This window comes from Neofelis nebulosa, chromosome 5 (assembly GCF_028018385.1).
Source record: "Neofelis nebulosa isolate mNeoNeb1 chromosome 5, mNeoNeb1.pri, whole genome shotgun sequence".
Classification (NCBI taxonomy): Eukaryota; Metazoa; Chordata; class Mammalia; order Carnivora; family Felidae; genus Neofelis; species Neofelis nebulosa.
Window position 1 is genome coordinate 157900406 of NC_080786.1, and position 68137 is coordinate 157968542.

The following is a 68137-nucleotide window of genomic DNA, read 5'->3' on the forward strand; positions in this document are numbered from 1 at the left end:
GGGGAGAGGAGCTGGAGGACCTGGTTGGCGGGGCGGGGCGCTGCCGCCGGGAGGCTGGTGGCCACCCCCGTGACCACCCCAGGAAGGACATCCTGACCCTGGGCACGTGGCGAGGGCAGGGTTAGGAGTCCATGTCCCAGGGCCGTGACTGCGCGCGCCAAGCGGCAAGGGGCCGCTCTCAGCGCAGCTTCCGGGGGTCTGGGAAACCGGCTGCTTCGCCAGGCAGTCCCTCCGCGAGGGCCCGGGGGACACCGAAGAGCGGCGGGGACGCCTGCACCTCCCGAGGGCCCTCCCCCCCCCCCCCCCCCCCCCCCCCCCGGCCCCGGCCCCGGCGCCCCGAGGTCTTGAGGCCGCTGCCCAAGGGCGGGTCCTGGGGAAGCGCGTCCCCGCAGCCCCGCGTCTGCGCCCGGCGGGCAGCCCAGCTCCGCCCAGAAACTCCGACGCCCCGCGAGCGCCCTCAGGCGACGAAAGGACGAGTCGGCGAGAAAGCAGAGACTCCGGGTCCCGCAGGGAGGGGGCGGGCGGAGACGCGGCTGAGGCTGAGCCGTGGGAAGGGCGGAGCGGCGGGGAGGGCGGGCCAGGGTGGCCTTGGAGCGGAGGTCGCGGCCTGGGGGCCCCTCTGGGGAGGTAGGGGTGCTGCAAGCAGAGACGGAGAGCAGGGCTAGAGGCAGGAGCCCCGGGGTGGGGGTGGGGGACTTGGGGTAGAGAGAAGGGGGCTGTTGGGTTGAATGTGGCAGGGAGAGGGGGAGCCAGAGAAGATGACACCTCGCTTTTTGGCTCGGGCAGCTGCGTGGGTAGCGTTCGTTCGTTGGAAGGCAGATATACTGCTGGGGCAGGGACAGATTGGGATCAGAAGCAAGAATCCGGTTTTGAGATTTTCACTACATTTTCAGGTGGAGATGGAGAGATCCAGCTGCAAATGGCAACGTCCGGATAGCAGGATAGGGTGTGCAAAGCACGAATAGGACGAGGGCATCCAGAGGGACCATGGGACAGATGGGGAGAGAAGGGGCCCCAGGACTCTCAAAGACTCCCAACTGATTCATTTTGTTGGACTTTGTTTTCCCTTTATCGAGAAAGCTTGCATTGCACAGAAGAGGCAAAAAGCAAACCCTAAAATTGAAGCTGTCCCTCAGGCCTTGAGCTGGCCGGGTGCTAAGATCACCACTGGGTTAGACAAGGGACTGCGTCCCTGGAGCCGGGAGCCAAACCTTGGCCTCCCTGCCTCCCAATGGCTCAGGAGAGGAGGCGGGTTGGATGTAGAGGATACCAGTGGGTTAGCGATTGGGTCATCAATGCCGGAACCCTTAGAACGGAGCTCCTGCTTGCAACGTTCCCTCCCTCCCTGCACGGACTGCCAAGCGGCACGATCCTCCGGGTGCCCGCTGAGTTTCATCTGTGCCGATGCACTCTTATCAATGAGCTCATCTTTGCATTCGCATGACCTCAGTAATCACCTCTGCATTCTCATATTATATCATGGCACAGCTGTGGACCTGCACTGTGGCACGGCACCAGAGAACAAGGCTTCTCTCGTGACACACCCTCTGAAAGAAGTCGTAGGTGCTGCTGGATGGGTATGGACTGGGTTGTGGGTGCCACCTTCTCCACATTCTAGAAAGCCATCTGCGGGGCTGACTGACACCCACTGCATCCAGAAGTACAACCAGTGCTGTTCACTGCCGGGCAAGAGGTTCTAGCTAAAGGAAGCTGGGTTCTCCTTTAGACCAGCCTGGTCTGGCAGATGCTGGTCAGACATCCACGCTGGCCACCGGGCAGGTAATAGCAGGACGGCTTTTACAGAGTGGGGAATGCCAAGCCTGGGAAGGGCTTCTGGGGTTTCTTCCAGTGACACATTTCTCTGTGGCTTCAGACTGGGTCCGTGCTGTGAAGTCACCCCTGTGTGTTCTGGTCTGATGTCTCTGAGGTGCCTTCTTCATCTACAAATGGCCTCATTCACTGTTGGAAAGTTCTGGAACTGGATAGGTTGGCTCCTGCATGGCGTGGCCAGAGACCACCCTGAACAGGACCTGCTATCAATCCAAGTAGGGCGTGTCCACTTGCCACGGTTTTGCCTTTTCTAGAGCATCATATCCTCAGTAAAGCCTGGAATATATAAGTGGATATGAATTCCGGCTGGTTATGTGGCCTTGAGTAAATCACAGATCCTGTCATCTTGGCCTTAAGCGGCCCATGTGGTCATGCGTCCAACCCTCGCTGGGTGAGTACCTCTGTGTCCTTCCTGAGAAATGGCACCTAGCTTTGCCTACAGCAGAATCCTCTCCGAAATCCATTTCGTGTGGGTGGATTTCCACCGGGCTCCTGGACAGGGTTGAGTGGTGAGTGCGAGCACCCAGGACCTTCTCAGTGTTGGGGGGAAGGAGGGGGGGGAGACAGAGTGTGGCCGCTGCTCTGGCTGAGTCTGGACTCCTGTGTGGCCCCATCCATAGCCTGGTTTGTGCTATACTTTGCTCTAGATTCGTCGGCTTTGTGTCTCCAACAGCACAGTGGGCTCCTTGAGGATGGGCGTCACACCCACCCAGAGGTTGTTTTCCTGAATGCACCATCTGGGTTGGATACGTGGGAGCCCCTGAGCTCAGAAAGCAGAAGGCGCCTGTCAGAAGAGCAGGACTCACTCGGGTCCTGGTCCCGGAGCTTCCCAGCCTGCGATCTGGCATCGCTTTACCATTTAAATGGTCGAGTTACACCAGTCTCAAGGAATCGTTCTGGGGAGTAAATGAAACCATGTAGAAAAAGGTGAACACGAAATAAATGTTCAATTAGAGTTAATTAACTTAATTAAGCTAATCAAAGTTAATTAAGACAAATGGACTAGATCAATCAAGGGTTGTTGGGGTGCCCTTAGATTCAACCATATTCCCTCTCAGTTCCCCCACTTTAGTCCCCCCTCCCTCCCCTCACCCTGTCCTGACTCTCGTTTTGCTCCCACGGTGCTTTTGGAGGGCACAAGGGCTGTGTAGCAAACACACTCATGTATTTTTTTTTAATGTTTATTTACTTATTTTTGAGAGAGAGCGTGGTCAGAGAGAGGGAGAGAGAATCCCAAGCAGCTGTCAGTACAAAGCCTGGGGCTTGATCCCACAAACCGGGAGATCGTGACCTGAGCAGAAAGCAAGAGTCCCACACTGAACGGGCTGAGTCAGGCACCCCAACACACTCGTGTATTTTCAACGTGCTTGGTCCCCGACCCGGCGGTACCCATCATTCTCCCAGGTGCTAGCGAGGCCGCCCGGATTCCCGCGAATGCCCACACCTGCCCCGGGCGCATGCGCGGCGCCGGCGGGGAGAGCGCGGATCCCCGCCTCCCGGCTCCGGTTTCCGCCCGGTCGGGGGCGCGCGGGACCAGCTTCCGGCCGGCGGTGCGGCGCGCGCAGACGGTTTCCGGCCGGCCGGGGGTGTCGCGGGAGCATGGGGAAAGTGAGGGGGCTGCGGGCCCGGGTGCACCAGGCGGCGGTGAGGCCCGCGGGGCCGGCGGCGCCCGGCCCCGCGCCCCCGGCCCGGGAGGCGGCCCCCGCGCAGGCTTCGGCCGGCGGAGTCGGGGCGAAGGTGAGTGGCCTCCGCGGACCCCGGGGCGGTGTGGCTGAGCACCGAGGTCCGAGGGGACCCTGCGGCGGGCACGCCCATCGTACCCGGCCCTGCGCGGCCCCCTCCCTCGCTCAGTGATGTTTTCGGGGTTCGTCCGGGTTCTGGCCGGCTCGCCTCGGCGCTTCCTCCTGCCGGTGGTGGTGGGCCGGCCGACCACGTGTTGTAACGTGGGCGGGCCCGCGGGCGCGTGCACGCGCTTAGCCCGCCGCCTGGAAGTGGGGGGCTGGCGGGGCCCCGGGGAGCGGAGTGCGAGCGCGGACTGCCAGGTTTGCTCTTCCCTACGGCCCTGACCTCCGTTCCGACCGGGGACGCTCAGCTGCTGAGGACGGAGCTGCCGTTTTAACACGGGGTCTGGCCCTTACGAACACCGTGTTGGAATAACACCGTGTCATTCACGTGTCCTAAAACTCGCTCCTGTGAAGTGTCCCGTTCAGTGGGCGTTCTTTAGTGTTAGGTTCACAACGTAGTTCGGTGGTCCCTACACATTTCAGAACATTTTCATCACCCCAAAAAGAAACCCTGTACTTATTTTTTTAATGTTTGTGTATTTATTTTAAGTTTATTTTTGAGAGAGAGAAAAAGCGCAAGTGGGGGAGGGGCAGAGAGAGACTCTCAAGCAGGCTCTGCATTGTCAGCACAGAGCCCCATGCGGGGCTCCAACTGGAACCGTGACCTCGTGACCTGCGCCGAAGTCTCAGGCTGGACCGACGGAGCCCCCCCCCCCGGCGCCCCTAGAAATCCTTACTTACTATCCATCATTCTGGCCACGACGAGTCCACTTCCTGTTTGCCTGCGGCTAGCTGTTTGTGTCCAAAATCCGTTTTGTGTTGCGTGGGTGTCCACGGGGCTCCTGAGCGCGGTTGACACGTGAATGCTGGCTCCCAGGGCCAGTGTCGGGGAGGAGAATGTGGCCGCTGCCCTGGCTGAGTCTGGACTCCTGAGCGGCCGCTGCGGGTGGCATCCGTTGTGTGCAGGTTTGACCGCGCCGACTTTTCGTATATGGTGTAGTACCGGCTGTGGCCTTGTGTGTCTGGCTTCTTTCAGGTAGTTTTTTCTGAGGCTCATCCTTATTTCTAGAGCAGTGTGTTTATGTTTCATTCTTATGGGTGAAAACACTCCATTGTATGGTTGCTACTCCGCCACAGCACGTTATCTTCATCGTTCCCAAGTTGGTGGAAAGGTGGTTTCTAATTTGGGGCCATCGTGGACGATACTGCCGTGGACATTGGGAGCGGAATTGCTGGGTCGTATGGAACTTTGTGTTTAACACAGTGGCTGCCCCGTTTTACATTGTCTTCAGTAACATGAGGGTTTCACTTCCTCTGAATCCTTACCAATACTTGTTATTGGCTATGCTTTTGATGACGGCCATTCTGATGGACGCGAGGTGGTATTTCATGGCTTTGACTTGCATTTCCCTAAGGGCCGATAACGTTGATCATCTTTTCATGAGCTTGTTGTCTATTTGTAGATCTTTTTTTGGAGAAATGTCTGTTCAAGTCCTTTGCCCGTTTTGAAATTGTGTGTTTCGTTGTTGAGTTGCGAGAGTTCTTTCTATATTCTGGATGCTAAACACCTACCAGATGTATGTGCTTTGCATATACTTTTTTTCTAGTTCTGTGAGGTGGTGTCTTTTTTTATTTTCTTTTTTGGTATTATCCTTGGAAGCACAAGTTTTCATTTTTTACAAGGTCCAGCTTCTTTTCTTTTGTTGCTCGTGCTTTTGGTATTGTGAAAAGTCAACTGAGGGGCTCGCGGAGCACCGCAGACAAGACTGCATGGGGACTGGGGGGGGGTTAAGCAGAGTTTGGTCACGAAAAGAACCTTTGCGCTTCATGTCCTTTAGCAATTGATGTGGGGCTTATGTTATGGGTGTTTCTGTTTTCGGTGCAGAGAAAGGTAGGACCTTCATGCTGTGTAACTGCCTCCCTCTCATCCCCTTGCTGTGCTGCTCCTGTTCTGCAGGCTGTGTCTGTGCGTGTTACCACCCGACCTTAGGTTCTTACAGTTATCTTTTGTAATTAGCTATATGTTTACCTTTAACAGGCTTCTTGTTTTGTTTTGGATTGTTGTCTGGTAACATTGCTTTTCAGCCTAAAACACTTCCTTAATGTTTCTCAGAAGGCAGGTCCGCTAGCGACAGATGGTCTCGGCTTCGGTTTATGTGGGATTCTCCTTATTTTACGTTCATTTTTGAAAGATGGTTTTGCTGGATGTAAGATTCTTGGCTGACTTTCGTCTTTCCGCACATTGAAATGTGATCCCACACGTTCTGGTCTCCATTGTGTGTGAGGTCAGCTGTCCGTCGTATTGGGGTTCCCTGTAGGTCGGGGGTGGTTCTCGTTGCCTGTAAACGTGACTCTGACGTGTCTCAGTGTAGTTCTCTTTGTACTTACTCTGTGTGGAGTTTCTTTATCCTACTCGGGGTCTTTGAGCTTCTTGCACGTTTCAGTTAGTGTTTTGCTCAGATTCAGCAAGTTTTCAGCCATTATTTCTTTGGACGTTTTTCTGCCTCTCTGTCTCTCTGGTACTTACCGGGGACACCCGTGGGCATGAGTATGGTGTTCTAAGACCATTCGTTTTCCTGCGAAGCTGTTTCTCTTCATTTTTCTGTAAGGCTGCTTCTTCCGTATTTCCTTTCCTAGGGCTCTGTTCTTTTCCTCTGCTTCCTTCCGCTTGTTGGCTGAGTTGTGGTGGGGGCGGGGTGGGGGTACGGAAATCCTTTCCTCCTCCAGCTGGGATAGGAGAGGCTATCCACCTGCAAGGTCTAAGGTCAAGTCTGTCTCTTCCCATTGGGCCTGCAAGTTGACCTTGAGTAGGGCTGCAGCTCCCCCTGCTGGCCCCCTGACTCCCTTTATTAATCTTCATGGTGGTGGATCGTAGCACTGGGCGGGGATAGGGGGGAGGGGGGTGTTGCCTGGTCGTTTTACTTGTTTATTGGCCTGGCTCTGAACTATGTGAGGTCTGCGTGCAGCCTCTCACTTCCCTGCTTATGCTCTTTTGTTTTTATCTTTTAGCCTGACCAGGTGGGTTTGTCTGAGCCACTTACTGGTCCAAGATTGTGCTTGAGCCCCCGTGTCCCATTAGGTGTTTGCTTCTTACCACTGGTTGTACGTGTGTGGCTCTGGGCTGCGGTCACAGTTGAGGGAGTTTACATTTTTGATCCGCTTCCCAGCAGGGACTAGCAGCTTGGACACTCGCTGTGATACTCCCGGCCCCGCACAGCCTTGAGATTCCTGCAGCCTCCAGCTGCTGCCGCTGGGGGTTGCCCCTGGGCCACAGCGGCTTGTTGCCGAGCCAGTGTCTGCGCGGAGGCCGCGCCTAGGCCCCTGTGCCGGTCGGCCTCTGCCCCGTGTTGTGTTTGGTTTGGGGAACACTTTCTCGTGTGCCCCATACGGTTCTGATTGCCCTTGAGGGGCAGCCCGGGCCCCCAGCGTGGACCGTTGCCCACAGGGCGCTTGCCTCTCTTTCCGATGCGGCCTCTGCTGAACTTCTGCTTGCTCTGCTGTGTACTCGCCTTGTTGCTGCTGGTGTTCTGGAGCTACGGAGCAGCCCCACCGTCTGCCTGGATCGCCAGTGTTTCCAACGACTGCCTAGACTTGTGAGTCCCCACAGTCCATTCCAGATAAAGTCCCGCCTCTGGCAGGACCTCTGTGCCCACACGAGCAGGGGGGCAGGGACAGCCTCGGCTTCTCCCTGTTGACACCCCTCTCTACAAGTGGGCGCCGGGGGGCGGCCCCTCGTCATCTTCTTGGCTTGTTAGTACCTGTGGCCTAGAGAAGCTGGGATGAGGGGTGAGAATTGCTGTTCTCAGCCTTCCCTGCCTCAGGTGGTGCTTCTGTCCAACAGGCGGGGGCGGGGCGGGAGAAGGGATCCCCACCGTCTGGCTCACCTTCTTGGACCAGTGCCTGTGGCACAAGGTGGGGGGATCGTTGGCAGCTGGGAGCCGGGGAGCCAGGAGTAGAGCTCCCAAGGGAGTTTCTGTAAGGTGGGGGTGGATAACAGGGCATAGCTCTTAAGCCATAGATTCTGTTCCTTTTTTTTTTTTTCTTTTATGTTTATTTATTTTGAGAGAGAGCAGGGTGGGGGGTACGGGGGGAGGCGGGGTAGAGAGAGGGAGAGAGAATCACAGGCAGACTCCATGCTCAGCACAGAGCCTGACGTGGGGCTCGATCCCACGATCCTGAGATCATGACCTGAGCCGAAATCAAGAGCTGGATGCCTAAGTCACTGAGCCACCCGGGCACCCCAATAGATTCTTTCTGTTCTTGATGAGATTTTTAGTTTTCTTCAGTTAAATGGTTGTTGGGAGACAGCCTGCCACACCCCTCTCCCTGCCCATCTGGCAGAGGTTCCATATAACCCTGGCTCTTAATCCCTGTGCCGGCCAGGCCGGGTGGGATTCTCACGGTGGGCAAAATCCTCCTGAGCTCAGGACACAGCCAAAGTTCGAGGGAAACAGCCCACCGTGAGTGAGAGTCGGCATCAGAATTAGATGCCGTGAGGGCAGAAAGTGGAATTATCAGATGGAGACTGTGAAATAAGTACGTTCAAAGTGTAGAAGTAAGAGAAGTGAGGAAAGAAAACGTCGAGACTAGGCAGACGAGAAGAGAGAAGCAACTGATGGAACTTGTAGAACGAAGGGGACAGCTGTTGAGCTCCAACACGGAGTAGGTAGACTCCTAGTTCCTAGCCACGTAACGACACTGTGGTCCTCCGAAGACGTTGGAACAACGCAGCATCGACACCTGTCGTGTTGAGTTCTGAAACCTTGAAGCAGTTGGATGTGGAGTACCGCTGTGAACGGGGTCTGAATGGCTGTGCAGAAAGAAGCGGGGATTGGCCGTGTGCACACTAACGTGGGTGGCCCGGCGTGCACCCTGCCCCTGGTCTCCTGTGGCTCCTCCTTGGCGGGAGGACTCTGCCGCGCTGGGCTTCCCTGCTTGGTGCTCCCAGCCGCCCCTAGGCTCCAGCATTGCCCCTGTGAGTTTTCTGTCTCTTATTTACTGACTTTCCCTCCCACCCTGAGAAGTCCCGAGGAGTGAGTCTGGGCTTCTCTCGCAGGTGTTCTGTGCGAGCTCCGGGCTGCAGGCCAAGCCCACACCTTGGGCCAGTTTCTGCCTCACCCCAGTCCTGTCTTGGTCTGTGACTCCCCTGGGGGTCAGTGCTCCAGTCCCTCTGGGGTCCCTGTCCTGGAGCTGGGACCTGAAATGAGTCAGGTGGGCCTGGGAGGTGGGCTCAGCAGAGTATGACTGGTAGTGACTGGGAGGGTTTTGAAGTCTCCGTGTGGGGCTGATCGTGTGTCGGAAGCTGACCTGGGGGGAGACGATTGAGGGGGAGCAGTGGCTGTGAAACAGGGGAGAGTGCTATGGAAGAACGAGGTGGCGCAGGTTCGGAAGGGAACCTGCTTCCTGTCCCAGTGCTTCTGAACATGGAGCTCGTGTTTCTAGTCGCTGCCAGTCCCGAGTCTGGTCTGAGACGGTCTGCACGCCAAGAGCCAAGCCCACTTGGTGGTTTGAGGGGGGCGGGAAGACGTGCTGCCTTAGGGCCCCAGGGTCTGAGCCCCCACTGGCCCCCGGGCTCAGCTTCGGGGGGGGGGGGCAAGGGTTACCTCCCCCAGGCCCTCTGAGCAGGAGCTGGCCCAGCCTTGAGGTCTCCCCCTGCTTTGTGTCCGGCCTTACGTTTGCATTCTGGAGCCACAGGGAAGTCTCACGTCTTCTTTCCTTCTTAGGAATGGGCTTTCATGAACACTGATGTTTTTGCCGGGACCAAGATAGACCCCAGTGCCTTGGTGCAGAAGCTGGACCCAGACACGAGGAGCGTTGCTTCCATCAGGAGAGGTGAGAATGTGCGGCTAAGGTCTGGGTGTTTGTAGCACCGTGCCAGGCTGGGTTTAATGTGCTCACGTGTGGGCTGGGGCAAATTTCAGGTTAACCTATACGTTGCTTGTTTCTTTATTTATGTGTTTATTATTTTTTATTAAAAAATTTTTTTTAATTTTTTTATTTTTAAACTTTTTTTTTTTTAATGTTTATTTATTTTTGAGAGAGACAGAGACAGAATGCGAGTGGGTTGGGACAGAGAGAGAGGGAGACACAGAATCCGAAACAGGCTCCAGGCTCTGAGCTGTCAGCACAGAGCCCGACGTGGGGCTTGAACTCACTAGCTGCGAAATCATGACCCTAGCTGAAGTCGGACGCTCAACCGACTGAGCCACCCAGGCGCCCCTAAAACTTTTTTTTTTAATGTTTGTTTACTTTTGAGAGAGAGAGCGCAAGCAGGGGAGGGGCGGAAAGAGAGGGAGAGAGAGAGGATCCCAAGCAGGCTCCGCACTGTCATCGTGGAGCTCGAACTCCGGAACCGTGAAATCATGATTCGAGCCAAGGTCAGGCGTCGGATGCTTAACTGGCTGAGCCACCCAGGTGCCCCGTCTTCAGGAGTTTTTTTAAATTGAAGTTACTCCTCCAGAGCTGACAGATGTCTTCCCCCGCATGCCACCCTGTGGCCTCTCCTCCACCCTGTCCCACCTCCCCCAGTGGTCGTGAAGCTGTTGGTCTTCTGCCCTGGGATGGGCTCTGCCTGTTTGGTCGTATTGGTCTGGGCCGGCGTGCCGCCTGCCTCTTGGGGCACCGGGTCTCTCCCTGCACCGGCCGAGCGCTCTGCCGAGTGGGCGGGCGGCCAGGCGGGGGACGGGGCTGCTTGGCCCACGCTCTCACCTTCTCGTTTGCTCCACACGGTGGTCCTTGTGAGCGAGTGTCGTGTTTGTGGCTGCATAGCTGTGGCTGTGTGCAGCCCAAGGTAGCAGAGGCTCAGCCTGGAGTGACCGAGCCCGGACAGATCTGTTGTCTGATGAGCGCCAGGCTCTTGCCACTTGCCGTGGCCCTTTGACGTCTCCCTTCCACCCAGAGGTGTGGCGAAAAGTAGCCGTGGAATGTGTGGCTTTTGTTCCTGTGGCAGCTCACCGACATCTCAGTGGGAGCCGTGTCCACTGAAGCGCGGGGCACACAGATTCCTACCTCCCTGAGAGGTGGGCGCTGCAGGGGAGAGGTCAGCCGGGCTGTCTGGGCGCTGGGACCCCGAGTCCTGCGCCTGCTCCCGGCCTGCCTGTAGCGGGGTCTCTGTGAGGGGCCGGCCCCAGGTGGAGACCCAGGGCAGAGAGTGGGAGAAGCTGTCTGTACGCCTGTGCCCTGAAGGTTCAGAGGGAGTAGTGGGGACGGAGCGTTAGTGCAGGTGTAGACCGGCATGGGACCCTGATGATCCGCATCGTTGGCTGCTGGATTTTGGAGCATCTGTTCACTTGGTCTGTCAGGTGAGCGTGGCATTTGCTGGGCAGGTGTGCCCCGCGGCCTGCCTAGGAGTTGCGTGGGGCTCCGTTAGCCGTGCTGGCCAGGCAGCGCTCCCGTGTCTGAGGGGCTGGTGCACCTTGTCCCCTTCACGGATGGTGCAGGGTGGGGGGGTGTGACAGTGTAGGGGCTGGACTGTCCCTTTGCTGAGCTCAGATGATGTGGCCCCACCTGGGAGTGGGGTGACTGCAGGGCCTCCCTCTGGCACTGCTGGCCCGGTTCCCTGCAGGGCACGGTCCGCTCCCCTCTCCCCACTTCTCTCCTCCCTCCCCTCCCCGCCTCTCCTGCACCGGAGACCGGCTGAGGCTGAGTTCCCACCTTAGGGGTGTCCGCAGCCAGCACCAGCGGCCCTGGGACCCCACCCAGCCCTGTTGAACCTGGTTTTCATCACTCTCCAGTGCATACCGGCCAGTAGCCTAGTGGCTCCCGCTTGGCCATTATAGGAGCTCAGAAGCCCCTCCCGTCTTTTCTGGTCTCCTCTTGAAGATCCTGGATCCCAGACTGGTCCTCCCGGTTACTGGCTATGTGTGGCCAAGTCCCTGCCATCTCCTGATTGGGTCCTAGCAGCCACTGCAGTCCTGTGGGGGCCTCCGTGGGAGCCCCTGCCACGGCAGCACCTTGGTGTGTTAGCTGACCTGCCGGCAGATCTGGGACCTTGCACTCACTGAGCAAGTCTTCTGCTCAGCAGACAGAACTCGGTTACCTCTTGCCTTTGCACTGAGTCTGAGGGCTTTTTAGAACATTCCGGACCACCGTAGGTGGCATCAGCTGCTCAGGGAGCACAGCCACCCAGAAAGAGCAAGATGCTACTTTCAGCAGAGGGAACACTAGAAGTCTGGGTGATGGGGACCTGAAAACCATAAGGGAGGTGGCCAGGAGGAGGGGAGGAGAGAAGGAAGGAAAGTACTTTGTTTTCTTTATGAGCTGGGCAGTCAGTTGTGGTCACAAGAAGAGATGAGAGCAGCTCAGGAAAGATTGTGCTGTACTATCAGGTCCTGGAGAGGGGGACACAGCACCCAGGGCCACATGGGTGGACGCACCAGCGTGGTTAGGATTGTGTTATACTCTCAGGTCCTGGAGAGGGGGACACAGCACCCAGGGCCACGTGGGCAGACCGCCAGCGTGGTTAGGAGGCTGAAGATGGGAATTGGCTAGCCCCCAGCCGGAAAGGTGTATTTTTAGGATATCAAAATGTCCTAAAAATATACAGAGAATTAAACATTTACAGCAGGAGAGGACCTGGACTGCGGGTGTGGAGCTCAAAGCATGGGGTGTGTTGGGCAGAGCCGTGAGGGCCTCAGGGGGAGGCAGGGTCCTGGGGACCCTGAGATGGGCAGGTAGCCTGGGGCGGGGCTGCTGAGGGTTCGGAGCGTGGGCTCCGGAGCCTGGAGAGCTGGCAGCTCTCAGCGGGGGCACTGGGTCTGCTCTGGGCCTCGGTTGCTTATCTGCAGACGGGACATGTAGTACTGTTTTTGTCCTGTTTGGCCTGTTTTGGTGAAGGTGGGTTAGCAGGCGGGAGGCGTTTGACACCCCGCTTGGTTTTAGTCCGTGCCCGGCTCAACGCTGCAGAAGGCACAGCTCCTCCCTGCTGGCCCGCGGTGTCCGGCCGCCTCTGGTGACAGGTGGCAGTGTTCCAGCCTCTCCCCGCCGCGCCTCCCTCTTTGCCAGCGGCTCTTCCACCTTGGCCTGGGTCACCTCGCCTCCCCTCCGGCCGGTGCCCTGGGTCCCACAGGGAGACGATGGGCCGCGTGGCTCCCCGGGTGTGAGCTGGGGCTGCTGGCCCGGGGCAGGTGCGGGCCCTGTGGAAGGTGGCATCTGAGGACTCAGCTGCGGCTCAGTCACCTGCTGGGTCGTGAGGCCGAGGGTGTCTGTCGGCCTGGATTAGCGCAGACGCGTCTCTCCCACGAGTCCTCACCCTGAGCTGAGTCACAAATAGAACTGCTGTCTGCCTCTGGCCATGAGGCCACCCCGTGCAGGGGTGTGTGGTCCGGAGGTGGCCGAGCCTGCTCGGGGAGGAGCCCTGGCCTGCCTGTAGGTCCGTCCCCTGGCGCGGACAGATGCCTGTTGTACGTCCCCACCACGTGCACGCCTGTGGCCCCCCTTGCCCCACGTGCACACCCGTGCTCCTCCTCCCCTTGCTGGTGGCGTCTTTCCTGTTTGTACGTAGAGCTTTTGGGAGCCTTGCTGGCCGGGGAGCCGAGTCTGTCCCTCCTTGGGCCCACCTTCCATTCCAGGCAGGGGTGCTGAGCTCCCTGTGGGGGACCCCCTGGACTCTGTGTGGTGGCCTGTGGCCCCTGTGGCGCCCCGTGGGGGCAGGAGGATGTGGTGTAGAGCCAGAGGCCACCCCTAGTTCCTGCTGCAGACGGCCCCCCCCATCCCCCATCCCCCATCCCCCATCCCCCATCCCCGGTGGAACTCGGCTCTGCCCTGGGGGTCGGGGTCTGGGGGCTCGTGGGTCTGGGTGTGAAGTGGCTTCGAAGCTCCGCTGCATCCATCTTGGAGGGCCCAGGGCGGGTCTGGGGTGAGCGTCCAGCTCCCGCGTCCTTCCCTGGCACGGGACACCCTGCGCCCTTCCTGTTTCTAGCTGTGTCGTTCTCTGTGCTGCAGAGTCGCAGGAGACAAGTGCAGTGTGTTCTCACACAAGCACCCAGGGTGTCGGGCCAGTACTCGGTCCGGGGCCTGAGCCGGGCGGTGCCGGCCCCGGGACTCAAGCCCAGCGAGGCAGGCAGGCTGGGGCAGGCCTGGAGGAGGATGGGCCTGGCCAGGGCTGTGGGAGGGGAGAATGTCAGCATCACTGCCGAGCACGGCGGACACGGACACGCTGGGCCGGCGCGCAGGCTGCCAGGAGGCACTCTGGGGGCTGACGAGTCTGTGGCAGGAGAGGGTAGGGAGGTGGCGCCGGGACCAGGCCGGCCCCGGGCTGCGGTGGAGGGACGTTGCTGCGGGGACCCCCGGAGCAGGGGAAGCCCACACGGAGCACGTGTGCCCGTCCGTCCTCTTCGTCTTCTGGCTCCGTGGCTGCAGTGCTGTGACCTTGGCTTTCAGCTGGGAGCAGGTGCAGGCGCGAAGCCTGCTCAGCAGAGGGCAGCAGAGCTGCGTCTCTTTTCCGGCCGAGCCCGAATTCCGGATTCCGAGAGGCCGGTCCTGCCGAGGGGCCAGGAGTGCCCAGCACGGATTCCCAGGGCTTTCCAGGCTCCGTCTTCAGGGAGTTTGTAAAGCTCCCCCTCCGAAGACTTTTCCCTCCTTCTCTAGTGTGAGGGAGGGTGTGACAAAACCCACCCAGAAAGTTTCATGGCTTCTCCCCGCACCACCTCGAATGTGAAACGTGCAAGGAGAGGGGGTTCTTGCTCTCTGGGCCTGGGCCCAGGCCAGGAACGTGGGGGCCTTGCTGGTGGCCGCCTGGGGGCTGCTTTGGCTGAGGGGGTGTCTGGTTCCCTCGTGGCCTTCGTGCCGTCTTGAAGCCCACAGTGGAGGCACCCCGGAGCTCTTCGGTAGGCGGTGCATGCTGTCCGCCCGCTGGCGGTGGCTGCAGGCTGCTGGCTGTGAGCCCCTTTGCTGTCGCCTAGGCATTTCTTTGGTTCCTTGTTGGGGGTGTAGGCCCTGGGCGGGAGCGCCTCCACCCACCCCAGGGAGCGCGCCCACTGCCTTCAGGGGCGTCCTGACCTGCAGGGCCCGAAGGTCTGTGCACGGAGCAGGCGGACGACTGGGAGGCACGGTCTTCTGCTCTGGGCCTGCTGGCTGCTGGAGGGTGGCTAGCCCGCAGTCTCACGTGGTGGGGCAGGAAGGGGCCCCCTGTCGGCTGTTCTCGCCTCCGTCTGCCTCCAGCCTGTTCTTTTTAACAACAGGAAGCAGGGAAGGGCGAGGTCAAGGAGGTGGCCTGGAAGGGCCCTCCCCGGATGGTCTTGAGAGGGCCTGGGTGCGAGGCCTTGGGGCACGGGGCCTGCTTCCTGCTCCCTCTGTCGTCAGGGATTTGGGAGGAGGAGCGTGGGTGTACTTTGTCCTTCCTCCCCACTTTGGGACAAGCCAAAGCCGCTTCATTTCTGGTACCTTCTTCCTGTCTCTGGACGGGCTCTTCGTGGGAGGCCAGCCACGGGAGGACCTGGCCGATGCCCGTGGGGGGCGTGGCCTGGCCGTGCGAGGACTTGTGTGCGCAGTGTGTGCTGAGAGGGATGAGGTGCCGAGGAGTGGGGGGCACAGCAGCACCCCAGAGTGGCCGCAGCTTGTCCTCCGCCCGTCCAGCTCCTGTGCTTGGGGAACGCAGCTGTGTCAGGCCGAGCAGCGAGAGCCTCCGTGCCTGTCCCACCCACCCTGAGCACCATGGGGGCTGAGATCCGTGCAGGTGGGGGGCCTGTTGCTTGGAGGTGTCTCTGCTGGGCCAGAGCAGGGTGAGCGTCTGCTGAACGCCGAAGCCCGCCAGGCACGGGCTCAGTGAGCAGCGGGCAGGCCCCAGCCAGACTCTGGGAGGCTGGAGCGTCCCTCCTGCCAGGGTTCTCCCTGCCCAGCTCCAGGCCTTCTCTTGGGGTCCATCTCTCAGAGCCTCAGCCCAGCCCTTCCTCCCGATGTTGCCCAGCACTGGTGATCCAAATGCCAGCAGGGCTGCCCAGCCCACGTGGGACACCCCCGGCATGCCTGGGCTCCACGGGTCAGCGTGAGCCGCGGCAGGGTATAGGCCCCGCCGGTCACGACTCTCACCGGGTCCAGGGCTCCGAGGATGGTCACAGCCCCTCTGAGCAAGGAGCCCCTCCACCCTCCCGTGAGCGGTCTCTGGCTTGGCTCGGGGTAGACTCAGGTAAGTCAGTGCGCAGCTGTGTCCACCCCCAGCACAACGAAGGGGGACCGTTGCAGTGAACCGGGCAGCCACCCTGCAGGACTGAGGTCCGAGGTCCCGCCTGTCCGTGGGAAAGAGGACCAGGACCGAGGGGCCACACCCCACTCCACAGCCAGGCCACGAGGAGGAGCCACGCTGCAGGGCCTTGGTGTGCCTGCTGGCTGAGGGCCCGGGTCTAGTCTGGGTCAGCTGCAAGCCCCGGGGGCGCTTGCACACGGCACTGGTGAGGGGCGGTGCCTGCACTTGCCTGGGACCCTCGATAGCTCTGTACTCGTCCCACCCTGACTGGCACCGAGCTGCTTCCTGTGGAAGGAGCAGTGCTGGCGCGAGGACCCGCCCGTGTCGGATGCTCTTTGTAGTCCTGGGGGATCGGGGGGCTGAGCTCTTCCACTCGGGGAGCTGTGGATTGCTGTCCTCTTCGCCTGGCGTTCTCGTGGGTGGGCGTGCTGCGGGGTTGGCCTGCTGTGGCCCACGGCCGGCCCTGCCCAGGAGCGTTTCCGCACGGCCTCTGGTCGGTGTTGGCGGTTTTCTTCGTCTAGTGAGCCGTCTGTAGCGCCGGAGTGTTTGTCCCGGGCAGCACGTGCTTCAGAAACTCCCTCTGCTGTCTTGGCAGGTGGTCAGGAGCCAGTCTGCCGGGTCACATCCTGCCTGCCGCTTTCTCGCTGGTGGCCGGAGGCCGTCTGTGACTGGCTCCCTCATCTGCAAGAGGGGCTGCTGGGGGCCCTGTGAGTTCATCCTTGCAGAGCTCTGATTGTAGAGCGTGGCCCCCGCAGGTGACAAGGAGGCTCATGGTGACCCCGCCTCCTCTCTCCTGGAGCCTGTGGTAGTGGCGCCCGTTGGCAGCATGGCGGGCTGAGTGTTCATCAGACCGAAGTAGCCTGTTGGATTGAACCTTCTTAGGACTTCTTAGACATGTGGGCGGGTGGTGGGGTGCAGCCGTTCGGGGGCCAGCGTCTTGCTGCAGTGGACCTCTCCACGCACCGGAGGCGGGGGCAATGAGAGGTGGGGGGAGGAAGCAGATCTGGGCCTGCTCTGGGGTCTGAGGGGAGCCGGAGGGGCCGGGCTGTGGATGGCGCTCCTTCGTCCTGTTCTTTGAGCCGTTGGCTCCACGGAAGCCGGGCCGGCGCGTGAACGGACGCCCCGAGTCCACACCGAGCGTCCGTGCCGAGCCCTGGCCGAGGGTTGGAAGGTAGGGGCTGGCTTCCCCCTGAAACTGCTTTTGTGAAAGGTAGCGCTTCGTGATCGGAAAAGTACCGTGTATTACAGGAAGGACTCAAGTCTGTATCTGCCGCCAGGGACCGCTGTCCCTCTGTCCCCGTGTGGGGTGTTGCATTTGTGACCTCCCTGAGTGACCTCCCCATGCACACAGACTGACTTGGTTAGAGCTGATGTTGCCTGGCCCATGTCAGGAAGGGGCCTGCGGGCCCCTCGGCCGAGGTTGCCTTGCTGCTCTTTGTCCGGACAGGGTCCCCACCTCGCGGGGCAGGCTTCCTGGGGGAATGTCCATCTGGGGACGGTCCTGGGTGCCCCCTGTGAGGTTGGCGGGATGCCTTTGTCCGGTTGTCCGCACACAAGCGGGAGGCCTTCCTGGCCATGCAGAGAGGCGGCCAGCCTGTGTGGAGGGATGGTGCCCCTCAGGGCTGTCTGCCGTGGGCGTGGGGATTTCTGGAATTGTGTCCTGGGGCTCTTCGTCAGCAGAGCTGGGCCCAGTTGCAGGCAGGTCCTTGGGTGCTCCTGAGAGCCTTCGCTCCTCTCCCGCCACTCCAGAACCTTCCTTCCGAGGAGGGCCGCTGTCTTTACAGTGCTGTCCACCAGCGGTGGTCTTTGGACCCGATTGGGCGTGTGGGGTCGTATGGCCGTGTGGGGGTCATTGGGTCACGAAGGGTGCCGCTCCCCCTGGGGTACAGCTAGCTGTGTCAGGGGCTGGAGAGGACGGGTTGGGAGATGCTGCTGAGCACGTGGCTGCTGTTTCTAACCCCGGCCCTCTGGACACGGTGGCAGGGAGCTATTTAAGGTTCTCGGCGCCTTTGTGCTGCACGTGGAGCCCGGCAGCAGCCCCCGCCGTGGCCGTGTGCTGTCACTCGTGTCCTTGGTGGCTGCGAGGAGGCCATTCCTTCACATGGTCCTGCGCTATCGGGGCTCAGTGCCCGCGGGCCCGGCAGCCGCCTCCCTTTGGGCACCTGCACCCTGTCTGCTGTTTTCCATGGCCCACCGCAGGGTGCTCGGCAAAATCTGTGAGGTGGGGCCTCCTGGCCTCTTCCCAGTTGATGGGTCCTCACGTCCCTACCGCTCAGAGGGAGGCCCTGTCACATAAACGTGGGACGGCTGAACCTGAGCGTGGCCTGCGCTTTTCTGTCTGCCCGTGACTTTCCCCCTGTCTGCTGTGCGGGCTCGGTGGTGGCCGCGGTCAGGGAGGGCGCGTGCGGTCTCTGGCGGGGAGCCCCCAGCAGGGCCTGTCCTTGCCCCACTTCAGGATCATGCCGGTGCCTGGTACACCGTGGAGGGGAGGCCAGAGCATGTTGTGTGCACGCTGCTTTGGTGGCCCTCGGGGCAGCTCGCCCGATGTCCCCTTTCTCCAGCCCCTGCCTGAGGGAGACTGACCTCAGCCTGAGCGTCCCAGGGCGGAGGCACCCCCTGGCACAGGTTGGACTGTAGGGGTGCTGTCTGTAGGCCTCCTTCCCTGAGAGAAAGGGGCCCGTGGCTGTGAGCTGTTTGCCTCCATACTTGGAATACAGCCGTCCTGCGCACTGTCCCTCTGGCGCCTTGTTATCTGGAGGGTTTCCCCCACCTGGTTCCTCCTGCCAGTGGCCTGGAGTCGGTGATGGAGATGGGCCAGCTTGGCAGAGGTGAGGGGTTGCGGGAGAGCAGCCAGGAGGTACTCTGGTCACGCCGGGGGTGGGACAGTCTGCCCCGAGGAGAGCACAGCGAGACAGCCCCCAGCCCCTCTGCCCCTGGGTCCTGGTCCCGCCCGGCGGGCTGGCAGGGCCCCCTTTGCGGCTGCAGAACCGAAACCACCGGCTGCCCATCGGTCTTCAGTTCTGAAAGCAGGGACAGCCAGGTTATCCTGCGTCTTTATGTTAGAAGTTGGTCCTAAGGGTGTTGAATCTGCCCTTTTGACGTACACAACGGTTTGTGGCCTCTGGGAGTTCATCACGGGAGAGGTTTTTCATTAACAAAAAGGGTGCTTTAGCAGTAAAACTTGGTGGGTGTGTTTTTGTAAATATGTTGACGCGGCCTCTTTGGTTAATAATCTTGCCACTCTGCTCCCCACACTTTGTCTCTGATTAGAGCAATTTGTCCCCAATTTTTTTCGTATCTTTGCTGTTTTTTTTTTTTTTTTTTAAGTCTGTCTCCTTACGGGGGTGCAGTGTAAGTCATGAAGAAAAGAGAGAAAGGAAGGGAAGGAAATCTCGCTGCACCATCCATAGGTGACCACCTGCCCCAGCCTTGCGTGGTGCGGAGCACGGGCCTTCCCTGCGTGGCTGCATCTCTGGCCGCCTGGTGCTGGGCCAGTCCCCTCCCTCTGGGAGAGCCCACGGCGCTCGCCCGCCAGTGGCTCCCTTCCTAGAGTAGGCGTCACGCCACTGCCCTCCCTAGTGGGTTGGGGGCGTGGCACACGCTAGTGTGGAGACTCAGTGCGGGGACTCCCCGCAGCCGTCCCCACCGCAGGCTTTGTTTCCACCCTGTGTGCACGCATGGCCGGCCCTGGCCCCTCACTTCGCTGAGTGCCGGGCATGGTTGCCCATCAGCACGAGGCGACCTCGTTCTTCTGCAAGGCTGTTGGGGTTGTCATGTGAGGGGATGTCGGGTCCCCCATCTTTGTGGGTGCCGGTGAATATCTTTGTAGACAAAAATGTAGCAGTGGAATTGCTGAGTCAGATGCACAGACATTTAAAAAACCAGTGAACAGTTTTGGGAGCTACGTGGCCCCTTTGCTCCCGGGTCTGCATCCCAAGGCCCTGCGTGTGGCCCCAGGTGTTGGTGCTGCCTCTGACTGGGGTGACTGGGGTTCGGACACAAGGAGCCTATAAGACAATGAACGTCAGTAGACGTCGCCTCATGGTTTTCTCAAGACGCCGCCCCGTGGGAGCTCCTGCTTGGCACCTGAGTGGGCCTCTGCCTCCGGTTGGAGCCGGCTGGTGCTGACCTAAGTCTCTGCTCACGTGAAGGGGGAGCAGTGGGGGCAGGTTTGTAAACCGTGCGCTTCCTTAGAAGTTCCATTAGCCATGTTTCCGTATAAGCAGCCTCTTCCTGCACCTTATTCTTCAGGCTGTTTGTCTTTTTTATTGATTCAGGAGAGCTATTTACATAGGAGGGAAGAGGCCTGTTTTGTTACGTATAGGTGTCACCTGTCAGTCATGCCTTTTGAGTTTGTTCACATAACTTGTTGCAGAAGTTTTTAATTCGTATGTAGTCAAATCGGTGTTTTCTTTGTGTTTTGTAGTCGTTTGTGTCTTTTGCAGTACTTTATTTGTATATTTAATCACTTGGGACCTTATTTTGATGTACAGAGGGACGGGACCGATTCCCACTTTATTTCCCCCAAATCTGTGTCTTAGGTGTGGTGGGAGTGTCAGTGTCCCGAGATGGCCTTGTCCACGGGGTTAGTCTCACCGACCTGCCTCGGAAGCGGTTGTGACACCTGCAGCTGCCTGTGCCCGAGCGTTTGTGCACGTTCATTGGTGCCGTGAGAATAGCTTCTTGATGTCATTTACAGGAAAACTAATTATGTATTGACTCTCCTCCCAATTCCATGAGAGCAGAAGCCCTGTGATAACGCATCAACCGTGTCCTCCCCGGACTCAGCACCAGGAGCCCAGGGCCCGTCTTCCGCACGTCCCGCACGGGCAGCAGGCTGTGTCGGAGGCGGGCCACTGGGGTGCAGGCGTGTGGGTGTGGCTGGGCCGGCCACACCGGTTCCTCGCTGAGCTCTGTTGACTTTGTACTTGGCCCCCACGAGGCCGGTGTGCCGCAGAGGTGGTTCCCCTCTTACAGACGAGGAGACTGCTGTGTCGCTCCCCCAAAGAGCCGTGTCTTGCCAGAGGAGGGTGCGTCTTACCATCAGCCTTTCCCGTCAGAGCAGCCTGTCCCTGTGTTTGTGCCCGTGCTTTCTCTCCGGGACGCCCGCAGTCATGGTGTCTGTACCTGAGGTTGCTGCCTTGAGGCTGGGGAGGCGACCCGCCCGGCCAGGAGGCCTCCTGTGCTCAGCATGGTCGGTGGGTTGGTTGTTGTCAGTATTGTTTTTAGGTTCCGGAGAATTGCTCTGAGCCTTGGGATGGGTGTGAACTGCTCACTGGGTCCCGGGGACACCCTGGGCCAGCCAGGCCTCCCAAGCCTTGGTGTTCTTGGCACCTGCCAGAGTGAACTCGGGTGGGCACTCAGGCTGGGGCGACACGCCCCAGAGTGTGCAGTTGCTGTCCCTTTGTCACGCGTCAGAAATGCTGCTGGACACCTCTCCCCCTCGGAGAGGCAGCTGTAGCATTGACTCTGGCGGGGGTGGTTCTGGAGGTCAGGGCACACCCAGGATCGTGGCTCTGGAAGGGACTGGGGCCCAGGTTTGCATGCAGTACTTTTAACCCCCCTACTGGACACCAGAGAGGCTGGCGTGATCGCACCCAGCCCCATTTTCCTGAGGCTGGTGTTTCTGCCGTCGTGGGTCACAGAGAGCTTCTGCACGGAGAAGGCGACTGGAGGTTTGGTCTGCTTACTCCGTCCTGAGGATCAGAACCGGGGCCACCCACGCCCACGCCGCACTCGGGCCTGTTGGCCTTGGTACGGCATGTGCTCGTCGGGCTCTCTTCGCGTGGTTCAGGGCAGGCCCTGCCCCTGGGCTTCAGCGTCTCCCTCAGTGAAACAGCACAGCCGTAGGGCCTCACCCTCTAACCTCCGCCGGCACAGGAGTGAGGCTGACAGAGGTGAGGTGGGGGTAACCGTGAGCCAGAGCAGAGCAGACCCCGGGGGGCTCTCTGGGGCTCTATCTGGAGCAGGAGTTCCTAGGGGGTGTGAACTGGTGCCCCGGTTCGCTGGCCCCTGTGGCAGAGGCCTTGTCAGTGTGTCCTTAAGGAGAACCCAGTTCGGCAATGCCATGGGGCCACCGTTGGCCTGACTGGGATTCCCGTCCGCCTGGAAGAGGTGTCCTTACCCAGAGGGGTGAGGGTGGCCTGTCCAGCGTTGAGCCCAGGGGATCCCGGTGTGGGGCCGTGGCAGGGGCTTGGTGCTAGGACTGGAGAGCGGTGAGGGCTTCAGGGGTTAGTGGACCGGACAGGCCACCTCTGTGTCCCCCTGGGCATCCTCAGACCCATCTCAGCCCATTCTCCTGGGGTGTGTCCCCCACGGACCGTGGTGCCAATGTTCAGGGGCATCCCCTTCCACAGCTGTTGGCTCAGGCCCCGGGGACACTCTGATGGGCAGACACTGACCGCAGGGACCTGGGCGCAGGGGTCAGAGCCGCTGCCGGAGAGGGTGTGTCTGGGGTTTGCCGTAAGTGACTGAGGTGGCTGGGAGTGGGGGCAGCTGGAGCGCTCGTGGTTCTCCGCAGTGTCCCTCCCCTGCGTGTGTTTGAGAATCTCCGTTAACAAGGCTGGCACGGAGCCAGGTCCCCCGCCCCTGCCAGGCCCTGCCTCTCTTCCTACAGTCCCGAGAGACACCCTCCAAGGTGGCCTCCGCTCCGGCTCCGACCGCGTCCAGGGACCCCGAGGTGCACCTGGGCAGCCGTCTTGCCTCGCCCGGTCTCGGGCTCTGGCTGCGCAGGCAGCCCTGACGCCCCAGATCCCACCTTCTCTGCGAAGCCTGTGCTTTCGCGGCTTCTCCTCAGGGCCCGTCCGCCTGGCCCACCGGCCCCCGCGCCCTCCCTCTTCTCGGTCTCGGTCCAGGCTGTAGCCTCAGTGCAGAACGCGGACTTTGCCCGGTCCTTGGGGGTCTGGGCTTCTGGAACCCTCCGGATGCCCTGGGTGGGGGGGCCCGGCAGGGACACTGAGGTGAGCAGGGCTTGTGGCGCCTGTCCCGGTCCCTGCCGCCCGTGCCCAGTGTGGCAGCATCTGTGTCCCTCCTGGGCGCGTGGGGCCCTCTGCCAGTGCTTCCGGGTGGCTTCTGTGGGACCTCACTGCCCACGCGCTCGGCCACCTCCCAGGGCCCATGTGTCTGGTTCCCGCTTCCCCAGTGCGTGGGGACGGGCTGCCGGGCGGAGGCTCCTGGGGCAGAGCAGGGTGGGGGCCCCGATGCAGCGTGGCCACGAGTTAGTCCGTCCTCCCTGGTCGTAGACTTGTTTTCATTTTGAAGTTACTTCCAATTATAGCAAGTTGTAGGAGCGTGGGGAAGGTGTCTCCCTGAGCCTTTGAGGGTGAGCTGCCTACATGCCCCGCCGTCAGATGCTTCCTTGGGAGGCCGCCCTCTTGCCTTCGCCCGTTGGATGTGCGGGCCACTTGGCCTCCGCTGCCCAGGCTCATGCCCCAAACAGATGCCCCCTGACCCCACAGTGGGCACCGTCATGACCCTGTTTGTGGCTTGACATGCCAGTGGGACGTGTGGACCTCTTACCCCCCCACCCTCAGAGGCCCCTGACGCCTGCACGAGGCTGCACAGATGCCCTCCCTGCTTCGCATCAGGCTCGCGCCTGGCGGCCGGACCCCATGGTGGGTGCGGTGCCGGGCGCAACACGGGTGGGGGTCGCTGGTTGGAGCAGTGTTGGTCCTGGGCGTCCACACCGTGCAGCCCCTCTGTTCACCCTCTCACACCCACCCCATTCGGAGCTGCTGAGGGTGACTGACAAGTCACGGGGCCTCTGCTCCCCAGGGGAGTAAGGGGTCAGGGCGGTGAAGAGAAAAGTAGGTCGGCTCCAGCACGTCCGGGAGTTTCGACACAAGGCCACGGCGTGCAGGGTCTTAGTCTTGGAGAAGGGATTAAATTCTCCCGGGAGTCTCGGGCTACAGGGTTTGTGCACGTTCCTGAGGTGACAAGTCTGTCTGACAGGTGCACCTCCTTCCTCCAGACAGAGCTTGTTTCCGAATTGTTGTGGCAGTGGCATCAGGGATCTGCTGTCATAGCAGGAAAATCTGCATGGAGTGGAGATAAATTGGGAGATGTGCGTGTCCCACGGCACCGGCCCCGTGTGGAACAGGCCCCGGGCTCCGCCGCGTTGTCCCTGGGAGGCCTGTTGAGGCCAAGGCAGTGGAGCCAGCCTGGAGGCCGCTCTGTGTTTAGAGCAGGCCCGAGGCAGAGACCCTGGCTGCATCGTGGGGCGTTGCCTGGCCCGGCGCCCTCCAGCCCACGTTCCCACACGCCACGGCCCTGCCGTGGGGCAGAGAGCCGGCAGGCTGCGTCCTCTCTGCTCCCGGAGCCTGGCAGTGGCGCTTTGCTGCTGCCCCCGGGTCAGGCAGCCCTCCCCTCCCTGGTCGGAAGAGTTTCAAAAGGGCGACAACGATCTCTCGGGCTTTGTGTCGTAAATCTACGGATCGTGCCGAGAGTTACCTGCTCTTCGCCCCACTGTTCACTTGAGGATGCGGAGGCTGAGGGGCTCGGTACCCAGTGAGAGGTCCCTCCTCTGGGGGGTGTCCTGCGGCCCAGGTTAAGTCCCGGCCCCGCCCATTTCCTGCCCTTAGAGAAGGAAGGACCTGGAGAAGGGGAGTCCCAGCCCCACCTGACACGCCAGCAGGCACACCCTCGGGGCTACACGTGGCTTCCGCCGACACGGGCTGGCCATCTTCGTCTAGCTGGGAGTCCACGTCTGGTCAGCGTGGCACAGGCCCCAGTGGCGTCAGCTCTGCCACCCCCCCCCCCCCCCCCCCACCGCATGTAGCTTTGGGGGCAGGGGCTCCTCTGTCTTGCCCCCATCCCGTCCACCTGCCGAGGAGGAGAGGGCCTCCCTGGGGTCAGCAAGACGGACCCGGGAAGCCTCGTGTCCTGCAGCCAGGGCCGTGTGTGATTTCTGAGCTCTCTGCGAAGCTTCACCTGTGCCCATGTGGCTCAGGGTTTATTCCAGTCTTGTGTCTCCGGGACCCTCCAGGACTGTGGTCACCAGGGTGCTGGCCCGATGGGCTCAGCCGTCACGCTCCCTTCCGGTCACACTCATAGTTCTGTGAGCCTTCCTCTGAGCCTGGGTTTTCTGTCGTGTGAAACGGGGCCCGTTCGTAGGGTTGCTGCTGGAGATGTGCCCTAAAGGGCAGCAGGTTTCTTCAGGCAATTAGTGAAGGAGTGTCACAGCTCTGCCCCCTTCCTTCGCGGGCCGTCCTGCCCCCGCCTGGGCACCTGGCAACTCCAGGGCTGGCTCCGCAGCTCCTGGGGGGCGTGGGCAGGCGGGCCTCCCGCACGGCTGGTGGTGGCAACGCGGTGCTTTGCGTTGTTTCCGAGAAGGAGGCCGCGCGGGTGGCTCCGACGGCTGGAGCAGACACCGCACCCAGGCCGCCCAGACGCCGAGCATCTACTCCCTCGCAGTGTGGAGGCTGAGATGCTGGGAGGGCTGGCTCCCCCCGGGACCCCTGTCCTGGGCGCACAGATGGCCGTCTTTCTCGAGTCTTCTCGTCATCGTCCCTGTGCTTGTCTGTGTCCTGATCTCCTAGGAGGACACCAGGCATGTTGGACTGGGGCCACCCTACCTTCTCCCTCAGTCGCCTCATTAAAGATGTGTCTTCAAATACAGGTGCATTCTGAGGTCCTGGGGATTAAGACTTGAACACGTGAATTTGGGGGACACAGTATAGCCCACAGAATGGGGATGTGCAGGCCCTCCTGGGGGACGAGGGAGGGGAGGCCAGGCTGGGCGAAGTCTTCATGTGGTGGGACAGCCGGCAGGCCCGGAGCTGGGGGAGCAGGAGCGAGTGCAGGGGAGGGGACAGCTGGCCCCCAGAGGAGGTGCCATGTGAAGAGAAGTGGGTTTTTCTCACTACGGTGGCCGGATTTGGTGACAAGATGTGGGACCACCTCTTGCCTAGACTGGACTCCCCTGAGACCCCTTGGCTTTGAGCAGCGCCTGTGCAGAGAAATTCCAAACAGCGGGGCCCGTGCGGCTCGGGGGCACAGGCTTCTGCCTAGCCAGAAAGTGCGTGTCTGCTCGTGAGCTGTGTGGCATCTCTGGGCCTCACGGCCACACGGTGGCCCGTCCTGGAGGCCATCCCGGAGTCAGGGCGGGAGGGTTCGCTGGTGAGGCCCGCCTGCGGGCCTCAGAGGGACACTGCTGCAGGGCTCCCTCCCGACACGCGCTCCACTCACCCCATGTGCTCTGTCCCCAGGGGCGGACGCCCCACTCACCCCATGTGCTCTGTCCCCAGGTGCGGACGCCCGGGTCATTTTGCCCAAGAAGGAGAAACTGAAGCTGAGGCGTGAGAGGTGGCTGCAGAGTAAGTACCTCCCTCGCCTCCCGGCTTGATGCCCCCCCCCCAGAATGTCCCCGTCGTCCCTGCACCTGCCGCTCTGGGCTCCTCGCGGCGTCGGCTCGTCAGCACGCAAGCGCTCCTGCATGTCGTAAGTGTGTCACCTCAGAGCCACTCAGGGTGTCCGTGAGGTCACCCTCCTGCCAGTGGTGACCTTCCGGACTTTTCTGCGGGCCGCGGCCGCGCGGTCCTTCTCTCTGAGGGCCTCCAGCGGCCGCCTCGCCGCACCCGGTGCCTCTCTGCCCACCGGTCGCCTTTTGGAAGACGGGGTTATTTTTCGTGATGCCGAGTGCTCACTGGTGCTCTTCTGAAGGTTTTCTTGTGAGGATTGCTTTGCAATTTGTTTCTTATTGCACCTTTCGAGTGTGATTCTGTTGACTTTTGAAAATAATTTGTGATACCCTGTGTATTCTCTCGTGGTTAAAATTAGTTTTCATTGGAAGTATCTTTTGTTTCTTTAGAGAGCGAGCGCGTGTGTCTGGACACACACTTGCGCGGGGGAGGGGCAGGGAGAGAGAGGCAGAGCAGGGCGGAGCAGACTCTGTGCTGTCACTGCGGACCCTGAAGTGGGGCTTGGACCCTTGACCCTGGGATCAGGGCTTGAGCCGAAATCAAGGGTTGGATGCTTAACAGACTGAGCCTCGCAGGCACCCCTCCTGGAAGGTTTTAAAGAAAATATACTTCTTAAATTTTCTAGGGAAATTTGCCTGTTTCTCCCACAATTATTTTACTTTTTGGTCACTTTGGGGAAGTTCCTTAAGGAAGCGATTCATTCATTGATTTTCTTTGTCACGGTTCCTGGCACGGAGACGTACAGAATGTCCTCTGTGTACTAGATTTGGAAAACTGATAGACGGTGGCCACCGGGACCCTGCACGTGTCTGGGCTGCAACGTTGAGCTGATGTTTAAAATTTTCTTCCCGTGCTGGTTGGTGTCTTCGTCTCACTGCTTGGGTCAGTCTTGGCCACGTGTAGTTTCCCGTGAAACATCTTCTCTAGTCCGATCTCCGCCCTCACTAGCAAAGGGCTGCGGGCCCCTCGTCATCAGAGCCCCTCGTCGCTGTCCTGTGTTTGCGCCCGTCTCCGATCTCTTCCGTCCCGGGAGTCCGTTCCCGTATTCGCTTGTTTCTTCCACTTTCTCTGGGTCTGAATTCTCAGTTTCTGTCGTTTTAACACGCTGTTCTTTCTTTCTTTGAGCTTGAGTTACTTAGCTTGTCTGTCTCACAGTTTTGTTCAGGAACGGCGGGCTGTGGCGGTGCCCACGTCACCCCACTCGGTCTTACCTAGTATTGTGTCATGAAAAATGTCACGCAAGAGCGGGGGGAATGTTACGGGGAAACCTGAAACCACCACCTCGGTTTTACGTGGACACCACTTCTTTCCCACGTCTGCTCGTCTGTCCGTTTCTGTCCGTCTGTCCACCACCCGCATTCTGTGCACGTTCCTGAGTGGCAGACGTCAGCACAGTTTCTCCCAAATAGTTCTACGGTTCAGCGTCTGTTGATGGGTTTTCATTTTTATTTTGAGGTGAAATTGGGTGCAGTGAAGGGCCAGGCAGCGATTTGTGACCAATGCGCACACGTGTGCAACCAGAGTCCCTTTGAGACACAGAAGGCCACCGTCGCCAGCGAGTCCCCGTGCGCCTTCCCACGCGGTCCCCTCGCTCCGCATTCTCGACTTCCCTGCAGGTGACCCCTGTGTCATTTCTTTTGAGTCTCCCTAGATTTTACTGCTCTAGACGTCACGTACGTGGAGTCTCGTAGGACGTGCTCTTTTCGTGTCTGGATTTCTTTGCTTCACGTGGTGTTTTTGAGAGTCCTCTCTGCTGAGCGCAGCTATGGCCCGTGCCCTTCTGTTGCCGAGAAGGATTTCTTTATCTGGATGTACTCTTTGCTGCCCACTTTCCTACGGATGGACACCTGGTCTTTTTCTCTTTTTAGCTACCGTGAAAAAGGCTGTGAACATTCTTCACAGGTCTTTTTGTGGAATATGTTTTCATTTCTCTGGGATGAGTAGTTGGGAATGGAACGCGGGGTCATAGGGCAGGTGTATGTTTAGTTTAAGAAGCAGCTGCCAGACGTTTCCTAGAGTGGTTGTACATCTATGCTCCCACCGGCCGCGGAGGCGCGTTCCGCCTGCGCCACGGCTCTGCCAGGGCGCGGCGGCATCCGAGTGCCAGGCAGGGTGTCAGCCGCTCCTCGTGGCGTTGGCGCTCGTTACCGCCACCGGGCGTTTCACCGGCCGCTCCCGCTTGCGCGGCATGTCCGGTCGTGTGTGGTTTTGTGAGGCTCTTTGCCTTCTGTTCCTGAGCTCCAAGAATTGTTCTTACGTCTGGGAGGGCAGCCCTGGGTCATGTACACGTGTTGCAGATTTTCTTCCAGACTGTGACTTTCCTGTTCATTCTCCTGACAAGTTTATTGATTTGAGAGACAGACCGTGCGAGTGGGGGAGGGGCAGAGAGAGAGAGAGAGAGAGAGAGAGAGAGAGAGAGAATGAATCCCACACAGGCTCCACGTTACTCGAACCCACCGAATTAGGAGGTCGTGACCTGAGCCAAAATCGAGTCGGACACTTAACCGACTGAGCCACCCAGGTGCCCCAGTGATTTAAAAATTTTTATTTTAGAGAGAGAGAGCGTGCATGCGAGGGGCAGAGAGAGAGGGAATCTCAAGCAGGCTCCACTCAGCGCGGAGCCCAGCGCGGAGCTCGATCCCATGACCCTGAGTGATCTGAGCCAAAACCGAGAGTCGGCTGCTCAACCGACTGAGCCACCCAGGTGCCCCATCAGGCTAGTTTTAAATTAGACCATTTAGGATAAAGGAGTGTCAGTCTCTGGGAACCTTCCAGAGCCAGCCGAGGGGGAGCGGTAGGGGCAGGAGGAGCCTCCTACCTACCCCCAAAACACTCAGAACCTGCTGCTCTAGACCGCGTAGTTGGTAGAATGGGCCTTTCCCTGTCCTTCTCTGCTTGTAAGTGGGCCAGCCGTGAGATTGTTCCTGGGGACAAGCGTCAGTGTGTGGTCTGTCGGGTCCCAGCACCCCCGGAAGGGCTTCCTTGGAGAGAAATCCGCCAAGGGCGCTGTTTCCAGCCTAGGTAGAAAGATGGCGGAACCCGTGGGGGGAGGGGAGGCCGCTGCCTACCTGCCTGGAAGGAAGAAGGGTGGCTTCGATGCCAGAAGAGGGCATGCAGGGTCCAGGCCTCGGAGGACGCTCCAGGTGGTGCCTCCCTCCCTGTGCGGCCCCGTCTCCGGCCGGGAGACGGGAGCCACTCTGGGGCTCAGTGCAAAGCAGGGGAGAGCCAGCCGGGCGGGGACCGTGGGGACGGCGGCGAGGTCGCCCCTGCCAAGAGCTGCCAGCCTGGAGCGCCTGTGCTGAGCCGGTTGGCGCGGAACTGACACCCCCTTAAATTCACTGTTCTCACTCCCCGAGCCCCCGGGCTGGAATGAGAGGGCACCCAAATCTGAGGATAAGGTAATGTTCCAGCCCCACATAAAAAACTTACAGAGCCGTTTAGGTAACACGGGCAAAGCCGAAGACCGCATTCACTGCCAAGTTCCATACAGGGGTAACCGCCGGCTGGTGGTGCAAGATTAAAGTCGCACACCTTTTTGTATTTACCTGGGGTGTGTGTGTGTGTTCGTGCGTGTGTATGTGCGTGCACGCGTGCACATCAGTGCCTGGCGCCTGTGTTTTCTGGCTTTACGTTTCTGTTTATTTGTCGTGTTTCATTGTTGCTTAGTCTTTGGGACAGCAGGCGGAAGGCTGCCCTTCACACCTGCCCGGTGACGCCACACTGTTGGGATTTCTGTCACTTCACAGTTTGCTTCAGTGTCCAGGAGGCCCACTGTCTTGTTGCTTGTTCTTCTAAAAAACGTTTTGGCTACTCTTACCATTCAGTTGTTCTTTTAAAAACGAGATTTGGGGGTGCCTGGGTTGCTCAGTTGGTTGAGCATCCGACTCCTGATTTTGGCTCAGGTCATGATCTCCTGGTTGAGATCAAGCCCTGCATTGGGCTCCACGCTGAGCCTGCTTGGGATTTTCTGTCTGTCTCTCTCTGCCCCTCAACTGTTTGTGGGAGTGTGCACACTTGCTCTCTCTCTGTCTCTCTTAAAATTAAAAAAAAAAAAAAAAAGATCTGGGGGGCGCCTGGGTGGCTTAGTCGGTTGGGCGTCCAACTTCGGCTCAGGTCATGATCTCACAGCTGGTGAGTTCGAGCCCCGCGTCGGGCTCTGTGCTGACAGCTCGGGGCCTGGAGCCTGCTTTGGATTCTGTGTCTCCCTCTCTCTCTGCCCCTAACCCACTTGCATTCTGTCTCTGTCTGTCTCAAAAATCAATAAACATTAAAAAAAAATTTTTTTTTTTTTAAATAAGATTTGGAATTAGTTTCATAGGTTCAGTTAAAAATGCTGTTGAAGTTTGAGTCTGTTGTCAGCTTTGTGGTGGCTTGATTGGGCCGGCCGAGCTCTGCCCTATGGGTTCTCACTGCTGCCCACCCTCCCTAGGTGCATGACGGGTTGGTGTGGGGGCTTCTGATGTTTTGCCAGAGAATATGAGGTTTCTGGTAGATAATCTCCTGCCAAATTAGAGAAGGTCCTTCTGTTCATGGCTCTATTATAACTTTTATGGTGAGCGGATAGTGAGTTCTTTTTTGTTTAATTTAAAAAAACTTTTTAATGTTTATTTTTGAGAAAAAGGGAGAGAGTGAGCGGGGGAGGGGCAGAGAGAGAGAGGGAGACACAGAATCGGAAGCAGGCTCCAGGCTCCGAGCGGCCGGCACAGATCCCGACGTGGGGCTTGAACCCACACACTGCGAGATCGTGACCTGAGCTGAAGTCGGACGCTTAACCGACTGAGCCGCCCAGGTGTCCCCAGGATAGTAAGTTCTTGCATCTCCCTTTTGGCATTTCTTATAGCGATGGTGGCCTTTCTGTTGAAGCAGACCGCTGCAGACCCCCCGGCAGACGTCCCTGCGTCGAATCATCCTTGTGCGCCTTGGACACGCTCCAGCTAGTTAACACGTGTTACTAATTTAAAGCACTTCCACTTGGATTTGCTAACGTCTGTGCAGCCGTGTGTAGGTGTCTTCCCCGGAGCCTTGGGCCTGTGCTTTGCTGCCCTCGGTCCCGGCGCCGGTCTGTCAGCACGCCCGCCCTGGCCTTTGCAGCCGTCCTAGGATGTTTGCCTCCCGGAGAAGCGGCGCCTGGTTTGATGGGACCTCAGCAAATTGTTTATCCTCTCCCTGGCAGGATGGGAAGCACCGACCTGTCCCCTTGTGGTCGTGACGGCCCGGAGCGTTGAGGGGCGGCCATCCTTGTCCCCCGGAGCCCAGCTCTTGGGGGCAGGGAGAGCAGCCTCACTCCCCAGGGGCCCCTGGGCTCTCTGGGACCCTGGTTGGGGGCAGCTTGCGTGTCTCCTACTTTGGAGCAGGCGGGGTGGGCTCTTCAGAGCTGGCCCCGGACAGCCGAGGGACTTCGGGGTGCGCGGCGCTGCCCTAGTGCCGTGGGCTCGGAGGGGGCCGGCTCCTGTGTCTGTGGATGGAGCCTCCCTTAGTGCTTGTCCCTGGTAGGCGGGTGCTTGCAGTTTCTAGAAACGACTTCTGTGCAGAGGCTTCCTGGGGCCCCACAGTATCAACTCCCCTACGTGGGGACGCACTTCCTCCCTCCCGGTCCCAGGAGGCGCTTGGAGAGCACAGGAGATGTGGCCCTGCCGTCGGTGACTCACTGTTTAAATCCTTGTCCGTTTGCCCACTTCTGACCGCACGTCCCTGCTCCTGCCCCCAAAAGGCACAGGCCGCCGTGCTAGTGTCCCTTTTCAGAAGGAGAAGACCTCCGTGCCTGCAGCTCAGTCTTGTCATTCTGCCATTAGGAAGTGTGCCTCTGTGACGGGGTGCCGGCCTGCCCCTGGGCTCCCAGGGTGCCGGCAGGAAGGAAGCTGCCCGTTCTTCATTCTCTGCTTCTCTCACTGACCTCACGTCTCCTCTTCCCCAGAGATCGAAGCCATAAAGCTGGCCGAGCAGAAGCGCAAGGCAGAGCGGAGACGGAGGGCCACGGTGGTGGTGGGGGACCTGCAGCCCCTGAGAGACGCCCTCCCTGAGCTGCTGGAGCTGGAGGCCGGTGGCCGGCGGCCGCGTTCTGCAGGGTGAGCGTCCGTGTGCGGCTGCCTCGGGAACTTGAGGCTGCGAGGCCGGGCCGGGGGTCAGAGCGGGAGAAGAAACGGCGGAGGGGAGGGGAGGGGTAGGCAGGCAAAGGCCCCAGAGGGGCCTGGCCCGGTTGTTGATGCGGAAACCCTTGCTTCCACGGACCCAGCCGCGAGGTCCGCAGGCGGTGGGGCCTCCCTTGGCCAGCACGTCGAGGAGGGGCGCCTGCCGGCCGTTTGGGCCTCAGAGCGGCTTCGCCGGGAGGGCTGCTGCATTGGGTGGGGGGGGGGGGGTCCTTCCTGTACCGCTGCTGGGCTCTGTTCCCCGTGTGCCCTCTGCTTCGCTCCCCAGAGACGCAGCCTGGCACCGTGCCCCTGCTTCTGGTACCCCGTCCGAGACGCACACATCCTGGTAGCGCTTCCTGCCGCCCTGCTGTGCGTGCTCTAGAGAAGCCAGTCCCTCTGCTGTCCCCTCCCCGCTCACAGGCTTGAGGGTGGGGGGTGTCAGGCCGTGTGCTCAGGGCCACTCGGCTGCAGAGCCGGAAGCTCCCGGGCCACCTCCTGGGATGGAAGCGTCTAGAGCATTCTGTCTGGCAAGGAGTCGGGTGGCCATCACAGCTGATGGCCCGAGATGCAAACCTCACCCTGGTTCTTGATAACAAACGTGGCCCCAGTCACGCGTCCTTCCCCCGCGTTGAGTTTTCTCATCTGAAATGTGTGCTCACCCCGGGTGCGGGGAGCTGCACCAACACCCGGCCGGCGGCCCAGCGGGGAGCACGTGTGACCTCGGCTGCTGTGGCTGACATTGTTTTCAGCCCTCTGGGTGTAGGAAGGTCCCCGGCTGGTCTGGGGGTCACGGTCCCTCCTCAGGTGTGTCTTGACACCAGGGAATTGTGTGTTTGTTTGAATAACTGTTATTTTGAAACGGTTTTAGATTTACTGAAGAGTGATGAGAGGATACCGAGACTTCCCCCGTCCCTCAACGCCCGGCTTCCCAGTTAATAGCTTCTTACGTGGTGCCTTGGGCACAATCAAAACACCAATATTGATATATGAGTGATACACTTAAAATAGCCATTGGATAAACCCCATAGTTTATTCGGGTTTCCTCAGTTTCCCCTGATGTCCTTCTTCCTTCCTGGGGCCCCCGTCCAGGACACCACGTGACCTTGATCCCATCCCTCTGCTTCTCCTCTGGGCTGTGACAGTTTCTCTGATGACCCTGACATGTCGAGGAGGACGAGTCAGGGATCTGGGGGGATGTCCCCCAGTGGGAGCGGCATGATGGCTTCTCGTGACTGGACTGGGGTCGCGGCTTGTTGGGGGGAAGCGCCCGTCTCTTCCCACCCGGCCCGGGCGGGTGCCATCAGCACGACCTGTCACCGCTGATGTTGGCCGTGGTCACCCGGCGGAGGTGTGTCTGCCGGCTGTCCCCATCCACGCGACTCCTTCCCTTCCCCGCACTGCCCCCCGTGGAAGGGAGTCGCCGTGCAGAGCCCGCGCCCGAGGAGTGGGGAGGTGGGCTCGGCCCCCCGGGGACGGAGCAGCCGCGTAGACGACGTGGGATCCTCCTTCGGAGAAGAAATTCAGTCTGCGCATCAGAGCGTGCCTGGATCGTTTGCTGACGTCAGTCTGGACGCGTGCGTGTGTGTTTTACACCGTGGGCTATAATCCAACACGCCCTCCCTCTTGCTGGGACCGATCCAGCTCTGGCCGCTGGGAGCCCCTTCAGGTGGCTCCCGTGTCCCCCCTGACACGCCCATCGAGGTGGCGTTGTGTTGTTCGGGCACTTCCTTCCTGTCTGGGTCTACACGTGCTCCAGGCTCACCTGGGGCATTTCCTCCCGGCCCTGGAGTCAGCCTTTCTGCCGGGGGCTGTGGTCCATCTTGCTGCTAGAACGAGGAAATCTGTCTGTGTGCACACCCCAGTGTGTTCCTGTGAAGTTACAGGGACAGTTTACAGGACTTCGTTTTTTGTTTCTTAAAGTAGCCTCCACATGCAATGTGGGGCTCAAACCCCCAACCCCAAGATCCAGAGTTGCACACTGCACTGACTGAGCCAGCCAGGCGCCCTAATAGCGTCCTCACTCCTGACACTGGCTCAAGTCTGGGGACCTCAGGACCGCTCTTGGGCTCAGTAATTCCCTGGCACTCAGAACTCCCTGAGGGCTGTTAGGTTCCTGCTCTTGGCCTGTCACGGCGAAAGGGTCCGGGCCAAGGTCAGCCAAGGGAGAGGCCCGTGGGACAGGGCTCAGGAGGGCTCTGCGTGCCTCTCCCGATGGGGGCGGGATGGGGGTGCTGTCTGGCGTGCACAGGTGATGGCGCTCATCCCCCCCCCCCCCCCCCCCCCCGCCGGCAGCCGCAAGCTTTGCCTTGGGTCCCTGTACTCCCTCCCGCCCGGTTGTGCCTGGCCGGGAGCCCCCAGCCCCATCTCGCCAAGAGCAGGCCCAGCCCGTCAGCATTCATCACAGGAAGCGTCCGGGCCTCTTCCTGGCCTTCCGTGGCCGGATTCCTCGGAGCCCGGGAGGAGGCCGTGCTGCTGGGGTTAGGTCCCCCCAGTGGGTGACTTCATAGGGTGTGGATGGCACAGATGGCTCCGTGACTGCTGTTGTCCCCACCCCCCGGGCAAGTCCCAGAGTCCGGGTCGGACAGGACGTGCTGTGGGGATGGCCTTGGCACCCTGGACACCCAGACCTGAACGCAGGGGTCCCCAGGCACCCGCCGGGACACCCTGACCGAGGCCCCGGGCCGCTCCAAGCTTGTTCCACATCCGTGATGTGGCCTCCTGGGGCGATGGCGGCAGGGAGCCCGGGGCTCAGGGCTTTTGGAGCGTGCCTGCCCCTGGCCGTGTCCCAGCCTCCATCCGCGTGGGCGCCACAGAGGGCTCCTGACACGAGCCGCCGGCACGCGGACGGTAGACAGTCCTGCTGCTCCTTGGGAAGGTTAGCTTCTCTAGAATTCAGTCTTCTGGACAAGAGAGTGTCAGGTGAAGGTCGTCTTTTCCGTTCTGATGAACCGGGTGGGGAGCCCCATGCAGCCGAGCCACCGGGCCAGCGGGCACAGGGGCGAGGCCGCCCATCCGCGGGACTCCGTGGGGTCCGGGTGGCCTTGGCCACGTCTTGAGGCCGCTGCTGCCACTACCCCGGGGCGGCCCCGGGCCGGCGGCTGCTGCTGGAGAGCTGGCTGGAGGCGGCAGCACGGCTCCGCTGGGCCCCCCCCTCCCCGGGCGGACTCGGGTTTGCCCGCTGGGCTGTGGGTTTACGCAGGAGTCTGCGTGTTCCCACCGGCATCGTTTGGTGTTTCTTCCACACACTTGGTTTCCGAGGCCCCTGGGGGCCGGGCGTGCCCTGTGGGCTCACCCGTGGCAGGGGAGTGGCAGGGGAGTGGCAGCGGTAAGGGCGGACACCAGTGCCGGGGGTCACCTGCCTTGGGACTGTGGGCCTGGCTACCCGGAGTTTGCCAGGAAAGCGTTTGCCTGTTTGACAGGGAAACTGAGGCTTCAGGGCTACAGTGGTTTTCCCAAGGTTTGTCCTGGGTCAGCCGTTGTCCAGAGCCACTGCCTGCAGTGCTGGTGAGGCTGGGGTCACCTGTGCGGGTACCTGAGCAGCGAGCAGGCTGTGTGCTCTGAGCCGCACAGCATTCCCACCGGGAGTCGGGGGTGGTCTCAGTCCAGCCACCATCTGCCCTGCTCGGTCTGCAGCCAGAACCAAGCTCGGACGCCACGAGTGAGCGTCTGCCCTTCTACGAGCTCTCTGCCTTGGTCATTTCAAAGCAGACCAAGGCCCGGACCTGTCTGGACAGAGGGGACAGGACTGAGGGGTTGGCTGGGTTTGTGCTGGGGTGTTGGCTCTGCTCACCCCGATGGCCTTGGGGATTCACCCTGTCTGCCTTTGTCCGCAGGACGGGAGCCTCCCCCCGCGAGCTGCTTACCGGGGTCCTAGCCGTGCCCTGAGGCTCGGTGACCATCTTGGCCTCCCACCTTGCTAGGGGGTCACCTGGCCCACGGGCACCGAGGGGATTCCCAGATGGGTCTCTGCTGACAGAGCTGGAGGGCTGTGGGAAGCATCAGTGGATTTTACTATTTTATAGACGGGGGGGTGGGGGGGGGCCAGTGGGGGGGGGGCCAAGGCCTGGGATGCCAGCCTGTTCTGCGAGGGGCCAGCTCCTGGGTGAACGCAGGGTCAGCAGCGAGAGCAGATCCGAGGTGGCCTGGGGCGGAGGGTGACTCGGGAAAGCCTGGCCGTAGACTCGGAGTCTGGGACGGGCCCTTAGGGATGTACATGGCCGTCTTGGCGGCCCTGCCTGAGAGCGGGCACTCGAGTCAGCGTGAGCGAGAGGAGAGGCGGGTGCAGGTGCTCTCTTGGACTCAGGAGACAGGTCTTTCATTCATATTTTATCAGAAAACATGAATAAAGAATGAGGCCTTCTGGTCTAGACGCTAAATTTAGGTGTTGGCTCCGGGCTCTGGTTTTCTCGCCCTTCTTGCCACCCGCCATGTAGACGTGTCTCTTGGTACCGGCTCCCCAGGGAGGTGGGCTGCGCTGGGTCCTGTGGGAAGCCCCACGGTGAGAAGGGGTCCAGGGCGCCCGCGCTGACCTGCTTCTCTGTGTCCCCAACAGGGTGAGGGTGAGCAGGAGGCCCCGGCCCGCCGAGTTGAGCCGCATGAGTGCCGCGCAGAGGCTCCAGCTCCTGTGAGTAGGGCCCACTCCCGAATGGGGCTCCGCCGCTTCCCACCCCTCTCCTCCCATCATGCCCCCCGTGCTGTCCGGCGTCCAGCCCGGGTCCGCTCAGGCACCGCGGACCGCTTGGCGTGCAGCAGCCTGTTTCCAGCTGGGCCGGGGAGCCCTTTCCGTGGGCAGCAAAGGGAGCGGAAGCTACCAGAACCAGCACTGCCAGCTCTTAGGGGGTCCTCGTTGGAGCCCAGAGCCCCCGGCCATCCCTCCCGGGCATCGGGAGCGGACACCTGGCTGGGGCAGTCGCCCAGAGGGGACGGGTCTCCCTGACGACAGCCAGGAAGGCACCTTGAGGTTTGGCCTTGCCTGTCCTGCCCCCACCTGCCCTAGGCCGGGCGGCTCCTGCTGTGGCACATTCCCCCCCATGCCCAGACTGCTTCTGGAACTGCCATCCTGAGGTTTCAGACCGGGTCCCCTTAGTTTCCGTGCAGAGGTGACGTCCCCCAGGGGTGCCCACCAGACTCGAGCTGGCCCTGGCGCATCTGAGAGGGGCTGGCTGGGCTCAGAGACCGGCGGGGGGGGAGAGCGGCAGCCACCACCTGGACTCGGGGGCCCCGGACCCCCACCCCCGGAGGAAGCCGTCCCGTCTCCCATCGCAGCTCTGTCGCCACGGCGCCCTCTGCGAGAAGGGCCGGTCTCGGGCTGGCTGGTGCGGAGCTCCCGCCCCTCCGTGACTGCCTATTCGGCAGAGCTGCGGGGAGGGGGAGGGCGCCTCTTATGTAAGGCCGCCTGTGCAGGCCGCGGGCAGGCTCTACCTCCCCACGTTTGTCGGCTTCCTCCTGCTTTGAGTAGCAGCTCCCCACGAAGGCTGGGATGGGGGCCCAGAGCCCACTCCCTGGAGGAGGGGCCGGTGTCCCGGACGCACGGGCACGTACAGTCCCTCCTAGCGCCGCCCCCCCCCCCCCCCCCCCCCGCCACCTCCCCGTGGTGACCCTTAGGCCCCAGGTGCTCTGTCCCGGGGTAACCCCTGGCCTGGCCCACCCGCTCCAGTGTCCTGGGTGTGGGGTGGCTGAGGGGAGGCGGTGCCGACGCCTGTCCCTAACACCCCACACCGAGGCGTGTGGGGGTTTGCCGACCTGCTCTGATCTCCATTCTTTCAGTGAGGAAGAAAGGGCCCGGTTTCAGGAGCTGCTGGCCAGTCCATCCTACGGGGCCAGCCCCCTGCTGGCCATCGGGCAGCAGCTGGCCCGGCAGATGCAGCTGCACGGCGGCGGCCAGCCCTGACCCAGTCCGGAGGCGTGCCGTGAGCCCCGAGGACCCGCCCCTGCTGTCTTCGCCTTGAACCCAGCGGCAGTGCCCACCGTGAGGATGAGCCGTGGCGTGACGTCGGGCAGTGGGCCTGCGGGTTTGCTTCCAGGCTGCTCTTGGGCTTTTCTGGGCTGGCCGACCGGGATGGCATGACCTACTGCCCGGCAGGCGTCAGGATCCTGGGACGCGGCCACGTTGTTCCGTGCTTCGGGGGCGCTTGCCGCCCTCCCGGTTCCTGGGGGCTCGGATGGAGCATCTCCTGTCCGCTTCTCCCGTTTTGTCTCCGTGCCGCTCCCCCGGCCCTCTCCCCGCTGTGGCCCCGAGCCCAGGTTGCTCCCCTCCACCTGCTCTTGTGGTTGAGGGGAGCAAGGGCCGCTGCTGTCCGTCAGCCTGGACGCTGGGAGGAGGCCTGGTCCCACCCTGTGGCGGCTGACCCGGGAGCAGGATGGGTATTTATTGTGAGAAGCCCGGGGTTTGGAGGCCGGACTGTGGGAAATCAGACTTAAACCCTTGATTCGAGGATGTGGAGGGGGCTGCTTTTCCGGCCAGGGGCCCCGAGCTCGTGGATGTGCGGCTCAGAGGCCTGGGCCCCCGCGGCGGCAGCTCCGGGCCCAGGATGGGCCTGGGTACCAGCGCCCCTCACAGGCGGGCAATAGCCTGGGCGTGCCGCCTCTGCGTCCGGGCGCCAGGCACTCTGGGTCCTGTGGCTGATCTGTCCCTGACCTCTAGTGGCGTGGCCACCGTGCTCACGACTCACAGACGACACCTCAGCAGTGTCCGCCGAGCCTGTCCAGGAACGGATGGCTGAATGGAACCGGATCCTGGACCCCTTCTCCGCACAAGAGCACACGGTGTGGACACATCACAGGGACGGGACACAGAAGGGACAGATAAGACCACAGAGGCTGCAGGTGGCAGCCCAGTCCCCTCAGCCAGAGGTCAGCGTGGCCATGTCGCCAGGCCCTAAGGGACGGTACGGTCTTGTTCTCAGCACAGAAACCAGTTCTCCACACGTGAGACAAGCTGTTTACAAAGTGGTATTTGTGACAAACTCGTTTCTGCAATAAAATAACTGCTGGGAAAAACGGAGTAGGGCACTGGCCGCCCGGGAGACGGTGCAGATGCCTGGGCGTTTCCCCATCACGCCTTTCTGTGTTGTCTGCGTCTGGTGACAGTGGCCGCAAGGCTCTTATTGTGTTGTCTGAGGAGAAAATCTCCTTCCTGGTCCCGCAGCAAGTCCCGTCTGACCACGGCTGGGCCTGCTCACCCCCTCGTGCCCTTATCAGGCCCTCCCCCTCGGCCGCTCTGAGAGCACGAGCTGTGGGTAAGGGAGAGGCCGGAGGGAGGCTGGGAGGGCTGCCCCTTCCGCTGACCTCAGGACTCACCCCAAGGAAATGGGCTGAGAAACCTCAAACGTGTGGGGACATGTCCCCCTCCAGAGCAGAGTACCGGACCCCAATGACGGCTGCTGCTCAGATGATCTGGGGCTCGTGGGGTTGGAAACGGGAGCTCCAGTCCCGTGTGTGCCCCCCAGATGTGGCCCCCCGGGTGTGGCCTGACGTCCCTGACCTGAGCGGGACGGGAAGCTTCTAGCCACCACTCTGCCGTGTGTGCAATGGGCGTGAGTTACTGGGTGGCGACTTTAGGTGGAGACACGGAATAGACCAGTACTGGTTGTGCATCTTAAACCCTGTGCGCTTCGGGCGCGTGGGCCGACGGCTCTGGGACCTGCCTTCAGGGCCCTCGCGGAGCGCTGGCTGGGGACTGCGTCCCCAACTAGGCGCACCGTGGGCCCCACAGAGCTGGCCGGTGTCCCTACCCCCCGTGCCTATTGTCCAGGTGCACAGCACCAGAACCAGTGGGGGAGGGGACAGAGAACATGCCGCCGAAGCACAGTGCCAGGCTGGAGCAGTGAGCCTGTTGCAGGCCAGGTCCCTCCGAGTCCAAGGGCTCCTCTCCAAGCCCCTGACTGTCCCTTTTCCCTGATGGGCCCTGCCTGCCCTGTCCCCAGGCTCACCTCTGAAGCTTTCCTGGTGAGGAGGCCAAGGGACCATTACCTCCCCTGGCCCCCAGCCAGAAATCTTCAAGACCCCCTTTTGCACTCCCGTGACCCACCTGGATCTGCCTTCCCCGTTAAACACCCCCCTCCTTCTCTTCCCTTCTTGTTGCTACGGATGCTGTCCCATTCTTTTGGTGGGCATGTGTATCAGTTACCAACTGCTCTGATCGCCAAATAACGAACATTCCCCAAACACATACAGCCGTGTGTTTTCCCCACGAGTCTGGGCCAGGCTGGACTCTTGCCTGAGGCACCCGCTGAATTTGTTTCCTAGGTAACAGATTACCAGACACGTGACTTCAAGCTCCAGAAGCGTATTCTCTCCTGGGAGGCTGGCAGTCGGGTCGGTGCTGGCAGGGCCATGCTGCTCCAGAGACCTCCACGTGGGGGGACTTCTTTGCCTTTTCCAGTATCTGCGGTTTGCCAGTGACTCCGGCGTCTTTAGGCTGGTTGGCCGCCCAGGGACTCTCCTTGTCTCTGCCTTCACATGCACCCGTGGGTCGGGGCCCACCCTCCTCCAGTATGATCTCAGCTTAATTAACTCATTGCACAGATTCCATTTCCAAATACAGTTACGTTCTGAGGTTCCAGGAAGACGTGAATCTGTGGAGGTGCACTCGGCCAGGAGGCTGGTCTGGGCACCAGGGTTCTCAGAACCCCCAGCTGAATAGAGGGTGCACGTCCAGAGTCCAACACCGCTCGTGAGGTGGGGCGGGGGAGCGCTGGGCGTGGGGAGACTGGGGCGGGGTGTTGACACAGGAGAGGGGACAGCAGAGCTCTGAGCAGGAGCTGTGTGCGGGCTGGGCTTCCTTATGTGGTGGAGAGGGTCCCCCTCCACGCCACGCCACCCCACGCCACCCTGCGTTCTCCCTTCCTGCACGTGCCCTGCCCCGTGTTTCCCCCTCGTGTCCTCTGTGCTTTCTTTCCCGGGGATCGAAACTCCAGGGCAGCGTTTGCTCTGACCGCTTGGGTCGGCACCCGGGGCTGCGCAGCCTGGTGGCAGCACATCGGATGAATGAATGTCTGAGTGGATGCGTGAGGGGCAGGACATGGTGGGCCTGTGTGGGCCCAGGTGACTTAAGCCCAGGGTCTACACGTGGTGTCCAGCTGGAGGGGGGGGTTCCTCGGGACCCCGACTCACAAGTGCCCACAGCACATCCCCTCCGTGTCCCTCACTGTGCCTTCTCTGCAACCCTGCTTGCCTGCTCCGGGGCGGGGGGCAGTGAGGAGGAAGGGGTCGGTGTGAATGCGTGGCCCCCAGGGTCCGTGAGACCGCCGCAAGCAGGCAGGCCGCCAGGGCCGGCTCCTATTCGGGTCATTCTCGGGTACGTGGATCGCTGGGCTGCAGATTGCCGGGCCCTGTCTACAGGGAGCGTGTCAGGATGGGCCCGGGTCTGGTCCTGGGCAGACGGTGACGCGTGAGCCGGACGCCGGCCCCGAAGCCTCTCGGCCAGCTTGCGTGCAGTCAGTCGCGGGCCTCGGTGGTGCTTCGGGGCCTTTGTCTTGGGCACGGAAGGGCGTCGGTGCTGGCAGCCTCTGCCGGCGTGGTGAGTCAGGCGCCGGCAGCCGTGCCTGTCAGGGTCCTGTGTTGCCTGGAAGTCAGGTGTTCAGCAGACTGCTTTTGGAACGTTCTTGGCGCAGCCATAGCACCCGTGACGGCCGCCTGGGCTGATGTCACTGTGCTGCGATGTGGGGGCTCGGCCCCTGCTTGGCCCCAGTGGGTTGGTGGCCGCCACCCCGTGACCCGGGCTTTCCAGGGTGCTGCCGTTGCCGCGTGTCTCCAGGCTATCGGGAGAGCTGGCTGGCTTGTGGAGATAGCGAGACGCCAGCCTTCCGGCCCTTTCTCTGATGTCGCGTTCCCCGGGGCAGCGAGTCTCCTGCTTCTGGACCCCAGGCCCTCGGCCTACGTGAACAGCATCCTTGTTTTGAAGTCAGACGGACTCCGTCAACTGCACTTTCTTCTAAAGGCACTAAAATAACGTAGGGTAAAGTGATAATTAGACACGCGTTCCTGATGTTGGCTTGTGTTTCTCAAGGCTCTGCCGGGATCGGGGAAATGTCATTTGCCAGGTCCTTGGGAGAAAATCAGAGATTACTGGTGTCTTTGAATTCAGATGTGTCTTCTGGTTGCTCCCGGGCCAGGAGTCTGCAGGGCCTCTTGCCAGGCCTTGTCCCTTCTTGTTCCTCTGGTCACAGGCAAGCTGAGCCCTGACTCGGGACCTCCTCTGCAGAGGGGGAAACTGAGGCCCAGAGAGGGCAGTGACCCCGTGGCTGGAGCTGGAGCTGGGGTATCTGTCCGCTGCTTGTCCTGCTGAGGCAGATGTCCTCAGAATGCAGAGCTCCTGCCACCCCGGGACCCCACCCCTGCCTCTGACCTCTGCCCTCAGTTCAGGTTCAGTTCCCAAGCACAGGGCTCGGGTGCCCTGGGAGGGACAGCACCCTGCTCCCTGCTCTGCTGTCTGGGTTTCTTACACGGCGGTAATTATTCCCACCTCTGGTCCCACCTCCGGTCTCCTAATTACATAACGGTGTCTGATTAGAGAATCTGCCCTGGTCAGCTCTTGGGCTCTGGGCTCCTGTGTGAACAGCCTTCCCACTGCCTTCTGCAGACGCCTCCCCGGCCCTGGCCTGCTGAACCAGGTGCCACCCAGCATACCGATGAGCCCCGTGTCCTCTGGCCTGCCGCCTGGCGGGGTTCACCCCCAGCTCTCATTCACCTCGCCAGCCCTTCTGCCCGAATCTCTGGGCAGTTCCACACACTGGCACACAGGAGGCTCAGTCTGCTGGGGGCAGGCACGGTCCGCTGTAAGCTCCGTGGGGTCCCTGGGGCCACCGGAGGTCGGCCAGGGGAGGGGCTGGCCGCCTTCCAAGCAGTGGGAACACTCGGGGAGGGGACGGTGGCAAGTGTGAGTGAAAGAGGGGATGTGAGTTCAGCTGGCGGGAGCGGACACCCTCCTGACACTCTCTGTCAGGATATAGGTGCCGGGCCCACTAGCTTGGTGGCCCCTCTTTGCTCGAGGGTGACAGGAGGGGGGAGTCTTCTTCCTGTGTGAGTGCCTTGGGGAGAGGCGTGTAGGGAAGGGGAGGGGTGTGCAGGGGAGAGGATATCTGGGGAGAAGGGGAGGGGTGTGCAGGGGAGGGATGTGTTTGGGAGGGGTTGGTTTTGAAGTTCTAGAATTTGCTACAGTCTGCCCTCTGTCCCCAAAGATCCAGGTCCCCCTGTGCCCCTAGACCCACGAGGCCACCGCAGGGCAGCACCAGCCAGAGGCTGAGCCCTCCTAAGTGCCGTGACCCGGGCTGGGCACTGAGCGGAGCTCCTGTGCGCTGGGGACACTTGCCTCACCTGTCCCAAGGCCTGGGCTGCGGTGGTGGGACGGGCCTGGGACACTTGAGGACTTCTATTGAAAGGGGGGAGTGGAGGCTGGGACCAGTCAGACCTCGTCCCTGGATGGTTGTAAGTGCCCGGAGGAGTGGTTGGCCAGCTGTCCAGTCCTCTCAAGCCCCTCTCTCCACACCCCTGTCCCTTCCCGGAGCTGGCTGGAACCTGGAGGTGGCTGTCCTTCCTGACAGCACAGGCCTGGGTGGGGGCTTCTCTTGGGACACAGGGCTGGGCTAGGGCCGCACATATTGGGCAGGCCTAACCCTGGGAGCACGTGGGATCCCCTTTTCTGGAAGAGAGTAGGGCTGCCTGGGGAGGACCCCAGCAGGGGGCTGCTTAGGGGACCGCTCAGCTACAAGGCTCCCGCTTTAGATGTCAGGGCACTGCTGTCTAACTGCGTGTGGGCCAGAAGCTGTCGGAGGACCCTGCGGTCCTAGCCCCGCTCGGACAAGGGTCCTGACTGGTGCGTGACGTTGGCTGGGGCTGAGGGGCAGTCACGGTGCTGACCTGACGGCCCTGACCCTGCTGCAGGGCCATGTGCCCCAAACTCCTCAGTGTCCCCCTGGGGTGGGGGGAGGCGAGTTCAGATTTGGACCCCAGGCGGGACTGGGACACCTCTTTCCACCCAGGAGATGCTGCTGCTACTGACCAGGGTCACGTCCTGTGGGTGACCCGGGCAGGGGCATCGGCCTGCAAAACCTGGGGAGGTCCTCACCCTAGCCCCACTCGGGGGCCTGGCCGTCGTCTGGAAAAACGTAGCTGCTGTGGGGCGTGTGTGGGACTGTGTGCACACGTGTGTACATACATGTCTGTGTGTGCACACGTGTGAGGACTGGTGCCTCTGTTCACGCGTGCTCACATGTATATGTGTGTGCGGATTACATGCTTTTAGGTGCAAACTCAGAGCTCGTCTGTATGCGTTCGCTGTGATGTGCATAACTTCCTGGGCGCGAGAGCCGTAGCATTCCTAGTTCTGGAACACTTTTATCAAGAAGAGGTGAATTTCACTGAATTCCTTCTTGGCTTCTGTTGAGAAAGTCATGTGTTTTGTTATTTTGTTGTTATTTTTCCTGCGGCTGGTGGGGGGGGGGTGGCGAGCAGAGTGATTAATTTTCCTCATGCTGCCGGCTTTGCATTCCTGGGGTCACGTGCTTGGCTCGGGCTGTGTTTTGGTTGCTGGGGTTTTACTGAGCAGCCGGGGAGCGAGAGGGGCGGCGCGACCTCTGAACCGTGAGGTTTCCCCGCGCGTCTCGAGGAAGGTTTCCACGGGGTCTCCGAGCTTCAGCTCTCTGGACCGGGCAGGGTGGCAGCGGGGGAGGCACGTGTGTTCTCTCCACCCCCCTGCCTTTGCCCTGGCCTGAGCCCGTGGCCCCCTGAGGCCGGACCCCCCCTGCCTGCCCTGCTCCCACCGGCGGTGCCCAGCTCCCTGCAGTCCCCGCCTGGCTCCCGCAGCCTGGGTGACGGCCTGGTCCCGCCCTCCTCCTGGGGAGGGGGTCCTGAGGTTCTGCGCCAGAGGCCGCATTGGGCCCAGCGGGACCCCGCCCTGTTCGGCCCCTCGGATGTCCTGGTCCCAACCTTCCAGAAGGAGCAGGCGCTGTGCTGAGGCCACCACCCCTGTCTGGGGTCCTGACGTGGGTGTGTCCTTCACAGCCCCTAACGGACAGGCCCGCCCCTCCTACCTGGCCCTTGAAGCCTGCCAGCGTCTACTCGTCCTCTGTGAGCAAACCTGCTTCATCGGGGGCGTGTCGCCGCTATGGCAGATGGCAGATGCCCAGGTGTCCCTCCCCCGCCGGGACAGACATGAATCTGTCACGTGCTCAGAGCCCGCCTGGCGTCCTTCATGCTTCCCTCAGCCTTGACTGTAAACTGTGTTCAAAAGGTGTGCTCGGGAGAGGAGGGGCGGGGAGGGAGTGTTGTGGGGGGCGGGCAGCCCCGGGACGGGGATGCTGAGGGGCCCACGGAGGAGGGTGTGCCCGTGGCCGCCTCTGGGGGAGGCCCAGGGACCAGGTGGGTGGCCGGCTCTCAGAAGGAAGCCTGGGCGCACGCGTTGGCCGTGTGGGCTCTGCCAGGAGCACCCCCCTGCAGGGACGTCCCTGCCGCAGAGCACGGCCCAGCCCGAAGCCCGGGGCACTGTGGCGGGCGCACCCTGCCCGAGCCCCGTCCCGCCTCTCCCCAGCTTGGCGGTGGGCCCGCGCCCCCTGCCCCTGGAGTTGGGCACAGCCGGGGACTCGACGTGGCCTCGGGAGCGCACGCGACTTTGGGGGAGGCTCCCAGAGTCCGCACGTGGTGCGCCGTTCCGGTATGACGGGCGTGGCTGCAGACGGGGGCCTGTCCGTGTACGGGCCACAGGGACCGGAGCCCTGGGCGGGACCCGCGATGGTGGCGGAAGGCGCTGGCTCTTCGGTCCCGTGACCGGTATGCCTGCCGTCTGGGTCCTGCCGAGAGGACCGAGGAAGGGACGCGGGGAGTGGTGCTCGGTGGCTCCTGGGGTCGGGAGACGGCGCAGCAAGTGCCGGGAAAGGACAGGTGTGTGTGGCAGCGAGCCGCGTACGACAGGCCAGACGCGCACACAGCCAGCCCTCCCGCGGCCACTTCTCTCAGGTGCAGCGGGGCTGGCGGGAACCGGCCCAGATGTGCCGTGACGGACCCTGGAGCCCGAGAGCGGGCAACACCGCCCGAGCGCCCGTCTGGAAAAGAGCACAGAACACAGTGAAGCCTCCAGAAGGCAGCCAGAGGTGCACTCGGAGGACAGCTGACTGCCCTGAATGGTTCAACACAATCGAGAGACCGGTAAAAACGATACGCGAAGTAACATTCAGTTCCAGACTGTGGAGAAGGGAAGGAAGACGGAGCGGGAGGAAGCAGGAGGGACACGGGAACCATGAGAACAGGAGTGGCCGGTCTGCTGAACGGGAAACAACAGGACAGAGAGACGGAGTCCAAGAACGTCCCCCGAGGGGAATCTGGGGGACCGTCTGTGAGCCAAGTGGCTGTCAGGAAAGTGAGCCCCCCCCCCCTCCCCCCCCCGTGCTGTCAGGGCAGCCCCTCCAGTGACCGTGGTGACCCGGCCTGTGCCTCACTCAGCCCTCTCCTCCCCCCTCCTCCTCCACTACCGTGGTGACAGGCCCTGCAGGGGTCCTTCCTGGTTACGCTGCTCTCAGTGGCCTCTGTGTGATGGCCTCAGGAACTCTGGTGGCCTCCCTTCCCCTCCTCTCTTTCCCCTCCATCCCTGCCCTGCCTCTCCCCTCCCTCTCCTGTCCCCACTGCCCTCTCCCCCGTCCTCCTTCTGCTGAGACTGGGGGTGCACCAGCCGGGACCTCTCTGGTCCCTGAGATGCTGCTGGGGCCAGACAGTGGGGCACCTGTTTCTTGCCCTCTGCCCTTTCTACCAAGGAGAAGGATTCTGAACTGAGCCACAAGGAGCTGGGCTCCCAGGGTGGTACAGGAGGTCAAGGGCCCTGACTGTCCCAAAGGGATCATCTTTCATGGCTAAGTGATCTCATGGCAACCTGGGAAGACAGCCAGAGCCCCTGACATCCGAGCGTGGGAATGTTCGAGGAGCCAGAGTGGGGCCTGTGGACCAGGAAGGTGCCTCTGCACCCTTGTTCAGGGCCGGCTGGGTGGGGGTCTGAGGCCAGGGCCTGGTGCCCAAGAGCACCCAGCTCAGCCACGCCAGAGGAGTCCTGTCCAGGAGAACTGATCACAGACACAGCTCTCTAGGGGCCTCGGGAGTCTGTGGGCCACACAGCAGCCCCCTAGACCAAGACCCCCGACGCCGAAGGAAACAGCGCATCTCTCTTCCTGCCCAACCCCCGGAGCTGGGTTGCTCAGCCATGTCCCCTTCCTGGAGAGAAAGCAGGGGCCCTGTGGAGTTGTCGGGGGGGATGCTGGCGGAGGGACCCCCGTGCGTGCACGCGGCCCCTCTCCCAGCTGGACGCAGGCAAGGCCTGCCTTCACTCTGCCCCGCTGGAGGCCGTCAGCAGAAAGACCAGCAGCCACTCGGAACGAAGGCAGAGCCATGTGGGTGGAAATAGCAAGACGGCCGCGAAACAGGACTTGGCCTTGTGATAACATCTGCATTTTGTCTCCACTGTGCTCACCTAAGAAAATGTGAGCGTGGCCTCGGGCCAGCCGCCCCGCGCGCTCCACGGGCCTCTGCGAGCATCTCGGCTGCCGCTCTCAAGCAGGCCTCCTGGGCCCCGAGCAGTGGAGGCTGCGGCTACGCCCGCTCTTGGGGTCTTGGGGTCTTACCGTCAGCTGGGAAGGGGGCCGTCATCCCCGGCCGCTCTTGGCAGCCGTGGCCGTGGCTGTTGGTAAGGGGGATAGGGCGGTCCACTCCCCGGGCGGGTGCCAGGCTCCGGGCCTCGACTGGGCAGGGGTTAGCTCACGGAGCCCTCCCAACCCCCCCAAGGTAGGTGCCATTGTGGCCCTGCACTGCAGAGGGGGAAACTGAGGCAGGCGAGGCTGGATCTCCTCACCCGCGAGCAGAGCCCGAGGCCCGAGTCACCGGCTCCCCAGAGCCAGCGTGAGATGGCCCCCTCAGCTCCACCTCCCTGTGTCACCCCTCCCACCCGGCTCGGTGGTTCTCCGAGACACAGGCCCTGAGCCCACCCGGTGGAGGCCAGCCAGACGCTTCCCACGGCCTGCTGTCCACCTGCTGTCCACCCCCTGTCCTGAGCCCCAGCTCTGCCAGGCTGCGGCCCGGCAGCACCTGGTTACCCCTCGCCCCTGGCCGGCCGCTCCCCATCTCTTTCCCTCCCCAAGCCCGCGGAGGTCCTCACCCATGTCTCTGGGGCTTCATCCTGGCCTCACTCGTTCCCCTGCCCCACCCCCACCCCAAACTGCCCCCGCATCTCTCCTGGGACTCAAGGACGTTTTCGTGGAACCTAGCCCTACCTGGAACCCGCACGGGCTATGTGAACTCCCGCCCTCCCGCCCCGCCCCCCCCCCATCCATCTTGTCCCCACACCTGTCTCATCCCTGACACCTGTCCCAGCCCCAGTGAGTATGTCAGGTGCCTACACCTAGGCAGCCACCACTCCTCCTGCCTGCTGGTGGGCCCTGGGTTGCCCGCAGCCTCTGACTGGGAGCCCAGGGCGGAGTCTGTCTAATCAGATGGTGTTTCCGTGAGCCAAACGACAAACAGGCTTTCCGGAAGCAGTGGGAATAGCCCGTCTCCCAGGAGGGAAGGGAAACAGGAGGCTGCTGGAGGCCATCCAAGTTCTGGGGCCCGAGCCCGGCAGCTGCCGTTCGGGGAGCAGCTCTGCACGTGCAAAGGCCCCGTGGGTGGCAGCCTGAGCGCTGGGGGCTGTCGTGTGGGTACCTGGGGTCTAACTGGCCGGGCCTGGGACAGGTGGGGATGGGGCCGGGTCGGGCTTGGCTCTGGGCTCGGCCAGTCCGTCCCCTGGAGCAGGGACATGAGATGACCCCTGGAAATAGACTTCAGCCTGGGCAGGGCCGGGGCCACATGGTGGGGATGGGGCGCGTCCAGGGCCCTGCAGGCTCTGGTGGGGACGGGGCTCCCCTTGCCCGAGGCTCGGCCTCTGCCTCAGGCATCTGTGCCCCAAAGCAGCTCATTGGAGGAGACTCTGCTCCACTGTCCCTCCGAGCCCAGGCCCTGGTGTGGGGGTGAGGTGGCCTTGTCCCTCAGAAACGGGTCTGTGGCCTCCTCCCCGGACCTGGCCTCGCGGCAGGGAAGGGCCGGCGGCCTCCAGGAGCGTCCTGGCCTGAGCCCTGACAGGACTCACGTGGGACACGGTGGCCCTGCAGGAGGCAGGGGGGCTCTGTGCCCGTGCCCCTCTTTGCTGCTCCTGGGAGTGTGCGCTCCCCGCCGTGGGACAGGAGCTGCGGGGCCGATGAGCCGGCCCACAGCCAGAGCCGAGGAGGGGCCCCGGCTCCACCCCTGCCGTCCCAGCTCTTCCTGGACCTTCAGGGCCTCTGTTTGTCCTGCATGGAGTCAGGTAGCAGCTCTAGCGGGGCAGGGGCCTGGGGCAGGGGCCTGGGCATCAGCCTGTCTCCTTCCTGCCCCAGCCTCGAGCTGAGTCCGTCCCATACTGTGGGGAAGGAGGGGACGGTCGGGGCCCCAGCCCCCAGCTGCACGCACGCCACCCAGCCCTGAGGTCCTGATCCTCTGGGGCTTGGGTGGGGCAGAAGTCCAGGTCTGAACCCCTGTTCCAGGTGATTCTCACATGCAGGGGGTCACAGACACCTTGGCCAAGGTGCAGGGGAGGGAAAGGCCCCCCAAGCTGTGCTCCCGGGGCAGGCCGTACTGGTGGCCCCCGTGGGCGGTGGGGTCCGTGGCCAGTGCCTCCCACCCCCTGTGTCAGCCCTCCACTTCCTCATCCATCGGCCTTTGCTGGAGCCCTGTCAGCCAGGCGCCCTCTGTGACGCGGGTGGTGGCTTGCCATGTAGCTTGGGGCCTGCTGGAGAAACACCGTCATTTTCAGGGTGCGATTTCAGCTTCGTTGGGGACCCCACCAGGCGCCTGCTGCTGGAGCCTCCCTCCCTGCATTTCTCCCCCAGGCCCAGGAACCAGGGGGCCACCTGCTCCCCAAGGGACCAAGGAGCAGGGGATGGGCTGTGAGCAGCGCTGGCCTAGCCCGGGCTGGGCAGTGGGACGATAACCGGACGAAACCTCGCAGAGAGACCCCGGGGCCCTGGTCCCGCAGGCCTCCCCTGGCTCAGCAGTGGCCCCTGGGAGGCCGTGGGGGTGCTCCCACAGGACGCACCAGCAACCCTAGTTGCCCGCCCAGGGCTGGGGACGTCGGGAACTGGCCTTGGCCCGCCGTGGGCACCTCCCTCCTGCCGTACCCTGTCCTCACCTGCGGGACCCGGGCCACCCCCGGGAGGGGCGGCCGGGGTAGCAGACGCCCCGGCTCCAGCCGGGCAGCAGGGGCCCGGCCTGTCTGGTGGGCATCTCCCCGCGAGCTGGGCGGGCCCGGCCTCCAGAGAGAAGTGGGGCTCCGGGGCTGGTGTAGGTGGGCCCTGTTCCTGCACAGCCCCCCGAGACGGGGCCGTGACAGGGCAGGGCCTGACCTCATCCCGGTCTTTCAAGACTCCTGGATAGCCTCTTGCCTTCTCAGGATGTGGGGGCCGCCGGCCCCTCCTGCTGCCCCTCGCCTGGTCCCCTCAGCCTCTGTAGGGGTGGGAGCTGCAGGGGCCGAGGGGGACTCAGGAGGGCCAGGTCGCTCTGGAAGGAGTGTTTGGGGATGTCCCTCCCACTCTGGCCTCAGTGTCCCTAATCTCTGTGGCTGGACCACTTGCCCCTGCAGCTTCCCCAGCGCCTACACTCTGCCATCTACGATGTCCCAAGGGCCTTGCTGGGTCCTCCTGCCCGAGGTGGGGTGCTTCCGCCTCAGAATCGGGGTGTGCAGCTCCTGTGCTGGGTTGCAAGAGGCCGGGGGCTCCTCAGAGAAGGGGTTGGGTTTAGTGCCCGCACAACACTGTCTCCTGAGGGAACGGGGACGCGAATGTGGGATTCGAGGGGCCATCTGAGGACGTGGCCGGCCGCTAAATGGGGCAAGAAACAGCACCTCAGGGGGTTTCTCTCCGTTTAGTATGATGACAGTCGGGTCTCCTGCCGTTCTGGTCCCAGGCTGCCTCCGCTCGGTCGTCGTAACAGGTTCCCACCGGCCGAGTCAACGGAAAGGTGCGATTCTGCCAGTGCCCCCCGAAGGCTGCACCCCCGGGTCACGGCGGGTGGGGCCGGCTCCTCCCGGGGCCTCGCCCGGGCGCGTGGACGCCGTCCTCCTCGTGGCCTCACGTGGCCGTCTCTGTGTGTGTGTGTGTGTGTGTGTGTCTCCTCATCCCCTCTTCTCACAGGGACACCGGTCAGTTTGCACCAGGGTTGCTCTAGTGACCTTGCTTTGCCTTAATTATCTCTTTCATGGCACTATTTCCGGGTGCAGTCATGTCCTGGGGCTCGGGGGTCAGGCCTTCAGCATGTGCTTTGAGGGGACACAGCTGAGCCCGTCACAGGGCGTTAGCCTCCTAGAATTTGAGGTGCTCTGGCTGCTGGCATCTTTGGGCTCCAGGGGTGCCCGGGGGTCATGCCTGGGTGGAGACTGAGCCCCTGATCTGAGGACAGCCGGGCGGTCAGAGGACCCTCAACGGTGGGCCCCTCCTGGGCACTGCGGGCCCCCCCATTGGGCCCCCGTCCATTCCCTCTGCCCTCCTGTCTGTGGGGAGAGCCGCGTCCTCCGTGGGGCCTGCCTGGCCCCATGGGCCTCACAGCTGCCACGTCATCAGGGTCCCCTCGGCCTGGGGTGGGGCCGTGGCACTCTGTCGCCTTCACCGGGCAGCCCCGCCTGGAGGCCCCTGCCTCCTGCATCCGGTCCACGCTGCTGGGGAGAATCCCCACCTCCGATTGTCCCCGCCGAGACTTCGTTCCCGGGCTTGGTATTCGCCGCTGCTTAACCCCTCCTCCGCTGGTGGAATGGGGGTGCTGTCCAGCCTGGAGCCGAGGGGCGTCACCAAGGCACAGCACTACGTGTGGGAAGGTGACAAAGGAACCTGTATGAGGAGGCCAGATGCTGCCTGACCCTCCCTGTGCTGTTACACTCTTCAGCTACCCCACCTGAAGTCAGCCTTATGAGCTCTGGGTGCATGATAGCTACTAAAGGGGAAGGGGATTCTTTGGCCAAAGAAGCTGGGGAGATAGGCAAGGTTGAAGATTGACTTGCAGCAGGACTTATCAGAGCCTTTGATGGGCTGCATGACTCTGACCCTCCAGAAGGGGGCAGGGTGGCGGAATTCCCAAGCCAGTGAGTGTTTTACTTTCCATGGAAAGTCTCACGGGATCCGCATCTTATGAACCCATCTGAGAACCCTGCTTAGAACAGCCCACACCAGGAAACGCAGGTGCAACGAGTGCAGACTTCAGGATAAAACCTTAAGGCTCCCTCACCTCCACCTTCTGGGAGCCTTCTCTGCTCAGCCTCTCACCCACAGAAGGGTCCTTGCGTCCCGGAAGCAGCCCGTCTGCCCTCAGGGCGTGCCGCCTGGCCAGCGCATCCTGGGGGGGTGTCCTGTGAGGCTGTTCCTGGGCTTGGTTCATTTTGACACAAGGGAGGATGCTGTTTACTTTCCCTTTCACCCTGAAAACCTCAAATGCTTTTTTCTTTTAAAAAGTAGGCTCTTGGGGCGCCTGGGTGGCTCCGTGGGTTAAGTGTCTGACTTCGGCTCAGGTCACGATCTCACAGTTCGTGGGTTCGAGCCTCTGCTCTAACTCCTGTCAGCGCAGAGCCTGCTCTGGATCCTCTGTCTCCCTCTTCCTCTGCCCCTCCTCCCCCATCTGAAAAATGAAACTTAAAAAAATTTTTTAAAAGATTTCACGCCGTTTCCTTACTGGTCAGAACGTGGGCATCCTGGGCCGGGCTCGTGGGACCCGCGGCCCTGGGGGCCCCACCTCTTCCACGCTGTGCAGCCCTGTGGGGCAGAGTCCAGACCTCACGGGGCTGGCCTCTCTGCCCGGGCAGCAGAGTCCTGGAGGTCCCCACGAGAGCCGGGGGGGCTGTGCAGGGCTCCCCATTGCTCCCTCCTTCCGGGCATTTCCTGGTGGCCGTGGTGCCGCTGTGGGCCTGGCTGGGCAGGTGAAATGAGGGAGCGAACTGTGCGGCTCCTGGCTGAGCCAGGAGCCCCGGTGGCAGTAAGGGCTGCTGGGTTCTGTGTCCTGTTGCCTCCGTGTCTCGGGCAGGCCTGCTCTGCCACCAGGTCCCCAGCAGGCAGGGGTGTGTGGGGGAGGGGCCGTGGCCCCAAGCCACCTGTGCTTCCCAAACCCCAGTGAGTTAAGCTGCACCTGCCTTGTGGTTTTGAGGGTCTTTGGACGGACGCGGCCTGGACCTGCGTCCAGTGTCCTCTTTCTCCAAACGTTCTTGTGGGTCCATCGCGTGAAGTGTTTTCCAGGCCAGGACACTTTCCGGTTATTCCACGGTGTTTGCAAACGTTGCAGCAGCAAGCAGGTCTTTGCTGGGATGCTCTCCAAGCCGTTTATTCTCCCCAGGCAGCCACAGCTGCTTCCTTTCGAGGCTGCAGAGAAAGCAGGGACCCCTGAGCGTCCTGCTCGCCTGGACCGGTCCTGCAGGCAGTGGGGGACAGGCCCACGGGGGGGGGGGTGTTGCTGGAGGCCAGTGTGGCACGGCCACTGCGATGCCACGGGCCCTGATCCTGGGAGTGTGTGCCCGTCCTCCCCCCCAGTTCTCTGCGGGAAACTGCGGGAGAGGCAGACGCATGAGCTCAGGTGCAGACTCCGGGCCACCCTGAGATGTCTCCTTATGAGACGATTGGCTTCCAAGTTTGTGGTTCTCTAAGTATGTAGTTGTTGTTATTTTAGACAGAGAGCATGTGAGCAGGGGGGCGGGGGGGGGGCAGGAGCAGAGAGGAGAGAGAGAGAGAGAGGGACCATGCTCAGTGCAGAGCCCAACAGAGGGCTCGACCTCACAACCCTGGGATCACGACCTGAGCTGAAATCAAGAGTCAGTTGCTCAGCTGACCGAACCCCCCAGGCGGCCCTGTGGTTCTCCAAATATGTTATTATTATTTATTATTATTAGCATGTGAGCGGGTTTGGGGGAGGGGGGTGAGGAGCAGAGAGAGAGGGAGAATCCCAAGCAGGCTCCACGATCAGTGTAGAGTCTGATGTGGGGCTCAATTCCTACTGTAATGAAGAGTTGAAATCAAGAGTCAGACGTCAGCTGACTGAGGCCCGCAGGCGCTGTGTTTCTCCAAATATAAAGCAATTCTCTGGCCCCACTGGCGTAACGTGTCTGCAGTCAAGCTGGTGGTGGTTTGGCAGTTTTCTCTGAGAAAACCCTGGGCATCAATTTCATGTTTGTACACATCCAGGGTTCATTCTGGTGATCTTCCCCAAAGAGACTTCTGCCCTGATAACGAGGGAACTAGACATTGAGAGACCCCGGGTGGTAGGAAAACCCACCTGGGCTGTCCGCTCCCGTCGTGTCCAACGGCAGGGCAGACACGCGTCCCTTCGAGGCCAGACGCAAGCCCAGGGGCCTGCGGTGCCTTGCTGCCTTCCCAGTTCTGGCGCTGTGCCCCAGCACCGGCGAGCAGCAGGGACAAGTGAGTCACTGCTCAGGGCCCAGCGGTGCTTTTGCAAGATGCCCGAGGAATTGGCGGAAAGACTGAGAGCCAATATGGAAGATGAAGGCCGGGGAAGGTGTCTCAGTACAGAAGTTCGAGAAGTCTTTCTCTTTCCTGTACAACCATAGTCATCCGTTTAAAAGATACAAAAATCTGGGTATTAGGCTGAAAAATGCTCACAAGAGGTGTGTTCACTTCCTGATTTCTGGAATCTGTGAACATCCCCCTCTGCAACCGAAGCTGTGAGCAAATTGAGGATTTGAAAGTAAGGAGGTGGTTCTGATCGTCCGGCTGGGCCCCGAGGCGGCCGCGGGCGTCCTTGTAGAGAGGCGGGAGACCTGGTTGACACACGGAGGGGACACGGGAGGGAAGCCCTCAGCCTGGCGCCCCTCCTGTGCCTCCCATGGGCTGGGGGCCCATCAGGCTCACCTGAGCCCCACTTCTTTGGGGGCCCTGGTGGGTGGCAAGATGTCCTACCTGAACCTCACTCCCGGAAGCTCTTTGCTCCGGTGATTCTGGGTGGAACGTGGGGGCGGGGGCGGGGAGGAGAAGGTCAGGAGCAAGGTCAGATCTCGTCTCCTGCCTTCACCTGCCTTTCTGGACCTGGCAGCAGTGGCGGGTGCCCACTGCGGCTGTGACCCAGCAGACGGGCCAGAGCACCTTCCACACTGGGGTTGTGGGTCCCGCTTCAGCAGGTGGGTGCCCGGGGCCTCGGTGTCCAGCGAGGCTGCCTTGAGGGCTGAAGGAGAGCATCTGGTGACCGCGTCCCTGAAGCCGCCACGATGTCTTGGCTCAGGTCTGTTCAGAAGCTCCTGCTGTGACTCCCCCCCGCCTCCTCCATGCGGACCCCCAGCCAGCGGAGCCCTGGGCTCGGCCGTGATGTGGGTCGCCTCCCGGGCATCTACCCAGGCGAATGGGAAGCTTCTGTTGACGGCCACTTTACATGGTCACCAAAACCCAGAAAGAACTCAGATGCCTTCGGACAGGTGAGCAGACCAGCAGACCCGAGGGGCCATCGTCCCGCGGGGTCAGACAGGGATGAAGAGGGGCGGGCTAGTATTCACATAACACGGACGGATCTTAGATGCAGGTTCCCGGCAAGAGGAGCGTGACCCAAAGGCTAGGACATCGGGAAAGGCACACTTCCGGTGATGGCGAGGTCGTGTCACTGCTGCCGGCCAGCACTCTGGCTGAGCCTGAATCCCGTGTGGATGAAACCCAGGCACGCCAGGGACTGCAGCGCGGGCCCCGGAGTTTCCTCTCGGGATGCTGCTCCCACTCGGCCTGGCACTCGTGCAAGAGTGGCCAGCATACCAGGCACGTGCCCGATGTCACCGTCACGGCCCCCTGGTGCCTGTGGGGACCGCCCACCGTCTGCCCTCGGGGCCTTGGCCACCTTCGTGGCATCCCTGTCGTGTTGGTGGTGCTGCCCGGGTGACCTGCACACACAGGTGACAGCGGGGAACTCAGGCGGTCTGCGAGGCAGGTGTTGGCGAGCGCAGACGAAGGAGCCAAGGCTGAGAGCACCAGGGAGACGGGAGGGCCCCTAAGGTCATTCCATCCACAAGGCTATGGCTCTCCCCGGTTCCCACCCTGCCCCACAAAGGGGGGCAAAAGAAGGTGGCCCCGGATGCAGCCAAGGGAAAGAGGGGGTCGAGTTGACGGCTCTCCTGAAAGCGGGGATCCAGGGAAGGCTGGCCTTGTGCAGGTTCCATGGAGGTTCCCCCGTGGTGGCCCGTGCAAGGGGCAGGACGCCTGGCAAGTCGGCGGATCAGTCCCCGAGGCCGCTGCTCTGTGCCAAACCGTGGTCTCCAGCCCCAGGTTTGGCGGCTCAGCCAGATGCTGGTGCACGTGAGAACCTAGGAGTGTGGCTGCACAGGAACGAAAGCAGGAATTGCATCCGTCTGGTCAGGCGTGTGCTCCCTGGGTGACTCTGGATCCGTCTGGTCGTCCCGTGCTCCCTGGGCGTCTCTGGAATCCATCTGTTCGGCGTGTTCCTTGGGTGTCTCTGGAGTCTCTTGGGTCGGCTCATGCTCCCTGGTTATCTCTGGAATCTGTCTGGTCGGCCCTTGCTCCCTGGGCGTCTCTGGAATCCGTCGGGTTGTCCCCTGCTCCCTGGGAGTCTCTGGAATCCGTCTGGTCGGTCCGTGCTCCCTGGGTGTCTCTGGATCCGTCTGGTGGGCGTGTGCTCCCTGGGTGTCTGGAGTCCATCTGTTGGCGTGCTCCCTGGGTGTCTCTGGATCCATCTGGTTGGCCTGTGCTCCCTGGGCGTCTCTGGAATCCGTCGGGTTGTCCCCTGCTCCCTGGGCGTCTCTGGAATCCGTCTGGTCGACGTGTGCTCCCTGGGTGTCTCTGGATCCATCTGGTTGTCCCCTGCTCTCTGGGTGTCTGGAATCCATCTGTTGGCATGCTCCCTGGGTGTCTCTGGACACACGCAGGGACCCCAGCCTGCTCCGGTGTGCCCTGGGGGGAGCAGCAGGGCGGTAAGTTATTGCCGTGGACCAAAGTCCTCTTGGGTCCCTCTAGCCACACGCATTGCAGGGTGGGTTCGGTGTAGTGAAGAACCATGTCAACTGGGAACTGCGTGACCCTACTGTTTAAGAATCAGAGGGGCGCCTGTGTGGCTCAGTTGGTTAAGCATCCGACTCGGCTCAGATCGTGCTGTCTCGGTTTGTGGGTTTGAGCCCCGCGTCGGGCTCTGGGCTGACAGCTTGCTCAGAGCCTGAAGCCTGTTCTGGATTCTGTCTCACTTTCTCTCTGCTCCTCCCCTGCTCACACTCTGTCTCTGTCTCTCTCTAAAATAAATAAACATTTAAAAAAAGTGCAGCAATCTGCAGTGTCGCGTTTCCCGTGAGCGGGAGCTGCAGCTTGGACGCAAGGCTGAGTCTGCCCAGCAGGGAGAGCCCGGGTGGTAACTGGGGGCTCCCTCGCCAGGCCCCTCCACGGGCCCTGGGCATGGTCACCAGGGTCGGGAGGTCACCTGGCACACCTCACCCATCACACCGTACCGTAAACACAGCATCCTTAAAATTACGGCACGCGTGAGCAGATTAGGCCTCGCAGGAGAAGACTGGAAGGCGGCCAAAGCCAGAAACTGCTGCGGCTCGATGCAGGGCTCTCTTGGCACACGGCCTCCAGGGTCAGGGTAGGGCTGGGTGCTCCGTGAGAGCCGCAGCGGGGAGAGCGGCTCTGGGGCCCCTTGTGCCCCCAGGTGAGCCCCAGCGCACGGCCTGGGCACGCAGCGGATTCGTCTCCAGCGGTGGGCACACTCCCATCCCCCGGGCCCAGGGAGCACCGTCCATGTGGACTGGCATTGCCGTGAGTGCATCATAGTTACCAGTTTCGGAAGAAACCCTCTCTTACAGAATTTTTAAACATTGAGATCTAATTCACACATCTTGAATTTACCGTTTTCAAGTGTAGTTCAGCACCATTTAGTACACAGGCGCTGTAGTGCAGCCATCACCTCTGTCTCGTTCCGGAACTTTCTCCTCACCCCAGAGAAAGCCCGCAGCCATCAGCCCTCACCTGCTCCCTCCTCCAGCAAGCTCTGACAGCCAGGAATCTACTCTCTGCCTCTGTGGATTTCCCTTTTCGTTTGAACTTTTCGTTTGAACAGACTCACAGAGAACGTGATGTCTGTGTCTGGCTTATGTCGCTTAGCATCAAGTTCCCGAGGCTCATCCAGCCCTTTTCACGGCTGGGTAATATTCCAGCACACGGACGGCCTGCACGGCCTTCGTCCACACTCATCAGGCGATGGGACTGGGTGTTGAAACCTTTGGAGCGTGTGAATACCGCTGCAGCGAGCATGACGCGCACGCCCGTGTGCACGTGTGTTTTCACGGTCCTGGGTCCACACGCGGCTCACACCCGGCTGAGGTCACGGATGAAAACACACGTGGGCAGTCTTACATCCACCTCTGTGGTTGCCTCCCGCCCCTCGCCTTCCTCACGATGATTCCGGTGACCATCCGGGGTCTCTTGGGGCTGCCTCTGCTGTTCCTGCTAGGGCTCGGGCGGGCTGGCCCGTGGTGATGCGCTCAGATTTCGTTCTTGTTCGTGTCGTTAACATTGAAAAATTTTATGTGTTTGTAAATTGTTATAAAGTTATTTCGTTCATGTGTCTTAATTTCGCCCTCATTTCTGAAGGACAGCCTGAGTGTGTGCAGAGTTTGGTTGACGTCCGTGGACATGGCTCTGAGGCCCCGACGGGACGCCCGCTCTCCCCCGGCCCTTGTGGGGCCTCTCTGTCTTTCACGCCACGCAGTTCGCTTAAGGTGTGTCCGTGGAGAAGTGTTTCAGGCTTTCTGACCTGGAGTTTGTTGAGCTTCTACAGCGTGTACATTAATGGTGTTCATCAAATTTGCCAAGTTTTGGGCCATTATTTTTTCAAATATTTTGTGTCCTGTTCTCACCTACCCCTGTTTCTGGGACTCCACTCTGCCAGTGTGCTTACCGGTGCCCGTGGGGCTGAGGCACCACTCTGTGTTCTCCATGCTCTTCAGTGCTCCCCTGTGCTCTCTGTGCTCCCCTGTCTCCATGCTCCTCCATGCTCCCCGGTGCTCCCTGTGCCCTCTGTGCCCCCTGTGCTCCCCTATGCTCCCACGTGCTCCCCTGTGCTTTCTGTGCTCCCCCGTGTTCTCCGGTGCTCCCTGTGCCCTCTGTGCCCCCTGTGCTCCCCTATGCTCCCACGTGCTCCCCTGGGCTTTCTGTGCTCCCCCGTGCTCTCTGGTGCTCCCTGTGCCCTCTGTGCCCCCTGTGCTCCTCTATGCTCCCACGTGCTCCCCTGTGCTTTCCGTGCTCCCCCGTGCTCCCCAGTGCTCCCTGTGCTCCTCTGTGCTCCCACGTGCTCCCCCGTGCTCCCACGTGCTCCCCCATGCTCTCCGTGCTCCCCTGTGCTCCCCCGTGCTCTCCGTGCTCCCCTGTGCTCCTTCGTGTTCCTTTGTGCTCCCCATGCTCCGCTATACTCCCCATGCCTCCCCCATACTTCCCCATGCGCTTGTCCCCCCTAGATGCAGTGGCCCCCTGGCCCTCTCTCCTGGCCGCCAGCAGTGGGAGTGTTCCCTGGCAGGTATTGAATTTTCCGGGATTTCCGCAGTTCCCTTTGTATCGGCTTGCCGATCTTCCCTATTTGCTGACACGTTGTTCTCAGACTTTCTTGCAGCTCGTTAGATGTCCTTCAGTTTTCTGCACACGCTTACAACAGCTGGTTTACGGTCGTGGACGTGGGTGTGTGTGGGCTGCCCCAGGGGCGGGCCTGTTGAGTGCCATCTCCCCGCGTGTGGGGCATCGTCTCTGCTGTCTCTGCGTGTCTCTGTTCTTTTAAGGCTGGATGTTTAAAATGATGCGTTGTGGGGGCTCTGGAAATCACGTCCTCCCCCCACCCCTCTGTCTCTGCAGTTTCGTTGCTGTTGTTTGCGTAGCGATCTGATGAAGGAGTGTGGGGTCCTGTGTCCTCTGTCGCGAGTAGCCACGGAAGTCTGTTCGGCTGGCCTGGTGGGAGTGAGGTCTTCCTAAATTCTAGGAACCAGCGCATGCCCCGGTCTCGACCAAGGGGCTCTGCGCGCGTTGGGCGTACCCGCCGCTCTCGGGCAGTGGACGCCGAGGCCAGCGAGCAGGGGCTCCCCAGGTCTGCAGGCAGCACACGCGTAGCCCCGGGCACGTGCACGGCCTTACGGATTCCCGGACTACGTTGGAGCTTTCGGATGTCCCTGTGGACCTCTCGTGCCCCAGCTTTCCTTTGAGGCTTGTTTGTTAGTCTAGTTTTCGCCCCAGCCGTTATCTGCTGCCTCAGGCAGCTGCGGTGTTAAACATTTGCCTCCGATTTTTTGCCTTTCAACACATTCCCTCGGAGAGATGGCTGCTCCTACGGGAAGAGCTCCGGGTCACACGTCAGATGAAGACAGCCTCGAAAGTGGGGTCTCGAGGGAGCTACCGGACAGGCCGGATAACGACACTTCTCTGGCAGGGGGCTCTGAGGGAGCTCCGGCTGCATTCTGTCCCCTCCAGGGGCCGGCAGGCCGCTGGCTTTCCAGGTTACCATGGAGACGGGGTGGGCAACGGGCGTAGGGCAGGCGAAAGTGCCACAGAGGTCACGGGTCCGGCCGAGACTCAGGTGTTTGTCTTGGATAAACTTCCCACACTGCAAGTCGTCGGTTAATTTCCAGAGGCCTGGAAAAGTTGATGCTGACCGTTTTCGCCAGTGTCCTCGTGGCTTTTATGGGTAAGAGGCTTTTCAGATGTCCTCGTGCTGCCGTTTTATTGATGTCATTATTTAGAATTTTCAAAACAGCCTGATGAAGTTTCCAAATGATAAACTACGCACAGCTTGACAGGCTGTGATGTGCGTGTCACACGCAACCGCCACCGCGGCCACGGCAGTGATCCCCCTACCCCCCCGCCCGTTCTCCCGGTCTCCCCGTGCCCACCCTCAAGCCCGCCCTCCGCCCTCTGCACAGACCCCCATCTCCAGGCAACCGCTGACCTGCTTCCTGTCACCGTGGATTAGTTTGCGTTTTCTCCAGGCTTACGTAAGCAGGATCAGTCTGTCGCAGGGCAGCGTTGTTTCCAGATTCCTCTGCGTTGCCACGCGAGGCAGGGTTTTGTCCCGGCTAACTGCCGACCGGGGTTCCCCGGTAAGGAGCCCACAGCTGGTTTCAGCCTGCCCTGTCGATGCCGCTGGGGCTTTTTACAAATGAAGCTGCCGTGGACGTTTATGCACAAGGCTTTGTGCGGATGCACACTCTCCTGCCTCTTGGAGAGTCGCATGGCTGGATCGTATGGAAGGTGTACGCTCAGTTTGAGAAGAAATTGTTTCCAAAGGTGGCTGAGCCACGTTTTTTTCCCACCGGCAGCGTAGAACCGGTTCCCAGCCTCGCCAACACCTGACGTTGTCGGTCCTTTCGGTTTTAGCCTTTCCGTTGGTGGGGTCTCACTGTGGGCTTAATTTTCCTAACGACTAGTGGTGTTGAGCGTTTTTTCCGTGTTCTGGATCACTCTCTGTCTACTGTCTTCGCTGAAGTGTCTGCTCAAACCCTTCGGCTGTTTTCAAAGGGGTGCATTTCTTCCTATTGAGTTTTGAGAGTTCTTTATATATTTCGGACACGACTCTGATGTCAGACGCACAGATGGCAGGTGTTTTCTCCCCGTCTGCGGCTGCTCTCTTAATTCTCTTCGTCGTGTCTTTTCAAAAGCAGGTATTTTAAAGTTTGATGAAATCCGGTCTTACTGATTTGTTCTTTCCCGGACCGTACTTTTGGTTTTGAATTTAAGAAATCCTTTCCTAACCCAAAGTGGTAAAGATTTTCTTCCATGTTTTCTTACGTAGGGGTTTTGTAGTTTGGGTTTTGCATGTGGACGTACCATGTGGATGCTGGTTCGCGGGCGATCCCTTGTAAGCTTGATTGCTAGTCTGTGGCTCAGAGGTTACAGACAATGCTCGTCCCCCCCCCCCACCCCACCCCATATGGCTAGCCAGTTTCCTGCACCATTTGTTAAAAAGACTATTTTCTCTGCTGAACTGCCTTTGCATTTTTTGTCAGAACGCAGTCGTCTGTGTGCGTGGGTCTGTTTCTGGACTTTATATAATTCTTTGCGATCGTAGGGGGAAAGCGTTCGGTCTCACCGTTAAGAATAGTGTCAGCTGTGGGTTTTCGTAGGTGCCCTTTACCAAGTGGAGGAAGTCCTTTGTTCTGTTTTGGTTTGCCCGGTTTTTATCAGAATGGATGTTGGCTTTTTACCAAGTGCTTTCTCTGTGTCTATTGAGATAATCCTGTGGTTTTCCTTTTGCTTTGATAATTTGGTGGTGAATTACATCGACTGGATTTTTTTTTAATGTTTATTTATTTTTGAGACAGAGAGAGACAGAGCATGAATGGGGGAGGGCAGAGAGAGAGGGAGACACAGAATCGGAAGCAGACTCCAGGCTCTGAGGCATCAGCCAAGAGCCCGACGTGGGGCTCGAACTCACGGACCTCGAGATCGTGACCTGAGCTAAAGTCGGACGCTTAACCGACTGAGCCACCCAGGCACCCCGTCGATTGGATTTTGAATGTAAACCGACCTTGAGTTCTTGGGCTCCACCCCACTCAGTTATGGTGCATTAGTATTTTTAATTTACCGTTGGATTTAATTTAATAAACTTTTTAAGAATTTTTCATCTGTGTTCGTGAGAGATATGTGTATTTTTTTTCTTGTGATATCTTGTCTGATTCTGTATCGGGATAACACCGGCCTTGCAGAATGACTTGGGAATAATTATTTTCTTTTCATTGTTATGAGAGAGCTTACTGCTATCCGTTCTTCCTGAACCGTCTGCTAGAATTCCCCCACTGAAGCTGTCCAGGCTGAGTTTTCTCTGTGGGAAGGTTTTTAACCACAGATCCAACGTGCTCATCAGTGCTGTGCCACGTACTCGGGGCACCTGTGCATCTCCCTGTGGCTCTCCCCTCTCTGGTGTCCACCCTGCCTGCTGTGGCCACCTCGGTCCCTGTGGATGCTCACACCCTCAGCTCAGGATGTCCCCCGGGCTCGCCCTGGGTCCCCCTCGCTGCTGGACAGCCTGGAGACTTGGTCGCCTCACCTGGTCTACCTCCCGCTTCATGGGCACCGCGGCTCAGTGTTGCCTTGCGTCCAGCACCTTGAACACCCCAGTTTTGTGTCTTGTGTTCGGGTTGTTTCTGGCGGAAGGTAAATTTGGGTCCTGTAGTCTGTCTTGGCTGGAAGTGGAAGTCTACCCTATGGGTTTTTTTTTTTTAACTTGTTTTTTAAATTTATTTTTGAGAGAGACAGCCCGCGCATGGCAGTGGGGGAGGGGCAGAGAAAGAGGGAGACGCAGAATTGGAAGCGGGCTCCAGGCTCTGAGCCGTCAGCACAGAGCCTCATGTGGGGCTTGAACCCGCGAACTGAGAGATCATGGCCTGAGCCGAAGTCGGGCGCTTAACTGATTGAGCCACCCAGGGACCCCCACCCTATGGGTTTTTTGCTGGAAAGAAATGCGTGTTTATTGTAGGAAATCTAGAAGGTGCAGAGATACATGAAGAAAAAAGTAAGGGTCACAGATAATCTCATGCCTGGTGTTCTTAACACAGTGTATTTCCTTGTCCTGCCGCGCTCCATCCGGCGGAGGGGCGCCTGGGGCCTGCGGCGGACTCTGAGCGGCCAGCGCGGGTGCGCCCTCCCCTGCTGCTGTCCGTGAGCCCCCCATCCTGCCCAGGACCTGGCGCCGGGGAGCCTGGGGGGAGCCTGGGCTCGCTCCCGGCGCTTTGGGAAAAGCCACCAGCGGGGCTGGGATGCTGCCACGCCTGGGTCCACAGGATCCTGGGGGAGCAGAGTCTCTTGAATGAATGTTGCAGCAGTAGATGTTCAGCCCCTTCCCCTGTGTGCGGCGTTCCCTGAAAGCATTTCTGGGTCAAAGCGCGTGTGCATCACAGGCTCAGGCATTCGGCCGAATCTCCCTCCGGGAAGGTGGTCGCATTTACCGTCTAACTGTTTACAACAACAGACCGCAGAGCGGCACTTGGATTCCAGAGGCCGTGTGGGGTTTCCGGCTGGTCGTGACCTTGTCAGGCCCCCTGGACGGCTCTCCCGGGGCATCTTCCATTCCCTGCGGCCTGTGAGCACCCGTTTCCTCGTCACCCCTCCCTAGTCCAGGCTTAGCCTGGACACCACTCCTCCTCCCTTGGACGTAGGCGCCTCCTGGCCGGCCCCTCTCCGTGTCCACAGCTTCCGACCAGAACCTCGGCGGAGGCAACGGGGTTGCTGAGTGGTGGTCCCGACCCGCACCTGCGGCCGGACTGGGGACTTGGCCTCCCCCCAGGAGGGACACTTGGTCCACAGCCCCACCCGACCCTGGGCGCTGACCCGGCACCAAACCCTGAGCCCAGCGCTGCTCTGAGCTTGAAGCTTCCCTGCGTGGACAACAAAGACGGAGAGGGGTCTGAGGTCCCCCAGGCCTGTGTCTGTAAAAGGGACCTGTGTCTGTACAGCTGTGCCCACGGCTCACGTGACAGTGGGCCAGAGGGAGACGGTGGTGCAGACACAGACGGGCGGCCGGCCGAGGGGGTGGGAGACCCACGGCCGGAGCCTTGGTGTCGTCGGGTCTGCGCTGTCCCTCGGACACGGGGCTTTGTCAGCCCTGCTTGTCGGGGGCCACCTGTACACGGCTTATTTTCGGGGCCGCGCCCTCGGGTATGTGAGGTGTCGGTGCCGGTGGCCGAGATGAAGCAGAGCCCACTCGAGGCTGCCCTGCCTGGCCGGACCCGGACCCCAGTCCCCCTCGCGGTGGGCAGCTCGGGTCTGGGGGTGCCCTCCCTGTAGGCCGAGCGGGACCCTTCGGCGATCCCCGCCGGGCTCAGTGCACCCTCATCCTCGGTGGTGCAGACAGGCAGCAGAGGGTCAAGGTGGGGCGACCTCCAGACCCCCGAAGCCAGGACGCGACAGCAGCAGGCGGGAGAACTCGCACCCAGGACGCGGAGCCCCGGGCTGCCCCTGTGGGACCCGGCTGTGCCCGTGGGCTCCTTGCTCTCGGGCCATCCCCTCCTGCCCCCAGCGCCGGGCGGCCCGGCCTGTGCTCCTGCCGTCCTCTGACGGGGACCCCGAACCCCTGTTCTCACGGGCGGGCCTGGTGATAAATAGGGAAACCAGGGCAATGTGACGGCGGGACCGAAGGAGATGGAAACGGGTGCAGGGTATAGAGAGTGGCCGGTGGGGCTGAGGGAGCAGAGCCCCGGCTGGGTGAGGAGCCACGCCGGGGGAGAATGTTCCGGACAGGAGGGGCAGAGGTGTGCGGGGCCGGGGCGTGGGGGTGACACTGGAGGGCTCGTCGGCTCCCCCTTAGCGACGTGGTGCCTCCATGTGGTTTGAAAGGCCCCTCCGGCGACCAGTCAAGACCCCACAAATCTGCTCGTGATTTTCCCTGACCTCGTGCAGAATGGTCTACGGTAATGAGAGCAGGAGCCTCCCTGGGTGGTCCCGTCAGCACGAAGCCCCGTGCACCGCCAGTGACCCCTGCAAAGGGCAGCGGTGCGGGGGAAGACCCACCCCCCCGCCGCCCCTGGCGCCCCCCGCCCGGCTCCCCCGAACTTCCCGGTCCTGGCCGTTCTGGCTGCGTGGCCGTCTGAGAAGAGTCCTCTGTTACCGGACGGGGGAGAGAAGGGAGGGGATCGCTGTCCTGTGTGTGGGGTCGTGGCCCAGCCTGCCCTTCCCAAGTGACCCCTGACCTTGGTTCGCAGACCTGGGGGAGGGTTTTCTAATTGCCCCCCCTCCCCCCGACACAGCTCGGGAGTTAGGCGGGCCAGCCACACGACCGCCTGTGTGACACTCCGAAGGGCGAGGCCACATGTGGACACAGAGGTCTCGGGCGGGGGGCGGGGTCGGGGGGTGCCGGGCAGAGCTGTGTGTCTGGACCTGGGTGTGGGTTACACGCTGTGTTAGGTTTGTGAAAACTCCACGGGAGTCCACTTCCAGTCCCTGGGGCTGGAAGCAGATTGTGGCACTAATGGGGGGGGGGGGCTCCAACTCCGCGGGCCGGGCCCCTGCCTGCGCAGCAGTGGTGTACCTAGAACACATCTTTGCTTTGCCATCGTGCTGGCCGGCTGCATGGACACGGCATGTCTCCCAGGACTCAGCGGACAGACCCCCGGCCAGCCTCCCTGGGGAGGCCCTGAGGCCTGGCGTCTGGGGGGTTGCTCACAGGCTTGGCCTTCTTCACCCAACGGCCCCACTCGGGTCTGGACCCCATGACAGCCGGTGGACAAGCCCGTCCCCCACAAGCCGTCCCGGAGGCAGGCGGGGGTCGGGGGGCCAAGCTGTGTTAGCAGGTTGCCGCGACGACACGTGTTCTCCATTGAATTAAGTATTTCTACCCATTTGCCTGATGGATATTTGATGAGAGGAATTCAAAACTTAGCTGTAAGCGGTGGGTGTGCTTTAGAGTGAATTATTCATCAGGAAACAGGCAAAACATCCCAAGAGATCAATCCTTGGCAACTGAGTTTCTATTTTTCTAAAAGGATCGCTAAATGCTGGCTGGCGGGAGTCGCGAGGAGCCACCGAGGTGCTCCTGGGAGGGGCTAGAGCAGGTGCCCGCAGCCGGTTTCGGGGTGACGGCCCGTTGAATGGTGGGGCCCTGGGTAGAGGCGGTGTGTGCCCCTGGGCACGTTTCCGGTGACGGACAAGAGGACTTTTCACCGCCGGGCCCGTCAGGGTCGGGATGACGCATCTCGGCAGCTGAGGGGCCCACGGGGAGGGCGCGTGAAGAGAGCCCCCCAGGCTCAGGTGGGACAGACGGGCCTGGCCAGGTGACTCGGGGAGGCCCTGGGCTCACCACCGGTGGCGACGGGGACCTTTGTGAAGACCCTTGGCCTTGGCTGGAGGCCTGGGGAGATGACCCATTAGTGGGCGAGCCCCCCGGGGCCTGCAGACCACGGGCCGCCGGCCGGGGGCAAGGCCGGGGCTTTGCACCAGGAGGACGCCCCGTTCCCGCTGCTTCTGCTGTCGGGGGCGGGGGCGGGAATGCGTCCCGACGTGTTATTAATAGCGTTGCCCCCACTTCTGGCAGAGTTCACGTCTGCTGCTTTCAGAGGCTTGAGAAAGTACAGATCGGCGAAAGGAAGACGGCTGGTATTCCAGCCGCTCGGACGAAGTCGCGGCTGCTGTTTACTGTGTCGGATGGCACTTCAGATATGTCTGGGACCACACTATTTCTGTCGCTTTGCACTCTGCTTTCTCACTGCGTGACCGGGTATCTGTGACTGTCACCCCGAGGCTCGCCGTTGCGACCAGACGCTCCGTGTTCTGTCTGTGCCCATGCCTCCCGGGCCAGACACGCGGTCTTGCTCGATTTTCACGCCGAATGACGCAGGGATGGGCACCTGTGGTGGCCTCATGCTTTCATCCGCAGTGCCTAACTGGGGACCCCTCCCTCGCGTGGCTGTGTGGGGCTGACCCCGCTCCTGCTCCGGCTTGGCGTCTCCCCTCTGGTCAGGGACTGGGTGGGGGGCTGTCCTGTGGCCCAAGCCGAGCCATCAGATCCGTCCCAGGGAAAGGGAGGTGGGTCCTGCTCTGTTCCTGGAGCTTGCTAGCCAGGGTCACCTCTGGCCACCACATGAAGATACAGGCTGGGTATGGGGGGACCCTGGCTCCTGGCTTAGCTGGACTCCTTAGCTGGAGTCCCCATCTGGGTCATGAACCAGTGACTCTTGTCTGCTTGTCTGATGTGGTGGGAGACCCACCAGAGACTGGACCTGGGTCTGGACGGGGCGGTGAGGCAGGCGAGCCTGGGCGGGGCAAGGGCAGCAGGGGAGCGCGCCGTCTGCCTCGTCTGGGGCGGGAGGGTGCGTTGCCC

General features: G+C 61.3%; 1 protein-coding gene across 4 annotated transcripts; it reads left to right on the plus strand.

The window, feature by feature from the left end:
- The first annotated feature begins 3372 nt into the window (after positions 1-3372).
- Positions 3373-39398, plus strand: SLX9 (SLX9 ribosome biogenesis factor). 4 transcript variants are annotated; one of them, XM_058732228.1, is made up of 6 exons: positions 3373-3567; positions 9338-9446; positions 26040-26108; positions 32128-32278; positions 36894-36965; positions 38108-39398. In XM_058732228.1, the coding sequence occupies exons 1-6, from the start codon at positions 3430-3432 to the stop codon at positions 38229-38231; spliced, it is 663 nt and encodes a 220-aa protein (XP_058588211.1). In that variant the 5' UTR covers positions 3373-3429; the 3' UTR covers positions 38232-39398. The 4 variants fall into 4 exon arrangements, with proteins under 4 accessions (XP_058588211.1, XP_058588212.1, XP_058588213.1 ...); XM_058732229.1 differs by lacking the exon at positions 3373-3567 and adding an exon at positions 4556-4580; XM_058732230.1 differs by lacking the exon at positions 3373-3567 and adding an exon at positions 6934-7207.
- The last annotated feature ends 28739 nt before the right edge of the window (positions 39399-68137 follow it).

Bases quoted from the DNA above. Each gene is read 5' to 3' on its own strand.
- SLX9 (XM_058732228.1), top strand. From the start codon at position 3,430: ATGGGGAAAGTGAGGGGGCTGCGGGCCCGGGTGCACCAGGCGGCGGTG. The intron at 32,279-36,893 runs GTGAGCGTCCGT...TGTCCCCAACAG, and splicing joins CGGCGGCCGCGTTCTGCAGG to GGTGAGGGTGAGCAGGAGGC. The intron at 36,966-38,107 runs GTGAGTAGGGCC...CCATTCTTTCAG, and splicing joins GCGCAGAGGCTCCAGCTCCT to TGAGGAAGAAAGGGCCCGGT.